General features: G+C 39.7%; 1 long non-coding RNA gene across 1 annotated transcript; it reads right to left on the bottom strand.

Moving 5' to 3' along the window:
* Positions 1-41127: 41127 nt before the first annotated feature.
* LOC134675978 (uncharacterized) lies at positions 41128-56544 on the bottom strand. The gene is made up of 3 exons (XR_010099849.1): positions 56478-56544; positions 55644-55769; positions 41128-41261 (listed from the first exon to the last, which is right to left on the bottom strand). It is a non-coding gene; the product is annotated as an uncharacterized LOC134675978 (long non-coding RNA).
* Between the last annotated feature and the right edge of the window lie 15545 nt (positions 56545-72089).

Genomic DNA, 72089 nt, shown 5'->3' with positions numbered 1-72089 from the left:
GCGTTCCGAAGCCGGGCGCCTTCGGCGCCCTCATACTGAAAGTGTCGGGCGTAGCCCGACGTACGCGTTCCGAAGCCGGGTGCCTTCGGCGCCCTCATACTGAAAGTGTCGGGCGTAGCCCGACGTACGCGTTCCGAAGCCGGGTGCCTTCGGCGCCCTCATACTAAAAGTGTCGGGCGTAGCCCGACGTACGCGTTCCAAAGCCGGGCGCCTTCGGCGCCCTCATACTAAAAGAGTCGGGCGTAGCCCGACGTACGCGTTCCGAAGCCGGGCGCCTTCGGCGCCCTCATACTAAAAGAGTCGGGCGTAGCCCGACGTACACGTTCCAAAGCCGGGCGCCTTCGGCGGTCTCATACTAAAAGAGTCGGGCGTAGCCCGACGTACGCGTTCCGAAGCCGGGCGCCTTCGGCGCCCTCATACTGAAAGAGTCGGGCGTAGCCTGACGTACGCGTTCCAAAGCCGGGTGCCTTCGGCGCCCTCATACTAAAAGAGTCGGGCGTAGCCCGACGTACGCGTTCCGAAGCCGGGCGCTTTCGGCGCCCTCATACTGAAAGTGTCGGGCGTAGCCCGACGTACGCGTTCCGAAGCCGGGCGCCTTCGGCGCCCTCATACTAAAAGTGTCGGGCGTAGCCCGACGTACGCGTTCCAAAGCCGGGCGCCTTCGGCGCCCTCATACTAAAAGAGTCGGGCGTAGCCCGACGTACGCGTTCCGAAGCCGGGCGCCTTCGGCGCCCTCATACTAAAAGTGTCGGGCGTAGCCCGACGTACGCGTTCCAAAGCCGGGCGCCTTCGGCGCCCTAATACTGAAAGAGTCGGGCGTAGCCCGACGTACGCGTTCCAAAGCCGGGCGCCTTCGGCGCCCTCATACTAAAACAGTCGGGCGTAGCCCGACGTACGCGTTCCGAAGCCGGGCGCCTTCGGCGCCCTCATACTAAAAGTGTCGGACGTAGCCCGACGTACGCGTTCCAAAGCCGGGCGCCTTCGGCGCCCTCATACTAAAAGAGTCGGGCGTAGCCCGACGTACGCGTTCCGAAGCCGGGCGCCTTCGGCGCCCTCATACTGAAAGTGTCGGGCGTAGCCCGACGTACGCGTTCCGAAGCCGGGCGCCTTCGGCACCCTCATACTAAAAGTGTCGGGCGTAGCCCGACGTACGCGTTCCAAAGCCGGGCGCCTTCGGCGCCCTCATACTAAAAGTGTTGGGAATAGCTCGACGTACGCGTTCCGAAGCCGCCTTTCCCGCCGGCGGGCCGGGCGTTCGATATAGGCGGCGCTCTGCGCGCATTTCTGTACTCAGGACGCCCTCGCAAAAGTAATATAAAGTGACTTCAAAAAGTTAGTAACAAAATCATGACCCCAAAATTAATTAAATAAAAAATAAGTTCAAAAACTAAAACCCGACTACTGCAAATCGCGCTCTAAAAAGTATGAAACAAGATAGAATTCTTATCTGAAATTATCAAGCAGGAAATATTATGAATGTTACCATTTTTTTATATAAAAAATATAACGTAATATAATTTACTAAATTTTTTATATATTTACAGTGAAACGTGCTATTTTATAGGGGTTAAATAATATTGCAAAGCTCCGGCTTGTTCAAAGAAAGCTATAGCACGTTAGCACAAAAAAAATGAAATTAAATCTTAATAAAAAATGTGGTGTCTAAATTGCTTGCTATAGGAACCTATTTTGGGAGATGAAAAAGGTGAACACAAATTATATTATAGAAACTTTATTTAAGCCTAAATATCTTGCCTATGGAATGTTAGTTGATAAATCTAAACTTGTTGACTTCTATGTGAACCTTTAACTTGATTTGACGACACCTAATTTCAGAACTTAGCTCAGTGGAAAGCTGGGCCGCTTAACAGGTCCAGAATAAAGCTTCACACAGAATTCTACTTATTTTAAGAACTAATTTATTTTTATACTAAATACTATGTACCAGGATTTTCAAATGTCTTTATCTTACTTTAGTGGTTGCTCAAAATTCTAAATTTACTCTAAACTTTGCAGCTGGCGCTGATGCCCTACTAAATTAAATCATGGAAAGGACCGACCTCAGAATTTAAACGTTCCTCAGATGCAGCGGGGTGACAGGCTGCTTTCCCCGGTGAAGCTAGATGCTGAGCGGTGACGTAGAGCTCAGGGGCCGCGCACGTGGTACCAAAATGACGTGGCAGAGGTAGATGGCGTGTTTAAATTCTTCGCTCCAGGAGGTCTCCAAAACTAAATTGACTTCTAGGATTTTTGAAGCTTTTGAGATAAATTACTCAACGAATGAAATAAATGAATGAATAAATCAGTAAATCCCGGCTCCTGAAAACCGAGAAAAGGTTATATTAGCCTACGCCCTTTATGGCCGCTAGAAAAGAGATGAAACCATTGGAAATTTGGCTCACCGCACTGGTAGCTGCTAAGCCTTCTGGCGGAGCGCTCCCTTCCCTCGAGCAGGAGTCTCTCTGCAAAGAACCAAAATTTGGTTAAGAACAAACCCACAACGTTTCGCGCCATTGTGGAGTCGATCACCACGAAATTTAATTTCTACTCACTCAGTGGAGCTTCCGAAGGACTCAAGCCGTTTCCATCTTTCAGACCACCATGCCGAAAGTGTGGCCTTCCCACAAATTGGGCTCTTGCGAGCGAGTGTCCCCAGAGGGGGTCCCGAATCAAATGTGCATATCATTCTCGAATGATCTCCAATATGGAGTCCCTGAGAGCCCTAACAAAAGGTAATAGGGTGGCAGTCCCTTGAAGACACAAATCCCACGAAAATTCTGTCTGAATTATTTAGACAATATCACTCCTGAGCCTAAGAAATATATTTTTACCATTTAATCTAATATTGTTTCATTCCAGAGCCACTTTGTAAGTCTGTAATTTCTATGTTTTGTTTTACATCAAAATTGTTTTTTATCTAATAAATCATACTTACTTCATACAAAGTTTTCCTGAAGTGACAACATAAATATCTCAAGTTTTAATTATTTTTAGTCATATGACAACCCCGACAACAGATAAGCATCGAGAGGTGCATCTGAATGCAACAGATTATGCATAGAAATGCAATCAATGAGGTTTGTTTTGGACACCGTTAAAAACGTTGAAATAAGAAGAGGTATTTTTCTTTTAATTATCAATCGACCCAAAATATTTATTTCAAATTTAGAAAAATGTACTACGTTACAATACCCCCCTCCCCGATTTTAAGGTTCAACGTAGGTGAACCGCTCGCTGTCCTCAGCGACTCGGATCCTACAAATTAGTTTATTGGACCAGACCAACAACACACCAAAGGCAAGAAAACTAACCTAATAAACAAGCTATTCAAATTGGACAAACATCTAACGCGGCTTCGAGATTTTGTCTCACAGGAGTATAAGGACTCTACTCTATATATCTTGAAAACAAATCTACCGTTTCCAGAAACATGGAACAACCGAATCTAAAAACCAACGACCAAATATAAAATCTCGAACCCACGTTAACATACGGAAGGTAAAAAAAAACTATGCGGCCATCTGCGCAACACATAGAAAAAAACCCCCGCTATACCTTACTATCCAGTGAACAAACCGTTGGCCTTCTCAGCACAACGCGGAAAAAGCTTGCTGTACTGAGAAAGCCAATTCCAACCGCCAGGACTGATGTTCAGCATTCATCAATATAAACTCTTCTTGTCCGGGCAAAATGATGAAGTCTGGGCAATAAACCATCACCCGACTCCAACAACCATAAATCCAAACCGGAAAACAATCCAACAAAATCTAAGTTTCAAACCATCAAAGTTGCTAAATTGAGTTTTAATCTCCACCTAAAAATTTGTCCCCGACTGACTTGTCGGAGGAAACGAAACATCCCAAATCATGTTGCACAACACCCCCAAAAAAATACGGTATACCTAAACAAAATGAGGTACGGCAACATGCGAAATAGTACTATAAAAATCATTAGGACTTACGCCTAACGACACGTGAATTACAAAAATACGCTAAGTTAAAAAAACAAAATAAAGTACTATTTCGATATTTGTCGGGTATGGTAAGTACCGGACAAAGCGTAACAATGCGTTACCATTTGGTCATATTAAAGATAGCTCCGATGTTGGGGTTGAGAGGTACTTAGCAGGTGAGTGGTTTGTCGTCCTTGGCGGCACGACGACTGGTACAAGACGAGGGATCGTGCGTCCAAGGATAACTCTTCCAAACTCTAAAACCATACTAAGTCCTATAGTCCAAATCGCTCTGAGACTGAGCACAGCTTCGATCGCGCCTAACATACATCACGCACTAACAGATTCAAACATTCATCGCCCATGCAAAAATAATAGCGTAAACAGTTTTACTGTTCGCCACGTTCCGAACAAAATTCGTGAATTAAATATTTACCGAATATTTAACACTACTAACGATCTCAACCGTTTTTGTTATGTTATGAGAGGTAGGTGATAGTGGTTGTCAACTCTGGCGGCAAGACGACAAGTCTAAAGAGACTCGGGGTCTTGCGTCCAGAGATAACTTCCACCTCAAAACCTAACTTCCATTTTCTACTTAAAATCTTTAATATGCCACGACCCAATCGGGTGACCATCCAGCCTTTCAAGCTCATAAACTAAAGGAGATAAAACCTTTTTAACTCTGCACGGTTCATACTTCGGTGCGAGTTTTGACATAACAAACTTAGAGGCGTCACTTTGCGTATAAGTACGCTTGTGAACAATATCCCCTACTGAAAACTTCGCCTCTCGGCGTCTCAAATTGTAATATTTGGCATTTGTTTCATGTGCTTGCAGCATACGTAACCTAACCTGCTCAAAAATGTCTCTCATACAACCAAATTCGCCTGCATACTCCTCTCTAGGCATACCCACATCGTACTGTTTATCAGTATCTTTATAAAACGAGCCGTTAATGACGGGTTCCCTAGCGTGCACTAAAAAGAAAGGAGAATACCCGGTGGTCTCACTTACTGCACTGTTTATCGCAAACCTGATTTGGTGCAGCTTTTCGTCCCATGTACGGTGATTGTCCTTTACGTAAGACGCTACGGCGGTCATCACTACCTTATTATAACGCTCGACTAAATTTACCTGCGGAGTATAGCGCGGGCCATAAAAAATGTTAGGTACGTTGTAGCGTTTCAATAACTGCTTAAACTCTGATCCCGTGAATTGCGTTCCATTGTCTGCAATCACGGTTTCAGGCACGCCATGTTCCAAAATGACATGGTTTTCAAAATTTTTCGCCACCAAAGCGCTAGTAGCGCGGCGAAGTGGAAATAGCAGTGTGTGTTTCGAAAAGCAACATGTAACAACAAATAAAAATGTATAACCTGCGCGAGAGCGCGGCAGTGGACCGACGAGATCTATACTAACTACCAACCATGGTCGTCGACACACCTTTGGCTGTCCCATGAGGCCTGCAGTCGGTTTCTGCGAATGCTTGTACGCTGCACAGACATCGCACGCTTTTACGAACTCGACTACATCCTTATACATACCGGGCCAAAAGTACCTAAGTCAACGCCAACCGGCGATGAGTTTTAAAAACACCTAAATGCGCAGCAGTTGCTTCGCAATGATTTTGCTGCAAAACTCTCTTACGATCACACTTCTTCACCACTTCCTTCCAATCGAACTCTCGCAACAAATTATACTTTGACTTTGAAAGTCTAAAAAGTTTCCCGTCTTTTAAACAAAAATTTGGAAAATTTGCGGGAAAAGATCTACAACCATTGAAGATCTTATCATACCATTCATCTGGCTCAACGTCATCATTTGTCACGTTAATTGCATCTACTTGCATGAGTCTTGATAGTGCGTCAGGCACAACGTTAAGCGATCCCTTTCTGTGCTCAATCTCAAAGTCGAATTGAGACAGTCTGCAACCCCAACGAGCTAACCTCCCTGACGGGTTTTCAAGATTCATGAACCATTTGAGTGACGCGTGATCCGTGATCACTTTAAACTTACGTGAGCCTAAATATGCCTGAAATTTCTCCACTGAAAATATGACCGCAAGAGCTTCCCTTTCAGTGGCGCTGTAATTTCGCTCACTTTTGTTTAGGGCGCGGCTAACGTATGCGATCGGATGCTCAACCCCCTGAATGGTCTGGGAAAGCATTCCACCGATTCCGTATGAAGACGCATCACAATGTACTGAAAATTCTTTTTTAAAATCCGGTACCGCCAAAATGGGTGCCGTCACTAGAGCGTTCTTCAAAATCTTAAATGCTTCCTCTGCTTCCGCAGACCACTCGAAAGGTGGCGCCTTCTTGCCCTGTGACGTAAGTTTATTCAAAGGAGCGGCTATCGATGCGAAATTTCGGATAAACCGACGATACCAGGAACACGTTCCTAAGAATGCCCTTACGTCACGCGCATTCGTGGGTGTGGGAAAGTTTAGAACGGCAGAAACCTTGTCAGGATCAGTACGCAACCCGAACTCGTCCACGACGTAACCGAGGTATTTTATGGACTGCCTGAAAAACTTAGATTTCTCGAAATTAATAGTTAAATTCGCCTTTTCCAACTTCGCCAACACACGATTTAGCAAAAGCAAGTGCGTCTGAAAATCTGATGAGCAAATAACGATGTCATCGATGTAACAAAAAGCTAAACCGGTTTCGATGTCACCTGTCAAATTGTGATCAATAAGGCTGTCCATCAGCCTCTGCTGACGCGCCGATGCGCCGCAGAGACCAAAAGGCATGACCTTGAACTTAAACATTCCACGACCGGGCACGCAAAAACTTGTCTTCTCCTGTGAGGTTTCAGCTAACGGGATCTGCCAGAATGAGGAACTTAAATCGATCGAGGTCAGGTATTTCGCTTCCTTCAAACTATCCAAAATCTGGGGTATATACGGAATGGAATACGAATCTCCCTTTGTGACCGCATTTAATTTCCTGCAATCTAAACAAAATCGCCAATCACCGTTAGGTTTTCTAACTAAAAGAGCCGGGTTATTCCACGGACTCTCACAGGGTGTAACTACGTCCAATTTTAACATGCGGTCTAACTCGGAGGCTAAAGCAGCGCGTTTTTCCGGCGATAACGGGTACTGTTTCGTTTTGATGGGCGTGGCATCACCAGTATCGATAACATGCTCCGTCAAGCTGGTTCTGCCAAGCCCCTTCTCCTCGAACGAAATGTTTCTAAATTTCCCTACGACGGTGTCCGCGAGTTCCCTCTCGGCCGCAGTTAAATGCTCGTAAGACCGAATCGTGTGTACTTGTTCTGCACTTAAACCGTTACAACTAAAATAATTTTCAGGTGGAGTCATGTGTTCCGCATTTTTTAAACATTCAGGCAATAAATCAAAAGCTTTCCAAAAATCATACCCTAAAATAACGTAATTTACGATCGAGGGTATTACTACAAACTTTATTACTTTCGTAGTATTTTCAAACGTAACCGGGACAAAAATGTACCCAATCGACTCGCAATTTACTCCATTTGCGACCCTACACGAACTAGAGTACGCTTCCTGAAATGTAAAACCAAATTTAACAAAATCCAAATGTGCATTGTTCCCTAAAACTGACAATGCTGAACCGCTATCGGCCAATCCATAAATCTCAAAATCATTCGCTTTAAATTTTAAATATGGTCTAATATCGTCTTTATTTGGAGCAAACAGAATCGTAGCAATCGAACTAGCATTTTTATTTTGTTCAATCGATTTAAACTTTAATCGATTCGATTGACACTTGCTACGATTCAACCTTAGGCGTTTTTTGACTGTTGTTGCATTGGTTTTGTAACGTTACCCTTTTGACAGATCTCACATTCCGATCGTATTGTATTTGCTTTCCCACAACCAAAACAGCTATACGAATTTAATTTAGGCTTTTCTTTACACAATTTAAAATTATGATCCGGTTTACCACATTTGTAACAAACTCCACGATGTGGTTTCGAAAACTTCGCGTCCGAAAACCTTGGTTGCTGTTTTCGCTGTGAAAAGGAACTATCCGACTTGGTCGCGAAGCTTGAGCTTTGTTTAGCAGCGATGGCATTCACCTGAGGTTGCTTGGCACTGGAGCCTTTATAAACATGATCACGACAAAGTGTATGCTCGCTGACCTTGGGCGGTTCTACAAATAATTTCGCCCTTTGCTGTGAAAACTCAACCTTGCGACAATAAGCCTTCAGTTCGGCGACCGACTTAATATCTACCAATGCCAACTGCTGAGTAAAATGTGGGCGAATGTTGTGCAACAAGATGTCCAGTTTCGCCTCCTCCGGTAAGTCTGATTTTAATCTAGCAAACATTCCTGACATTACCGCAAAATATAAGTGGATGGGTTCGTTTTCCCCCTGCGTTCTAGCTTGAATTTCCTGTCTCAGCCTAAAATCATAGTCACCGGGGACAAACTCATCCAACAAAAGTGACTTTAAATCCTGCCAACTTGAAACCGAACCCTTGACACCTCTAAACCACAACAGTGCCGAGTCTACAAATAAATGTGGTGCCGCCCTAAATAGTTTGGCATCTGAAACCCCGTTTGCTTCCTTAAGCTCTTCCACACGCTCCAAAAATGAGCGTGGGTCTGTTAAACCATTAAATTTAACCTGCCATTTTGAAATATTCAAATCACTAGAGCACTGAACCTGCATTTCCCTAATACCGCTTGTTAACATTTCAGAATTATTGCCGGGGATCAAAGGATTTGGATTTGAAACCTCTGCGCTGCCGCTGGGTGCTGCTGGACTTGAACCTGGACCCTCAATCTTCGCCAATAAACTCTCAAGCTTGAATTGCAAACTAGTCTTCAGTTCTAGCAATGTCTGGTTGCGTTCCGGCTGAACCCTAGCCAGACGGTGATAAATATGGTAGCCGAGGGCTTTAGCGCGACTTAAAGAATACCTCTCCTTTGTCTCACAATATTTGTCAACAATAGAAGCCAAATCGATCACTTTCTCCGAGACAATGCCTAGCTCCGACTCCGCTGACAGTTCAGTCTCCACTATGTCCTCGCTAGGCGCTTCTAAAATAAGAGACCTAAGTTGCTTTCTCAAAGCGTCAACCGTGATTGCAGGCGTTTCCGACCGAATTTGAACCTCATAAATCAACTCATCCTTCAAAAGACTGTGAAATTGAATGCTGCGCTCCATTTTTAACTAGTGTATAAACTACTGTATTGAAAATTCTGGTATTAACAATATGTATTGTATGTATGACTGTATCACTATGTTGTTTTCTAACAAGATTAAATAATATTAAATAGTGTACTATTTTCTTTAAACCAATCTTAATCTACAAATAATGTAACTGTAATCCTTAATGAGTAAAGTATTTTTCCTACCGAAAATAATTTCTAACTGACAGGTGTACACTTTCAAACGTCAACTTTCTTTTTAAATTTGCAAAGTGAAAGCTACTATGAAATTGGTTCCAAACAATACCACAAACTTCCAAGAAGGTAATATTTCCAACAAAATCCAATGCCGTTTACTTTAAATATGTAACAATGAGCCGACACTAAAGAAATTTAAGGGAAATGTAAGCAAATACTCTAAATTAATTGTTATTTCTCAAATTCGAATATCTTTGTAGCAAGTCCGTACTACAAAAGAATGCACAAAAACCTTTTTAAATTTCAATTTTTACGCTTAAAAACAACACAAATTTAAAACAAATGTTGAAATTAAATCTTAATATCTAAAATGAGTGAAATTTCCTAGCATGTGCTTGGTGCAAAGTACAAAACCACGTTATTTTTTACGGTTGGCAATAACCTCAAAAATCAAAAAATTGCTTGTCACTTTCTCTTCCAAAAAACATCAAATAAATGTGCCGCAAACCAGCAAAATTGCAATCAAATCTTCAAATTACTATATCTAAAGACTATTTAATGAATAAAGAACAACCAACACTAAACAAAAAGGTGAGTAACACAGTAAATATTTCACAACTTTCCTGGTACATGAAATTTCACAAGATTCCTTTAGCAAGTTTATACCCAGGGCGCTAGTGAAACGTGCTATTTTATAGGGGTTAAATAATATTGCAAAGCTCCGGCTTGTTCAAAGAAAGCTATAGCACGTTAGCACAAAAAAAATGAAATTAAATCTTAATAAAAAATGTGGTGTCTAAATTGCTTGCTATAGGAACCTATTTTGGGAGATGAAAAAGGTGAACACAAATTATATTATAGAAACTTTATTTAAGCCTAAATATCTTGCCTATGGAATGTTAGTTGATAAATCTAAACTTGTTGACTTCTATGTGAACCTTTAACTTGATTTGACGACACCTAATTTCAGAACTTAGCTCAGTGGAAAGCTGGGCCGCTTAACAGGTCCTACTTATTTTAAGAACTAATTTATTTTTATACTAAATACTATGTACCAGGATTTTCAAATGTCTTTATCTTACTTTAGTGGTTGCTCAAAATTCTAAATTTACTCTAAACTTTGCAGCTGGCGCTGATGCCCTACTAAATTAAATCATGGAAAGGACCGACCTCAGAATTTAAACGTTCCTCAGATGCAGCGGGGTGACAGGCTGCTTTCCCCGGTGAAGCTAGATGCTGAGCGGTGACGTAGAGCTCAGGGGCCGCGCACGTGGTACCAAAATGACGTGGCAGAGGTAGATGGCGTGTTTAAATTATTCGCTCCAGGAGGTCTCCAAAACTAAATTGACTTCTAGGATTTTTGAAGCTTTTGAGATAAATTACTCAACGAATGAAATAAATGAATGAATAAATCAGTAAATCCCGGCTCCTGAAAACCGAGAAAAGGTTATATTAGCCTACGCCCTTTATGGCCGCTAGAAAAGAGATGAAACCATTGGAAATTTGGCTCACCGCACTGGTAGCTGCTAAGCCTTCTGGCGGAGCGCTCCCTTCCCTCGAGCAGGAGTCTCTCTGCAAAGAACCAAAATTTGGTTAAGAACAAACCCACAACGTTTCGCGCCATTGTGGAGTCGATCACCACGAAATTTAATTTCTACTCACTCAGTGGAGCTTCCGAAGGACTCAAGCCGTTTCCATCTTTCAGACCACCATGCCGAAAGTGTGGCCTTCCCACAAATTGGGCTCTTGCGAGCGAGTGTCCCCAGAGGGGGTCCCGAATCAAATGTGCATATCATTCTCGAATGATCTCCAATATGGAGTCCCTGAGAGCCCTAACAAAAGGTAATAGGGTGGCAGTCCCTTGAAGACACAAATCCCACGAAAATTCTGTCTGAATTATTTAGACAATATCACTCCTGAGCCTAAGAAATATATTTTTACCATTTAATCTAATATTGTTTCATTCCAGAGCCACTTTGTAAGTCTGTAATTTCTATGTTTTGTTTTACATCAAAATTGTTTTTTATCTAATAAATCATACTTCATACAAAGTTTTCCTGAAGTGACAACATAAATATCTCAAGTTTTAATTATTTTTAGTCATATGACAACCCCGACAACAGATAAGCATCGAGAGGTGCATCTGAATGCAACAGATTATGCATAGAAATGCAATCAATGAGGTTTGTTTTGGACACCGTTAAAAACGTTGAAATAAGAAGAGGTATTTTTCTTTTAATTATCAATCGACCCAAAATATTTATTTCAAATTTAGAAAAATGTACTACGTTACAACAGAGATTCAGAGGATAGCCGTGGTCGTATGCCACATTACTTTTTTAAGTTTATAATCGTGGCATACGATCACGGCGATCCTCTGAATCTCTGTAAATATATAAAAAATTTAGTAAATTATATTACGTTGTATTTTTTATATAAAAAAATGGTAACATTCATAATATTTCCTGCTTGATAATTTCAGATAAGAATTCTATCTTGTTTCATACTTTTTAGAGCGCGATTTGCAGTAGTCGGGTTTTAGTTTTTGAACTTATTTTTTATTCATACAAAATAAATATTATCTTCAATGGACGCCATCGCCGCGCCATATCATTGTGATTGACGTTGCTTGTCACGCCTTAAACATAACAAAATTCGCAATACATTGCGTCTTAGAATAAACTTTAAAGTGTACTAAAAATCAAACCATAAGTTATTTTTAAAGTCGCTGAACAAATGTTGGTCAGTATGAGGAGTACAGCCTACAGTTTAATTTTTTGCTCATATTACAGGCCACACCCGGTATAAGGTTAATGTGGAGAAGAGATAAGGACATTTCTCAGGAGGGCCATTTTTACGTGTCCCAAGCAATAAATAATTGAAATTACCGTTCAATAAATCTGAATTAATTGAAGCATGATCTTCAGCTTATTCTGTCTGGGACACTAACAAATTATTTATTCATTTATATAAAACAAGAAACAAAATTTAAATGCCAAAAATGATGTTCGGTGTGTAACGTAGTACATTTTTCTAAATTTGAAATAAATATTTTGGGTCGATTGATAATTAAAAGAAAAATACCTCTTCTTATTTCAACGTTTTTAACGGTGTCCAAAACAAACCTCATTGATTGCATTTCTATGCATAATCTGTTGCATTCAGATGCATCTCTCGATGCTTATCTGTTGTCGGGGTTGTCATATGACTAAAATTAATTAAAACTTGAGATATTTATGTTGTCACTCCAGGAAAACTTTGTATGAAGTAGGTAGGATTTATAAGATAAAAAACAATTTTGATTTAAAACAAAACATAGAAATTACAGACTTACAAAGTGGCTCTGGAATGAAACAATATTAGATTAAATGGTAAAAATATATTTCTTAGGCTCAGGAGTGATATTGTCTAAATAATTCAGACAGAATTTTCGTGGAATTTGTGTCTTCAAGGGACTGCCACCCTACCTTAGGGCTCTCAGGGACTCCATATTGGAGATCATTCGAGAATGATAGGCACATTTGATTTGGGAACCCCTCTGGGGACACTCGCTCGCAAGAGCCCAATTTGTGGGAAGACCACACTTTCGGCATGGTGGTCTGAAAGATGGAAACGGCTTGAGTCCTTCGGAAGCTCCACTGAGTGAGTAGAAATTAAATTTCGTGGTGATCAACTCCACAATGGCGCGAGACGTTGTGGGTTTGTTCTTAACCAGATTTTGGTTCTTTGCAGAGAGACTCCTGCTCGAGGGAAGGGAGCGCTCCGCCAGAAGGCTTAGCAGCTACCAGTGCGGTGAGCCAAATTTCCAATGGTTTCATCTCTTTTCTAGCGGCCATAAAGGGCGTAGGCTAATATAACCTTTTCTCGGTTTTCAGGAGCCGGGATTTATCCATTTATTTATTCATTCACTTATTTCATTCGTTGAGTAATTTATCTCAAAAGCTTCAAAATCCCAGAAGTCAATTTGGTTTTGGAGACCTCCTGGAGCGAGGAATTTAAGCACGCCATCTGCCTCTGCCACGTCATTTTGGTACCACGTGCGCGGCCCCTGAGCTCTACGTCTCCGCTCAGCATCTAGCTTCACCGGGGAAAGCAGCCTGTCACCCCGCTGCATCTGAGGAACGTTTAAATTCTGAGGTCGGTCCTTTCCATGATTTAATTTAGTAGGGCATCAGCGCCAGCTGCAAAGTTTAGAGTAAATTTAGAATTTTGAGCAACCACTAAAGTAAGATAAAGACATTTGAAAATCCTGGTACATAGTATTTAGTATAAAGTAAATTAGTTCTTAAATAAGTAGAATTCTGTGTGAAGCTTTATCCTGGACCTGTTAAGCGGCCCAGCTTTCCACTGAGCTAAGTTCTGAAATTAGGTGTCGTCAAATCAAGTTAAAGGTTCACATAGAAGTCAACAAGTTTAGATTTATCAACTAACATTCCATAGGCAAGATATTTAGGCTCAAATAAAGTTTCTATAATATAATTTGTGTTCACCTTTTTCATCTCCTAGAATAGGTTCCTATAGCAAGCAATTTAGACACCACATTTTTTATTAAGATTTAATTTCATTTTTTTTGTGCTAACGTGCTATAGCTTTCTTTGAACAAGCCGGAGCTTTGAAATATTATTTAACCCCTATAAAATAGCACGTTTCACTGGCGCCCTGGGTATAAACTTGCTAAAGGAATCTTGTGAAATTTCATGTACCAGGAAAGTTGTGAAATATTTACTGTGTTAATCACCTTTTTGTTTAGTCTTGGTTGCTCTCTATTCATTAAATAGTCTTTAGATATAGTAATTTGAGGATTTGATTGCAATTTTGCTGGTTTGATGCAATTTATTTGATGTTTTTTAGAAGAGAAAGTGACAAGCAATTTTTTGATTTTTGAGGTTATTGCCAACCGTAAAAATAACGTGGTTTTGTACTTTGCACCAAGTACATGCTAGGAAATTTCACTCATTTTAGATACTAAGATTTAATTTCAACATTTGTTTTGAATTTGTGTCGTTTTTAAGCGTAAAATTGAAATTTAAAAAGGTTTTGGTGCATTCTTTTGTAGTACGGACTTATTACAAAGATATTCGAATTTGAGAAATAACAATTAATTTCGAGTACTTGCTTACATTTCCCTTAAATTTCTTTAGTGTCAGCTCATTGTTACATATTTAAAGTAAAAAGTATTGAATTTCGTTGGAAGTATTACCTTCTTGGAAGTTTGTGGTATTGTTTGGAACCAATTTCATAGTAGCTTTCACTTTGCAAATTTAAAAAGAAAGTTGACGTTTGAAAGTGTACACCTGTCAGTTAGAAATTATTTTCGGTAGGAAAAATACTTTACTCATTAAGGATTACAGTTACATTATTTGTAGATTAAGATTGGTTTAAAGAAAATAGTACACTATTTAATATTATTTAATCTTGTTAGAAAACAACATAGTGATACAGTCATACATACAATACATATTGTTAATACCAGAATTTTCAATACAGTAGTTTATACACTAGTTAAAAATGGAGCGCAGCATTCAATTTCACAGTCTTTTGAAGGATGAGTTGATTTATGAGGTTCAAATTCGGTCGGAAACGCCTGCAACCACGGTTGACGCTTTGAGAAAGCAACTTAGGTCTCTTATTTTAGAAGCGCCTAGCGAGGACATAGTGGAGACTGAACTGTCAGCGGAGTCGGAGCTAGGCATTGTCTCGGAGAAAGTGATCGATTTGGCTTCTATTGTTGACAAATATTGTGAGACAAAGGAGAGGTATTCTTTAAGTCGCGCTAAAGCCCTCGGCTACCATATTTATCACCGTCTGGCTAGGGTTCAGCCGGAACGCAACCAGACATTGCTAGAACTGAAGACTAGTTTGCAATCCAAGCTTGAGAGTTTATTGGCGAAGATTGAGGGTCCAGGTTCAAGTCCAGCAGCACCCAGCGGCAGCGCAGAGGTTTCAAATCCAAATCCTTTGGTCTCCGGCAATAATTCTGAAATGTTAACAAGCGGTATTAGGGAAATGCAGGTTCAGTGCTCTAGTGATTTGAATATTTCAAAATGGCAGGTTAAATTTAATGGTTTGACAGACCCGCGCTCATTTTTGGAGCGTGTGGAGGAACTAAAAGAAGCAAATGGGGTTTCAGATGCCAAACTATTTAGGGCGGCACCACATTTATTTGTAGACTCGGCGTTGTTGTGGTTTAGAGGTGTCAAGGGTTCGGTTTCAAGTTGGCAGGATTTAAAGTCACTTTTGTTGGATGAGTTTGTCCCCGGTGACTATGATTTTAGGCTGAGACAGGAAATTCAAGCTAGAACGCAGGGGGAAAACGAACCCATCCACTTATATTTTGCGGTAATGTCAGGAATGTTTGCTAGATTAAAATTAGACTTACCGGAGGAGGCGAAACTGGACATCTTGTTGCACAACATTCGCCCACATTTTACTCAGCAGTTGGCATTGGTAGATATTAAGTCGGTCGCCGAACTGAAGGCTTATTGTCGCAAGGTTGAGTTTTCACAGCAAAGGGCGAAATTATTTGTAGAACCGCCCAAGGTCAGCGAGCATACACTTTGTCGTGATCATGTTTATAAAGGCTCCAGTGCCAAACAACCTCAGGTAAATGCCATCGCTGCTAAACAAACCTCAAGCTTCGCGACCAAGTCGGATAGTTCCTTTTCACAGCGAAAACAGCAACCAAGGTTTTCGGACGCGAAGTTTTCGAAACCACATCGTGGAGTTTGTTACAAATGTGGTAAACCGGATCATAATTTTAAATTGTGTAAAGAAAAGCCTAAATTAAATTCGTATAGCTGTTTTGGCTGTGGCAAAGCAAACACAATCAGATCGGAATGTGAGATCTGTCAAAAGGGTAACGTTACAAAACCAATGCAACAACAGTCAAAAAACGCCTAAGGTTGAATCGTAGCAAGTGTCAATCGAATCGATTAAAGTTTAAATCGATTGAACAAAATAAAAATGCTAGTTCGATTGCTACGATTCTGTTTGCTCCAAATAAAGACGATATTAGACCATATTTAAAATTTAAAGCGAATGATTTTGAGATTTATGGATTGGCCGATAGCGGTTCAGCATTGTCAGTTTTAGGGAACAATGCACATTTGGATTTTGTCAAATTTGGTTTTACATTTCAGGAAGCGTACTCTAGTTCGTGTAGGGTCGCAAATGGAGTAAATTGCGAGTCGATTGGGTACATTTTTGTCCCGGTTACGTTTGAAAATACTACGAAAGTAATAAAGTTTGTAGTAATACCCTCGATCGTAAATTACGTTATTTTAGGGTATGATTTTTGGAAAGCTTTTGATTTATTGCCTGAATGTTTAAAAAATGCGGAACACATGACTCCACCTGAAAATTATTTTAGTTGTAACGGTTTAAGTGCAGAACAAGTACACACGATTCGGTCTTACGAGCATTTAACTGCGGCCGAGAGGGAACTCGCGGACACCGTCGTAGGGAAATTTAGAAACATTTCGTTCGAGGAGAAGGGGCTTGGCAGAACCAGCTTGACGGAGCATGTTATCGATACTGGTGATGCCACGCCCATCAAAACTAAACAGTACCCGTTATCGCCGGAAAAACGCGCTGCTTTAGCCTCCGAATTGGACCGTATGTTAAAATTGGACGTAGTTACACCCTGTGAGAGTCCGTGGAATAACCCGGCTCTTTTAGTTAGGAAACCTAACGGTGATTGGCGATTTTGTTTAGATTGCAGGAAATTAAATGCGGTCACAAAGGGAGATTCGTATTCCATTCCGTATATACCCCAGATTTTGGACAGTTTGAAGGAAGCGAAATACCTGACCTCGATCGATTTAAGTTCCTCATTCTGGCAGATCCCGTTAGCTGAAACCTCACAGGAGAAGACAAGTTTTTGCGTGCCCGGTCGTGGAATGTTTAAGTTCAAGGTCATGCCTTTTGGTCTCTGCGGCGCATCGGCGCGTCAGCAGAGGCTGATGGACAGCCTTATTGATCACAATTTGACAGGTGACATCGAAACCGGTTTAGCTTTTTGTTACATCGATGATATCGTTATTTGCTCATCAGATTTTCAGACGCACTTGCTTTTGCTAAATCGTGTTTTGGCGAAGTTGGAAAAGGCAAATTTAACAATTAATTTCGAGAAATCTAAGTTTTTCAGGCAGTCCATAAAATACCTCGGTTACGTCGTGGACGAGTTCGGGTTGCGTACTGATCCTGACAAGGTTTCTGCCGTTCTAAACTTCCCCACACCCACGAATGCGCGTGACGTAAGGGCATTCTTAGGAACGTGTTCCTGGTATCGACGGTTTATCCGAAATTTCGCATCGATAGCCGCTCCTTTGAATAAACTTACGTCACAGGGCAAGAAGGCGCCACCTTTCGAGTGGTCTGCGGAAGCAGAGGAAGCATTTAAGATTTTGAAGAACGCTCTAGTGACGGCACCCATTTTGGCGGTACCGGATTTTAAAAAGGAATTTTCAGTACATTGTGATGCGTCTTCATACGGAATCGGTGGAATGCTTTCCCAGACCATTCAGGGGGTTGAGCATCCGATCGCATACGTTAGCCGCGCCCTAAACAAAAGTGAGCGAAATTACAGCGCCACCGAAAGGGAAGCTCTTGCGGTCATATTTTCAGTGGAGAAATTTCAGGCATATTTAGGCTCACGTAAGTTTAAAGTGATCACGGATCACGCGTCACTCAAATGGTTCATGAATCTTGAAAACCCGTCAGGGAGGTTAGCTCGTTGGGGTTGCAGACTGTCTCAATTCGACTTTGAGATTGAGCACAGGAAGGGATCACTTAACGTTGTGCCTGACGCACTGTCAAGACTCATGCAAGTAGATGCAATAAACGTGACAAATGATGACGTTGAGCCAGATGAATGGTATGATAAGATCTTCAATGGCTGTAGATCTTTTCCCGCAAATTTTCCAAATTTTTGTTTAAAAGACGGGAAACTTTTTAGACTTTCAAAGTCAAAGTATAATTTGTTGCGAGAGTTCGATTGGAAGGAAGTGGTGAAGAAGTGTGATCGTAAGAGAGTTCTGCAGCAAAATCATTGCGAAGCAACTGCTGCACATTTAGGTGTTTTTAAAACTCATCGCCGGTTGGCGTTGACCTACTTTTGGCCCGGTATGTATAAGGATGTAGTCGAGTTCGTAAAAGCGTGCGATGTTTGTGCAGCGTACAAGCACTCGCAGAAACCGACTGCAGGCCTCATGGGACAGCCAAAGGTATGTCGACGACCATGGTTGGTAGTTAGTATAGATCTCGTCGGTCCACTGCCGCGCTCTCGCGCAGGTTATACATTTTTATTTGTTGTTACATGTTGCTTTTCTAAACACACACTGCTATTTCCACTTCGCCGCGCTACTAGCGCTTTGGTGGCGAAGCATTTTGAAAACCATGTCATTTTGGAACATGGCGTGCCTGAAACCGTGATTGCAGACAATGGAACGCAATTCACGGGATCAGAGTTTAAGCAGTTATTGAAACGCTACAACGTACCTAACATTTTTTATGGCCCGCGCTATACTCCGCAGGTAAATTTAGTCGAGCGTTATAATAAAGTAGTGATGACCGCCGTAGCGTCTTACGTAAAGGACAATCACCGTACATGGGACGAAAAGCTGCACCAAATCAGGTTTGCGATAAACAGTGCAGTAAGTGAAACCACCGGGTATTCTCCTTTCTTTTTAGTGCACGCTAGGGAACCCGTCATTAACGGCTCGTTTTATAAAGATACTGATAAACAGTACGATGTGGGTATGCCTAGAGAGGAGTATGCAGGCGAATTTGGTTGTATGAGAGACATTTTTGAGCAGGTTAGGGTACGTATGCTGCAAGCACATGAAACAAATGCCAAATATTACAATTTGAGACGCCGAGAGGCGAAGTTTTCAGTAGGGGACGTTGTCCACAAGCGTACTTATACGCAAAGTGACGCCTCTAAGTTTGTTATGTCAAAACTCGCACCTAAGTATGAACCGTGCAGAGTTAAAAAGGTTTTATCTCCTTTGGTTTATGAGCTTGAAAGGCTGGATGGTCACCCAATTGGGTCGTGGCATATTAAAGATTTTAAGTAGGAAATGGAAGTTAGGTTTTGAGGTGGAAGTTATCTCTGGACGCAGGACCCCGAGTCTCTTTAGGCTTGTCGTCTTGCCACCAGAGTTGACAACCACTATCACCTACCTCTCATAACATAACAAAAACGGTTGAGATCGTTAGTAGTGTTAAATATTCGGTAAATATTTAATTCACGAATTTTGTCGGAACGTGGCGAACAGTAAAACTGTTACGTTATTATTTTTGCATGGGCGATGAATGGTTGAATATGTTAGTGCGTGATGTATGTTAGGCGCGATCGAAGCTGTGCTCAGTCTCAGAGCGATTTGGACTATAGGACTTAGTATGGTTTTAGAGTTTGGAAAAGTTATCCTTGGACGCACGATCCCTCGTCTTGTACCAGTCGTCGTGCCGCCAAGGACGACAAACCACTCACCTGCTAAGTACCTCTCAACCCCAACATCGGAGCTATCTTTAATATGACCAAATGGTAACGCATTGTTACGCTTTGTCCGGTACTTACCATACCCGACAAATATCGAAATAGTACTTTATTTTGTTTTTTTAACTTAGCGTATTTTTGTAATTCACGTGTCGTTAGGCGTAAGTCCTAATGATTTTTATAGTACTATTTCGCATGTTGCCGTACCTCATTTTGTTTAGGTATACCGTATTTTTTTGGGGGTGTTGTGCAACATGATTTGGGATGTTTCGTTTCCTCCGACAAGTCAGTCGGGGACAAATTCTTAGGTAGAGATTAAAACTCAATTTAGCAACTTTGATGGTTTGAAACTTAGATTTTGTTGGATTGTTTTCCGGTTTGGATTTATGGTTGTTGGAGTCGGGTGATGGTTTATTGCCCAGACTTCATCATTTTGCCCGGACAAGGAGAGATTATATTGATGAATGCTGAACATCGGTCCTGGCGGTTGGAATTGGCTTTCTCAGTACAACAAGCTTTTTCCGCGTTGTGCTGAGAAGGCCAACGGTTTGTTCACTGGTTTGTAAGGTATAACGGAGGTTTTTTTCTATGTGTTGCGCAGATGGCCGCATAGTTTTTTTTCACCTTCCGTATGTTAACGTGGGTTCGAGATTTTATATTTGGTCGTTGGTTTTTTAGATTCAGTTGTTCCATGTTTGTGGAAACGGTAGATTTGTTTTCAAGATATTTAGAGTAGAGTCCTTATACTCCTGTGAGACAAAATCTCGAAGCCGCGTTAGATGTTTGTCCAATTTGAATAGTTTGTTTATTAGGTTAGTTTTCTTGCCTTTGGTGTGTTGCTGGTCTGGTCCAATAAACTAATTTGTAGGATCCGAGTCGCTGAGGACAGCGAGCGGTTCACCTACGTTGAACCTTAAAATCGGGGAGGGGGGTATTGTAACGTAGTACATTTTTCTAAATTTGAAATAAATATTTTGGGTCGATTGATAATTAAAAGAAAAATACCTCTTCTTATTTCAACGTTTTTAACGGTGTCCAAAACAAACCTCATTGATTGCATTTCTATGCATAATCTGTTGCATTCAGATGCATCTCTCGATGCTTATCTGTTGTCGGGGTTGTCATATGACTAAAATTAATTAAAACTTGAGATATTTATGTTGTCACTCCAGGAAAACTTTGTATGAAGTAGGTAGGATTTATAAGATAAAAAACAATTTTGATTTAAAACAAAACATAGAAATTACAGACTTACAAAGTGGCTCTGGAATGAAACAATATTAGATTAAATGGTAAAAATATATTTCTTAGGCTCAGGAGTGATATTGTCTAAATAATTCAGACAGAATTTTCGTGGAATTTGTGTCTTCAAGGGACTGCCACCCTACCTTAGGGCTCTCAGGGACTCCATATTGGAGATCATTCGAGAATGATAGGCACATTTGATTTGGGAACCCCTCTGGGGACACTCGCTCGCAAGAGCCCAATTTGTGGGAAGACCACACTTTCGGCATGGTGGTCTGAAAGATGGAAACGGCTTGAGTCCTTCGGAAGCTCCACTGAGTGAGTAGAAATTAAATTTCGTGGTGATCAACTCCACAATGGCGCGAGACGTTGTGGGTTTGTTCTTAACCAGATTTTGGTTCTTTGCAGAGAGACTCCTGCTCGAGGGAAGGGAGCGCTCCGCCAGAAGGCTTAGCAGCTACCAGTGCGGTGAGCCAAATTTCCAATGGTTTCATCTCTTTTCTAGCGGCCATAAAGGGCGTAGGCTAATATAACCTTTTCTCGGTTTTCAGGAGCCGGGATTTATCCATTTATTTATTCATTCACTTATTTCATTCGTTGAGTAATTTATCTCAAAAGCTTCAAAATCCCAGAAGTCAATTTGGTTTTGGAGACCTCCTGGAGCGAGGAATTTAAGCACGCCATCTGCCTCTGCCACGTCATTTTGGTACCACGTGCGCGGCCCCTGAGCTCTACGTCTCCGCTCAGCATCTAGCTTCACCGGGGAAAGCAGCCTGTCACCCCGCTGCATCTGAGGAACGTTTAAATTCTGAGGTCGGTCCTTTCCATGATTTAATTTAGTAGGGCATCAGCGCCAGCTGCAAAGTTTAGAGTAAATTTAGAATTTTGAGCAACCACTAAAGTAAGATAAAGACATTTGAAAATCCTGGTACATAGTATTTAGTATAAAGTAAATTAGTTCTTAAATAAGTAGAATTCTGTGTGAAGCTTTATCCTGGACCTGTTAAGCGGCCCAGCTTTCCACTGAGCTAAGTTCTGAAATTAGGTGTCGTCAAATCAAGTTAAAGGTTCACATAGAAGTCAACAAGTTTAGATTTATCAACTAACATTCCATAGGCAAGATATTTAGGCTCAAATAAAGTTTCTATAATATAATTTGTGTTCACCTTTTTCATCTCCTAGAATAGGTTCCTATAGCAAGCAATTTAGACACCACATTTTTTATTAAGATTTAATTTCATTTTTTTTGTGCTAACGTGCTATAGCTTTCTTTGAACAAGCCGGAGCTTTGAAATATTATTTAACCCCTATAAAATAGCACGTTTCAGGTGGGAGTATCCCACAGGTTTTATGAAACAAAAATTATTACTCAAGATGGGGTTGGGGCATTAGATCTGAGTTATTATGGGTATTCCCGCATAAGGTATTATACTTGGTCAAGCAGATCTTGTCAGTAAAAAAGGCGGCAAATTTGAAAAATGTAGGCGCGAAGGGATATCGTCCATATAAAATTTGAATTTCGCGTCTTTTTTTACTGACAAGATTTGCTTGACCAGCTATAGTTAACTTATCATATTCTTTATATCACAATAATGTGTTTGCTGAACTCATTGAATAAAACCAAATATACGATATGTCCCGGGCTAGTGACTGATTTCGGTGTAATTTGCAAAAAAATGTCGGTACTCCTTCAAAGTTGTAGACCAGATTCTCAGTGTCTCACACATAGTATGCTTTAGTTGTGCCTAAATCGCTGAATAAAGTAGAGGTAAAGTCACAGAATAATATAGTGATTTTTTTAAACGTTTCTCCGTCCTTCGATGGGTTTGGTCCTCTTTTTTTGAGATCGATTGTGTAATTTACTCCGAAAGTTTTGGGGTGTATGTGGGGTTTTTCGCAGTGGGAACAGTCAGGATAGTGATCGGTCTACGAAAGTAGATACTGTCATGACTGGGCTGTAAATACTCCATAAATCTCTTCACTGGTGGCTCCAAGCAGTTGTCATGCACACAGCGGCCACATCCCGGTAAACCGCGTCGATCCGCGGGCTAAACCCAGTGAAGGGGCCGCGTGTATGCGGTTCAACGGGTCAGTTCCCCCATCCAGAGCACAAAGTCTGTTACGGCTCGGAAAGCGATCACCGTCAGTATGACACATGATTCGGCGACCTAGGCGTTACAGCAGGGCATCCGTGACGTGCCTGTAAGGGCGCATGTAGAGACATGCGGCCAGTCACTGCATCCTCTAGGTCATTCTAGTCGTAGCGGACCACCGCTCCACTGGCAATTTGGGTTAGGGGACGAGAGAGTGGGCCTGTGTGCGCGCAAATGCTTACCCACTTATATATATTCACGCGCTGATGACTCCTGGCAAGAATTACTGGATAATGAGTGCATGTCCTACGGCGATGGAGACTGGTGGTGGGAATTGAACTGGTGGGTTTGATCTTTAGCTGGCTCTCTGCACGTAGGCGGTTGGGCGGTGATAGTCGCTCCGGGACTTAAGTGAGACGAGAGAACCGGTTCGGCAGCTCGCCTAACGACAAAGCAGCCCTATTTAGGGATCGCACTGCTTTCCCCAATCCGGGGAAGGGCCTAGAAAAGGTGGCCTAAACAAAGCTCGTCTCTTTTTACCCCAGTCGGCTAACCACGGTCGACTGGTCACCAATATCAGCGGTCGAAAGAAACAGAACAAAATTAGTAAATATTTCAATATTGCTGCATGGAACGTAAGAACCTTATTAGACAACGAGAATAATCAGTGTCCTAAAAGAAAAACTGCACTCATAGCACGCGAGTTGTCCCGATACAACATCGATATTGCTGCGATCAGCGAGACACACCTAGCAGATAGCGGGGAGCTCTGTGAGGACTTGGGCGGTTATACCTACTACTGGATAGGCAAGCCTGTAAATGAAAGAGCTGCCAGTGGAGTCGGATTTGCGATCAGAAACAAAATCGCCCGAACGCTATTAGAGCCTCCTAAGGCCCGGGTCTCCTATAAACGCCATCGGCAGCTTACAGCGTCTGCGTCACGATGCTTACTATAGAGATGTACTGTTGTGGTCTGTTTTAGACGTCGACGTCAGCGTCTTTTTTGTTCAAAAACGTTGACGCTGACGCCAGACGCCGCGTACAGCATAAAATAGAAGACCAGGGCCTTAAGGCATCAACGATAGGCTCATGACATTACGACTCCAATTGGCACACAGGAAGTATCTGCACCTTGTGAGCGTTTATCCCCCACCATGACAGCTTCTGAGGAAGACAAACTTGCATAAAACGAAGGTTTACGTGCGGTATTGCAGAATATTCCGCCCTGTGACAAACTGATTTTGCTCGGGGACTTTAATGCGCGTGTTGGTACTGAGCACATTGCCTGGAGGGACGTGCTTGGAAAACATGGGATGGGTAAGTGCAACTCTAATGGTGTTGCCCAATCACTCTGTGTTCGGAATTCAATCTAAGCATAACGAATACCTTCTTCAGGCAACCGGACAAGTATAAGACATCTTGGATGCATCCACGCTCTGGGCACTGGCATCTCCTTGACTACTCATTACAAGGGCAATGCGAGGTGCTCAGGGCTGGACCGACCATCGACTTCCAATAAGATCCAAGATGAGGCTGAAGTATAAGCTGCCGCGCAGAGCAAATCATAAGATCCCGTCACTTCTAGATTCTGCAAAGCTTCTTTACGATGAAGAAATGCGGCACAAGCTAGACCTCGAGTTCGATGCGGCGATGTCCCATGCCCTTAACGCTCCTTCAGTTGATTGCAAATGGAGCACTTACGCGCAGACTCTTTATGAGGTCTCTTTACAGACTTTAGGTAGGCCGCAAAAGAAAAACCAAGACTGATTCGATGAATCTGATGCGGACATACGGCAGCTAGTAGAGAGATCTCGGCGCACTTTAAGGAGTGTTGTTGATGTGGGACAGCGTAACATCATCCAGCAGGAACTAAAGGCGAAGATTCGGGAGCTGAAAAATAACTGGTGGCAGAGGAAAGCGAAGGAGGTACAGTGGCTGGCAGACACCAGCCAAACTGCAAAGTTCTTCGAAGGTCTGAAGTCCGTATATGGACCTCGTCGTACGATAACTGCCCCAGTCTACTGACGTGATAAAACAAAGAAACTAACAGATCCCGAGGAGGTACTCCTTAGGTGGGCTGAGCACTTCAATGAAGTCCTAAATCCCGGTAGCCAAGGAGTGGAACTATACTATGTCAGCTCGCTTGAGAACCTGCCAACTGCGCCGAACTTAGATGATCCGCCGTCGTTTACAGAATTTACTGCTGCAGTATACCGATTGAAGAATGTAAATCACCGGGGCCTGATAGCCTACCATCCGAGATCTTTAAGTATGGAGGACCGAGTATCAGGTCAAGGCTATTTGACCTCATAAAGTACATTTGGGATGTAGAGGTTATACCACAAGACTGGAAGGATGCGACTATCACCAAGCTTTATAAAGGAAAGGGGGACCTCTCAGATTGTGGCTCATACAGAGGTATTGCCTTGCTTTCTGTGGCAGGCAAAATACTTGCCCATATCATTAATAAGCGGCTTAACACACTTGCCGAAAGCTTCCTTCCCGAATCTCAGTGTGGATTCCGAGCAAATAGAGGTACGGTTGATGCTATCTTCGTCGTCAAACAAATGCAGGAAAAAAGTTTTGAGCAACACCGTGACCTCTATTTATGTTTTGTGGACCTCGAAAAGGCCTTTGACCGTGTACCTAGAACGGCTTTGTGGACAGTGTTACAAAAGTGTGGTTGCTCTGTGAAGTTTATCAACTTAGTGCGCCAATTTCACGAGGGTATGACTGCTCGCGTTCGTCATGAAAGCGCCTTCACAGAGCAATTTCCAGTCACAAGTGGCGTTAAACAAGGCTGTGTCATGGCCCCTTCCCTATTTGCCATTTACTTCTCAGCGGTGATGAATGATGCGCTTCAGAAATGCAACAACCAGATATTGGTAAACTTTCGCACGGACAAGAGTGTTTTTGACCTATCACGTCTCAGGGCTAAACGTAAACTACAGTGTGCCTCGGTTCCAGAAATCCTGTACGCTGACGACGTCTGTCTTATGGCTGAGCATGGAGGCCCTACAGATCTATTTGGACAATCTGGATGATTCTTGCAGCAAGTTTTGGCCTAGTAATCAGTGCATCTAAAACTCAGATTCTTAAACAACCTGCTAAAGGGAAATCTGCGAGCGATGCATCTGTTTATTTAAGGGGCAATGCACTGGACGAAGTGGCTATATTCAGATACCTAGGGAGTCTTTTGCGGAGTGACAATCGTCTAGAGTCCGAAGTTTCCTCTAGGGTTGCCAAAGCTGCTGCGGCCTTTGGTGGATAGAACCAACGAGTTTGGAAATCGCACGATCTTAGCCTTCACACAAAGCTCGCCGTTTATAGAGCAATTATTCTGCCTTTGCTGCTCTATGCCTCGGAGACATGGTGCCTGTACAAAGGTGACATAAGACGTCTAGACACGATTTCATCTACGATGTCTCCGAGCAATATTACGGGTGAGGTAGCAGGATCGTGTTCCAAACTCGGAGGTTTTACGTCGAACGGGCATGCCAGGTATGGAGTGTCTGCTCATGAAAGGCCAACTGCGTTGGTGTGGGCACCTTGTGCGTATGGCTCCATCGAGACTGCCTAAAGCAGTGTTTTACTCTGAACTAGCCTCAGGTCAACGCAAGGCTGGCGGGCAGTACCTGCGCTACAAGGATGTCGTAAAACGCCACCTGTCCGCCACCGGCATATCATGCGAGACGTGGGAGGAGCTTGCAACACGGAGATCGGACTGGCGAACTGCTGTCAATACGGGTCTTGATAACTTTGAACGCACTCGGCTTGAAGATCTTGACGCCAAACGCCAGCTCCGAAAAACTCGGCCCAAGCCCTCCTACAACTATACATACGCATTTGGACAGCTCTACTGTGTTTTGTGCTGCCGGACTTTCAAAACCAAATTTGGATTTGCAAGTCACGTGCGCGCTCATGCGCGCAATAGTTAGTTAAGCCCCTTTGAATAGCTGCCTAGCTGGTAATATTAATACTTAAATTATAAAAAAAAAACTTGTCAGGATGTCGCCGTCGACGAAATACGTCTGGGAGGACATCATCATCATGCTTTAGTTGTGCCTTAAACGCTGAATAAAGTAGAGGTAAAGTCACAGAATAATATAGTGATTTTTTTAAACGTTTCTCCGTCCTTCGGTGGGTTTGGTCCTGTTTTTTTGAGATCGATTGTGTAATTTACTCCGAAAGTTTTAGTTCATTAATCGTAATGCAAGTGATTAAGAAATCCTCGAAAGTGCGTAAATCCGTCATTATTACATCTCCTCTGTATCATTCATGCTGTGTTCATTTCCTTGGTTTCGGTGGATTGTTTGACCACCGATATCAAAAAAGTGATTATTGAAGTCAAATCCTGTTTTGTAGACTAGTTTGTTGTACTAATTTATCACACCTAGACTTAAAACATACTACGTCGTATAGACGTAAAATTTATGTTGGTAAGAAATTAAGTCATAGCAGTTACACAAAATCACTAGTTTACTATGAGTAGTTTTTTTAGTGTGTTAAAAATCCAATGTTTCTTTCTCTGTCTTGATATTCTCTTCAAACCAATGAAGTAACTTTTGCCCTTTAAACGTGTCAGCCATGAATGCATTAAATGAATGCAGTCATTAAAATTCCACTACTTTTAAAATAACTTGCGTATGACAGGGCGTACAGAACAAGGGATTAAAAATAAAGTTTTAAAACTCGTTCAAACTCTGTTATTCAAAATACTTGTTTTCCGTATTGCATCACCCGCATTGCATTCATCGTATTGTATTGCGTATTGTTTGCCGTATTGTATTGCATCCACTTAAAAGTTTCTTGTTTATGGGGTGTAGGTAACGTATTTAGTAAGGTAAGTTTCTGATTGATACGTGTGTGGTCGGATTGTGTGAAACAAACACCTTCTCCTTCATGGCACTGTATTGTGCGTATTTTTGGTTCACATGTCTGAAACTCGTTCCAGGACCATACATCGCCCTTTTATATCAGGACAGCCAAATAGTGTGGGATATCTTCTAGAGATGTTGTTTTACAAGCCATAATTTGGCTATTTTAAAATATATTATATCATAAATTTATGTGATCTTTCAAGATCATTAGAATTGTTACATCGCTTATCATCAAATAATAATGAAAAATATGATTAAAATGTAATATAATTGAGATATACAGGGTTGGGCAGATTAAGTGTCCTACTTTAAAATAACCATAAATTAAAACAAAACTTCAAATTTGTTTTTACTTTAAGCATACTCTATACTTACAAAATTAATTCATTAGCTCAAATCGCTCCCCTTTAACCTGTATAACTTTAAGCATTCTACCATAGAATGTGTTGCACGCGGCACGCACTACCTCATCTGTTATATCGTTACATAGGGTACCAACCGACGCTTGAATGAATTTAAATTCATTCCGTGTGCTCCAAATCCTGCTGAGCATGTACACTCGCGTGCAAAAGTATTGCATCACTTTGCATTTTTTCAACTGCACCCAATAATTTTGTAAACCGGTTATTTTCGATCAATTATTTTAATGGGATCATGTCCCTTGAAGTTTTAGCTTTACGAAAAGTTAAAAACATTGAAAACGGCCCAGTATTTTTCAAATTATCAGCATTTTCCCGATTTGTGAGCGGTTTCGCGTTATCACGCGCACGAGTTGCGCTACCCTTGACCCCTATAAAACGGGGGGTAGGGGGGGGTTGTTATCAGTCACTTATCAAAAGTTGACCGGTACACATCTCCGCATATTTTCCCGTGAAGAAGACCTGTGAAAAATGGAAACCACTGAAGCTGAAGTCCGCCAAGTCGTCCAGCTCCTGCAAGAGGGGCGTAGCCAACGTTCAGTAGCTGCCACGCTGAATTTAAGTCAATCTACAGTTTGCAGAGTTTACCAGAGGTTCCAACAGACTGGATCCTTTACTTCAAGACCAAGAAGCGGCCGCAAAAAGTGTACATCAGAGAGGGACGACCGCTTCATTGTCACAACATCTCTCCGAGATCGACACCTGACAAGCGTTGCCATCCAGCAGCGTCTGCGTGAGATACGAGGAGTGGCTGCCAGTGAGTGGACAATAAGAAGAAGACTCAAGAAAGCGAACTTGACACCCAGGAGGCCTGCAACGGGGCCCAGATTGCTGGCGCGACACCGTACAGCCCGAAGAGAGTTTGCAGAAAATCATATGGACTGGACCATTGAGCAATGGACCCCAGTTCTCTTCTCGGACGAGTGCAGAATTAGGCCAAGAAATAAGAAGTTATAGAGGGAAATGCTAGGAACACAATTTTTGACTCCGTAACTTTGTTTGGACTAGTTAGGAGGTGAACATATCAAAAGTCCCCGGCCGTAGCCCCGGTGCTGGGGGGGAGAGGGGGGAAAGAAGGTCTCATTTTTCGGTGTTTCACTAATATCTTGGAAACTTTGCGTCTTAGCGACATGACTACTGAGACAAACCAAAAGCTGATAAAATTTGTTACAAGTTTTATTCAGTCAAAATTTTCGATATCTTGAATAGTTTTTGAGATATCCGCTCTTGAAAGTTTATTTAGGGCTTTCAATTTTATCTTGATATCTACATTAGTGAAGCTGCTAGGCCGTGTTTGGTATCATTTTCGTATAAATCGGGGGTGCTGAATTCATTTTTGGTATCACATTGACACCATTCCTAAGAAAAAACATATAAACTTTAAACAAATAACTTTTTTTTTTAATTCCTCTTCACGCTTAAACCGCTCAACCGATTTAATTGTAATTTGCTATACAGATATTTCGAGTCCCAAGACAGGACATAAGATACTTTTTATCTCAATAATCATCCTTTAAAGTTGTGAAATGGAGTATGGGGGGAATTCAACTTCGTCAACGAAACTGAATTCCTGAGGTTAATACTGCTTAAGGTAAGGTTTGAAGTCATGTTAGGTATCATTTTCATCTAAATCACAGATGCATACCATCCTAAATTTCACCTAAACCGGTTCAGCGGTTATTGACTCCCCATACAAACTTCCACCCCACTTTTCACATCCTTAAAAGATGCTTTTGGTTATAAAAATTATCCTATGTCCTGTGTCGAGACTGAAACTATTTCTATACCAAATTTCAACGAAATTGGTTCAGCGGTTTAAGCGTGAAGAGGGATTTAAAAAAATATATTTTTTTTAATTTTGGTTTTACTTTGGAATAGTGTCAATGTGATACCATAAATGAATTCGGCACCCCCGATTTATACGAAAATGATACCAAACATGGCCTAACAGCATCACTGATGTAGATATCAAGATAAAATTAAAATCCCTAAATAAACTTTCAAGAGCGAGTATCTCAAAAACTATTCAAGATATCGAAAAACTTGACTAGATAAAACTTGTAACTAATTTTATGAGCTTTCGGTTTGTCTTAGTAGTCATGTCGCTAAGATGCAAAGTTTCCAAATTATCAATGAAAAACCGAAAAATTCGACCTTCTTACCCCTCTCTACCCCGCAGCACCGGGGCTACAGCCGGGGACTTTTGATATGTTCACCTCCAAACTAGTCTAAACAAAGTTACGGAGTCAAAAATTGTGTTCCTAGCATTTCCCTCTACAACGTTTTTTGAGCATTCATTTCCTGACCTAAATATGTTTGAATGGATGTGACCGAAGAGGAAGAGTCTACAGAAGGCCAGAACAACGGTTCGCCCAATGTTGCTTCTCCGAAAGGGTCGCCTATGGCGGTGGATCCGTGATGTTCTGGGGCGGCGTTTCCTACGACGCGCGAACAGAGCTAGTTTTCGTGCCTGGCGCGGGCCGTGGCGGTGGATTGACCGCTGCAAAATACATTACTGACATCCTGGAGGAACATGTTGTTCCTTATGCCGGTATTTTTGATGAGGGGTTCATCCTAATGCAGGATAATACCCCGTGTCATACCGCTAGGGCCACCGCAGCCTACCTTCTCGAAGTGGGCATCGACACCATGGACTGGCGAGCGATGAGCCCGGACCTTAACCCCATTGAACACGTGTGGGACTACCTGAAAAGGAGGATTCGGAAGCGGAATCCTGCCCCGGCCAATGTTGAGGAGCTGAAGGGAGCCTTGCTGGAGGAGTGGGATGCTATTCCACAAGATTTCATTAGTAAATTAATTAGGTCTATGAAAAACCGCTTGATTTGTGTGAGGAGGGCTAGGGGTGGCAACACCAGGTATTAATTTAATAATAATAATTTATTTTATTCTTTTAAGAGACTACTTAAACTCCATTTCTTATCTCTTCCTTAATGCTTTTATCTGGTTACTCTTTCTCTATGGCTGACACTGCTATATTATATTATATTATATTATATTATATATAATATATGTATTTATTTATGTATGTCTACGTAAGTATGTTTATGTATTGTATATGTATTTTTATTCTGTTTATTTTTATTTTTTGCATGGTAATTTGTCTGTTTTCGATGTATTTAGTGATAAGTTTCTTTCATTGCACTTGCAACACCTACTGACATATGTAAATTTATTAATTTCCGCTACCCAAAGGTTGTCTGGAAGAGATCGCTTTTTAGCGATAAGACCGCCTGTTGTTTACCTCTGCCTGTATTTCTGTTTTCTTTTGTATTGTCTTATTTTATTGAGGTGTGCAATAAAGAGTATTTGTATTGTATTGTATTGTATTTTGTATTAAATAAATGACTTTTATTCTTAAGGTGGTTCGCTTTTCATACAAAATTCAATCAAAGCTCATTAAGTAACTACACACTATTAGTACATAAATATTTCCGCATTTATCTTCCTTCGAATATTCGTGTGCGCGAAATTAACAGGAAAACAATGTTTCATACAGAAATCATGCAAAAATCATAGTTAAATTTTCATCAATTTTACGTATGTGTGTGTCACAAATGTCGTGTACAGATACATTTGCGACGTTGCCATACCATTTCCGACGTTGCCGGGCTGACCACGGCGCGAATTTGGAGTGCCGTCATGTTTAGTGCAATTTTGTTGACACTGACGTTTGACAGGTACTTATTTGACCTAAGCGAGAATAAGTACCCGAAGTTCGTCAGCTTAGCTAAGAACTATCATGGCGTGTTATGCAAACAGTTGCTTTTTTGCTTACAAACGGAAGATTCCCGGTTCGATCCCCAGTCATTGTATGCTGGAGCATAAGTTTTTGTATTTTTGTTACATCTAAATTTCGTATTGTTTTTTTATTTTTATTTAATTTTTCTTATTATCATAAATCGATTGATTAAGTATGGGCTACACGTATTCGTTTATTTTTGACAAAGAAAATTAGAAATTATACTCTACCTAATCTCTCTTATTTTTACAATCAGGACATCCTCACTGCAATAAAAAAGAAATGTATAAAATTTCCTGTGGTTAAAAATAATGGATTTTGTCTATGAATGAAAAACACAATTATTACTATAGTTTGTTTTTTTAGTATTAGAAATAAGGTAAACAATCTTGACGTGTCTTTTAATTGAAAAACACATTTTAAAAATAAGTTACGGCAAATATGTAACAATTATAAATCAAATACGATCATTTATATTCTTCTGCTTTCATAAGTAATAGTTTTTGATTTTTAATAAGCGTTTAAATCTGTGTGCCTAGCCAAGATGCCAGTCGTTCGCTCCGTAGCGAACGTTAGGGCAATACCTCTCTCTATCACTCTGCCATATTAATGCGACAGACACGGCTGCGTTTCGGTCGCTACGGAGCGTAAACCATTGGCATCTTGGCTAGGCACCCTGGTCATCTGGAAAGCGAAACACATACGGAACGCGTTTCTATTACTCAATACAGTGGCCAGCTGCAGATTCGGCGGTAATCTTAACTATACCTAAATCTGGGTGCCTAGCCATGATGCCAGTCGTTCGCTCCGTAGCGAATGTTAGGGTAATACCTCTCTCTATCACTCTGCCATATTAATGCGACAGACACGGCTGCGCTTCGGTCGCTACGAAGCGTAAACCATTGGCACCTTGGCTAGGCACCCTGGTCATCTGGAAAGCGAAACACATACGGAACGCGTTTCTATTACTCAATACAGTAGTCAGTTGCAGATTCGGCGGTAATCTTAACTATACCTAAATCTGGGTGCCTAGCCAAGATGCCAGTCGTTCGCTCCGTAGCGAACGTTAGGGTATACCTCTCTCTATCACTCTGTCATATTAATGCGACAGACACGGTTGCGCTTCGTTCGCTACGGAGCGTACACCATTGGCATCTTGGCTAGGCACCCTGGTCATCTGGAAAGCGAAACACATACGGAACGCGTTTCTATTACCCAATACAGTGGCCAGCTGCAGATTCGGTTTTAAAGTTAACTATACCTAAACCTGGGTGCCTAGCCACGATGCAGGCTAGTAGAGTTCTCTTTCACCTTCAGCAGAACCGGAAGATCCAAACCTACCTACTTTTCATCTAATAATCTCAAGAATCAGTGCATGATTCAAACTTTACCGGTCGCCGTGGTAAGACCTAGGATTTACCATATCGGTGTTGGTAAAAGCCCGAAGTAAACTAGTAAGATTTAACATTTCGGGCTTTTACCGATCGGCATCGGTAAAACCTAGGTTTTCCCGGTAAATCCTAGGTTTTGCCGTACTTCGGGCTTTTACAGTAACATATATATAATAATTGCTCGTTTAAAGGTAAGATAACACAAAGGAGAAACAAAAAGAAATTACCTACTCGCACCAGTCTTGAACCCCAATCCTCTTGCACGTATTTCCACGAACATACCGTTACGCTATTGCAACATACTTACGTTGTGTGAAATTGTCTACTACAAGGATCACGGAAACACTGTTTGCATGTGTGAGTAATAGTAGGAAAAAGCGTGACAGCAACACTCCGTCGAATTAAAAAGGTGGTTTTTGCACAATTAAGTATTCAATGTTTATTTTAATAGTTCAATATTTATTTAAAGAGTGCGCGAAACATACTTTTAAGTATACAAATACCATGACCATTTCACAAAAAAATTAAACCTGAAATTTTGCAATAGTGGTGCCATCTAGCGAGAGTTAAGTTTTGAGTAACCTAGGCGAACCACCTTAACTTTCCTAAATTTATTTCTCGACCATTATGTCGCTACTTTCAGTTTCTGATTTTTTTTTTATCTTCTGATTTGAAATTTCATTAAATTTCCCAATTTTCTAATGCGTTAGATTATAAGCTTTCAGTTGATACCAAAATTTTCAGAATCTGCTCTAGAATTACAAAGATATTGGGTGCGGACGAAATAATGCAAAGTGATGCAATACTTTTGCACGCGAGGTATCTCCATATAGAAAAGTCCAACGGATTCAAGTCTGGTTGATGTAGATGTAAGCAATTTTTGCCACGATATTAAATCTGTCAAATTTATTCGACACCAGCAGTCTTGTGTACGTTTAGCTTTGTGAGACGGGGCACTATCTTGTTGAAAATTAATAATAGTTAACCCCATACAACTTTCGGATATTTTCTGGTATATGACCATGATACAACACGTTCTGAAAATAATAGTCTTGGTTAATTTTTACTTCCCAATCAATGAACAGCAGTGATAGTTTGCCTCTAGGTGATTGATATGGCACCCCATACCATGACAGCCGTCGCACTTTGAAATCGCTGTATCGCCAATTTGTTTACTGGAATAGCCCTTAATGAAGCACCGTAAACACGATCATTTTGTTGACTGATTGTGGCTATCTTGCAATTGAAACATCTTTTCGTCGGAAATAGTTATTTACGATACAAGTGCGGAAAAGAGGAAATTCGAAACGAGTGGCGATAAATTAAAACACGACCGAAGGGAGTGTTTTAAATCGACACGAGATGCGAATTACCTGTTCGCACGTATATCGTACAACGTTTTACAGTACATATGGCCCTTTAAACTTTTGACATACACACGAAAAGTGCTATTTTACGCACTAGTGCGGTAAAATAGGGCCATATGACATTGTACTGTAATAGTACATTTCGATGCTAGTGCGGAAGGTATGTCATTACTTCACGAGTACCGAGATATCTTGCCACGAGCCGCAGGCGAGTGGCAAGACTCGGGACGAGTGAAGATTGACATTTCCGCACGTGTATCGAACGACGTTTTTTAATACAGTTGCGAAAAAATAAGAAAAACATTGTTAATCGTACACTAAACAAAAGTGGTAACAGTGACAGCTCGGTTAGACGTCGTCTTTAAGTATATTATATCTATGGGCGTTTGGCAGCTATTCCGTTCCATTCAGTCAACTTATTAAGAACGGATTTTTCAATATTGAATATTAAAAAATAAACGTGTTATAATGATGAAGAGGTAAGTAATTAAATATGAAATATGTAATATTTTTCGTATTCTTACATTAACGGTAGGTTTTTATGCTGATTACGACGTTTAAAGGAAACTAATATTAACACTCATCAATAAGTAGTCGTGAATTGGAACAAGTATAAATTTAAAAAAATTGGAAAAGTAAAAAGCACTAGTAGTAGTAGTAGTAGTAGTAGTAGTAAACTCTTTATTGTACAAAAAGACATATTAAAAATAACATACAATTAGCAAGAAGTACAAAGGCGAACTTATCCCTTTGAGGGATCTCTTCCAGTTAACCTTCGTTCGAGATAACCAACTTTCCGCACGCTAAACAGCTACGTAAAGTAGCACTTTTTGAGCAACTGTATTAAAATAATTTTTAAGAAAAAAAAACCGACTTCTATGGGGCCCGGTGAAAGCCCAGCAAACATTTTTGGTCAATATTCCGAAAAAGGCACCTATTTTAGGTCGCACAATTTAGGAGACCAAAATGAGGCACGTCGAATCGACGTCGTGGGCACGTCGAGTCGACATAAATGGGGAAAAAACGCACGTGCGGGCGACGTATTTATTGACGGTAAATTAGTGATTACAACCATTAGGTCAACACTAGGTCTTGTTTCCGACGTGGATTCGACGTCGCCACGACGTGCCGCGTAGTGAAAATGTACTAATTTGGTATTCTTTACCACCTTTAGACGTGATGGCGACATATTTTTATCCATATAATTACTCTGCGAGGCAAGATGAGACGCGATGAAGAGAAAAAGAGACACAAACATTACGCTTATATATTCTTTTCACTCAGAAACAAAATGTCTAACAAGAAAACAACTTTAAGTTGTGCAATGATAATGGCTAAGTCATGTAAAATAATTTAGGCCGATTACGCTGATGAAGAACGATGAAATCTAGTGCACAGAAATTTTTTTCGTGCAGTATGTTAGGTTTACATACAAAACTATCGATGGGCTTTTGAAATATTTAAGTTTTCAACATTTTATAAAATCAAAATGCATATATTTGCTTGTAATTGAGTGTTGTAATTGAATATTTGTGTGTGTGAGTGTATTGACTTGATCAAAAATATTGTTTTATTTTGAATATTAGCACAATGAAGTACCGTGCGATGGCACCATTCAAGATATAACAACTTAAATTATGCAATTTCATATTTAGGATCTCGTTATAATGAAAGAAAATGGCGGCACAACCTTATGGTATTGATAGTACTTTACAAGTGATTTTAACTATATGGTCGCAATTTGGTATCTATTTTAAGTAACATTTACCTAAAATGAGTAGCTAAATCGACATAAAATCGACGACCTAAAGGTCTCCGTATAAGAAATAATTATACACCTAAATACGCAAATACACCTAAAATGTCTCATTAGTACATTTGACCTATTGGTCAGACTTTGCAGTTAATTTTACCTAATATTTCGACTTATTTTCAACCATCAAGTCCCTGACTTCATGGTCCCCGTATAAAAAATAATTACGTCGCATATACACCTAAAATGCCTTATTAGTACATTTGACCTATTGGTCAGGGTTCGAAGTTAATATTACCTAATATTTCGACAGGTTTACAACCATTAAGTCCCAGACTTCATGGTCTCCGTATAAGAAATAATTACGTCGCATATACACCTAAAAGGCCTTATTAGTATATTTGACCTATTGGTCAGGGTACGAAGTTAATTTTACCTAGTAATACGACTTATTTTCAACCATTAAGTCCGTGACTTCATAGTCCCCGTATAAGTAATAATTACGTCGCAAATACACCTAAAATACCTTATTAGTAGATTTGACCTATTAGTCAGGGTTTAAGGTTAATTTTACCTAATATTTTGCCTTATTTTCAACCCCTAAGTCCCTGACTTCATGGTGTATTTATGAAGTGAAATTTACGTTTTATTATCCCTATATTTTGACTCGGAAGTAAAAGTGTACAATACGTAAAATAATTGGTGACTTAGGACGTCATTTTCACTTAAATTGGTAAAATCTTCTTCGACCCTAGGAAAAAATACTTAAAATGTTTGCTGGGAGATTATGGTAGATGGTGCACTATGTAGAAAAGGAGGTAAAACCAGTACCTACTTTCTAGTAGCATTTCGTTTCCGTAAGGGTCGTAGTTATCTAGCCTAACCTAACCCACTTCTCTGATAGCAGTTCGGTTCTGTGAGGATCGCAGTTCAAACCTAACCTAACCCACTTAACGGCGCATGCGGTGCGGTGTACGGGAGTTTGAGCGGGAGGGGTTTAGCATCATCATACCCACATTTTATGGTAGGTAATCATAGTGGTTTATTTAGTTTAGGTATCATAGTGGTTTTCCGGGTCAAGGTCCGGGTCTCTGAGTCAGAGTCCGGGTTCGAGTCCCGGTCCAAGTCCGGGTCCGGGTCCGAGTCCGGGTCCGAGTCCGGGTCCGAGTCCGGGTCCGAGTGCGAGTCCGGGTCCGAACCGGATCCGGGTATGAGTCCGGGTCCCAGTCCAAGTCAAAATCGAAATTCGAAATCACCAAACATGTACTATACGTCGTTGAAGAGTTCTGTTCTGATCATCATCAGCAGTTCCACTTCATCAAATGCGACAGTTTTTAATGTAAATGCTTGATTTTATGATGAAAATACGAAAAATTCTATACGTATGCCTTTAAGATTTGAGGAGTTCCCTCGATTCCTTATGGATCCCATCATCAGAACTCGAGCTTGACAGAAATGTGGCTTAAAAACTAAACTTGCTTAACAAACATAACGAAGAGGACAAATCGCCAAACGTGAACTATGCGTCGTTGAAGAGTTCCGTTCTGATCATCATCAGCAGTTCCACTTCATCAAATGCGACAGTTTTTAATGAAAATGCTTGATTTTCTGATGAAAATACAAAAATCTACATACGCATGCCTTTAAAATTTGAGGAGTTCCCTTTATTTCTCATGGATCCCATCATCAGAACTCAAGCTTGATAAAATTGTGGCTTAAAAACTTAACTTGCTTAACAAACATAACGAAGAGGACAAATCGCCAAAGGTGAACTATGCGTCGTTGAAGAGTTCCGTTCTGATCATCATCAGCAGTTCCACTTCATCAAATGTCACGTTTTTGAATGTATATGCTTGATTTGTTGATAAAAACACAAAAATCACCATATGTATGCCTTTAAGATTTGAGAAGTTCCGTCGATTCCTCATGGATCCCATCATCAGAACTGGATTTTGACAAAAACGGGACCAATCTGTATGCATATACATACAATCAAAAAAATAATTTTCAAAATCGGTCCAGTAATGACGGAGATATGGAGTAACAAACATAAAAAAAAAAAAAAAAAAAACATACAACCGAATTGATAACCTCCTCCTTTGGGATTTGGAAGTCGGTTAAAAATAATTTCATCGCCCTCATGCCAAGCTAGCAAGTGCCTGCATTTTTTCACTCTAGGTTTTTTCTCGGCATCTGTCAATCCATGTTTTTTTTTTTTGTAGGCCATATCCAAGATCAGGTCGTAATATATGACTCCTTGATCGTCGGGATATTTTCATATGTTTAGCGAGTTTACTTGCACTTGGGCTGGATTTCGCCGAATACGCTCACGAATGCTTTTAATTATTATATTTTTGACACGAACAGATGGTTTTCGACCAGGTTTAGGCCTGGTTCTTGAAGATCCTGTCTTTTTAAATCGCTTAATGGTCCGATATATGAACCTTATATTAATATCTAAACGTTTAAGCTTCTTAAATATCTCGCACGTTCGGAATTTTTGCTTGTATAAATTTACAACGAGCTGGCGTTTCGCGTCCATGTTGAAAACAATATAAAAACCATAGATATCAAGCTAAAGTCTAGAAATCATACATCAATCATACATAGATGGATAAATTCTCGATTAACCAAAAATTAAAAAAGTACCTTTATGTTTAAATAAAATGGCAGAAAAAAAGTAGGACACTTAATCTGCCCAACCCTGTAAAATTTAATTGTGATTTTTGTGTAAGCATTATTAATTCTGTGACGCAAATTAATTTCAATGCCTGCACATGATTTCGGTGTTTTTTAAATCTCAAATTAAGTATCTTAAAAACTATAAGTTTCTAATGGAGGCCTCCGTTACCAACATTTTTATATTTTCGGAAACAAAGTCGCATATCTAATTAGTTAAAAAAAATTGGCATCAAAGTCGCTCGTTATTTAAACTGTCTTTATTAGTAAAATATTGTTAGAGTTCAATACTAATGAAGACAGTTTAAATATAGAGTGTTTTAATAAATAATTATAATTTACTACCTAGTTGGTTACTAAGTTATGTTACTGTAATAATTAATTAATAATTAATAATAATTAAATTTAACTGCATAAAATATACTAACGAAAGTAGAATATATATTAGACAGTCCACACAGCTTATGACCGCACGAAATGGAAATGGAAATTACATGTGGTCGCGAGCCTCAGCAATGAGAAAACGAGAAGATACGTCTCAGTGAGCATGGTGTTTGTACGACAAGAAACCCATTAAAATTAAAAAGAAGCCATAGCAGTCCACTATGTCTAGCAAATGTCAAGTGGAGTTCTGTTTTGTTAAAGTACGTCATTTTTAACGGGATAAGCCCTATGAATTATCCTATTAAAGCTTGAGAAAACGGAGAGATACAGATTGGATTGAAGATCATGGGGACCAGAAAACCTCTTAATGCGAGCCAGTTACTAGGGAAATCAAGTTATTATACCTATCCTATATTCATTTACAAACCCTATTTAACTCACAGCATATTCAAACTATACATAGTTCACTAACCAGCAACCTGCATTGATCAAATTTTCAAGAAAAACAACTAATTAATGATTTTTCTTAAGAAACCTGAAAGTCAAGGTCACGCCGATTTCACACCGAAAACACGCCGCCGCCGCCGATTTTTCGGCAAACGCCGCCGCCGATCATTTTTTAATCGGCGCACACGTCTACACGCGACTTCTCTCCAGCCTCATAGTCTTTAATCGTCCATTAAGCAAATGACCTTTTCGTCTGCGGTAAGCGTGTAGTCCAAGGTCTTCATTGATAACTTTTTTAGGGAGCTTCTCTTCATTGACATCTGTATTGCCAACAACTTTTGTTTGCGAACGGGGTTTCTTGCAAATCTCGCCTTAACTGCTTTTATCACAGCTGGGGTCCGAACGGTGTGTGGTCTCTTACGGTCATCGAAGCTCAGGGTACTATTGTATCTATTAATTGTGCGATAAACAAATAATTTGTTGATATTCAGGTTTTCAAGCAACTTCAAAATCATATTTGGCGGGTGTCCACATTTGTGCAACGCAATCACAGCGACACGACTCACTTTTAGGCCCCAATTCATTATAAGTACGACGAGATAAATGTTATGTGTGGTATAAAATTATAGCTCACAAATCCACCACATTATGTCATTTTTTATTTGTTTGGTAGCATTTGTTTTAACGCAAAGAAAGAGGTTGCAAATCGAGTAACAAAACTTAGTAACCAACTAGGTAGTGGTAAAAGGTTGAAAAAAAAATCCCACTGGTAAAAAATTGATGGTAACTAGTGGGAATAACCCATTGATTTTTATAAATATTTTTACCGATCAAACAATTATACACTTTTCCGACCAAATTGCGGATAATATATGACTATAATATTATATCCACACTTACCTGCCGGGACAACCAAGAGAGGTACAGTGTAAGCGTATTTATCTGTCTTAACAATTGTCCAAATGCCCTCAAATAAATGTAAGATAAGTGCCAATACAACCGTAACTATTAAATAAGGTCTAAATTTTTCATTTTCTTCTTCGCACTGTAAAACAAATACAAATATATAATTTTATTTCGATTTCACATTCGTGAAATTACACGGTACGATTTATTTATTGTTCTTAAGTAGTATTGGTTCTATTGTATACCACTCACTCACATACTCATTTACTATATTGCTCATTCATCATCATCTTAGCGTCGTCCCGGCATTTTGCCAATGTTTCAATTGAATAGGTATCCAACAGTAGGTAACGGTACCCAAATAAAACGGCAAAATACCGGTACTTACAATAAAGGTATCAGTAGAATAGGTATCCAACAGAACACAACAGCCAGTGGCTGTTAACAGTTCATTATACATTAAGGTAGAAGTACTAGTGCTCGACGCTGCACTAGTATTCGACATGGGCACTTTATGTCAAAGTGACAAGGATTAAATTTGAATACTTACAGAAAAATTTTTGCCGTTCAAATTTAACCTAGGTATATAACTTTGACATAAAGTGCCCATGTCGAATACTAGTGCACCGTCGAGCATTAGTACTTCTACGTTACAAAAACGTTAAAGCGGCACGAAACGAGAGATGACCCATTTATTTTAGGTAAGAAATATTATTACCCGAGTTATTTCACACCATAAAAACATAATTTTTTGCCAAAAATATACTTTTTGGTACAAGCCAAAAAAGCTGGCAAAGGCCGGGATAACGCTAGGTAGAAGGAGGATACTTTTTGGTACAAGCTTTTAGCGCTGATTGTACTTTTTTTACCACACTCAACTAATACTCATCGAGACAATTCTAAAACCCACAAACACAATTAGGTTGCATTGTTTCATCACAGAGTTCCTATGTCTCCTGTCTCCATCATCAGATCAGCTCGATGGTACCATGACATTGCATAGGTTCACAATCAGAAATCGCGAAGTGGGTCACATTTAGCTTTTACAAGATTTGACCCACACTAACTAACAAACTAACTGACATACTAACAGGGCATATTAAATAAATGGCCATTAGAAGGGAAAGCAATGTCAGCAATGCCATGACAATATATAGGAAATATTTACTCACTCCACCTGAAATAGAAAAACAAATTATTAAATAAGTATTTAATGATCAAACCTCGGAGTAATTAACAACGGAGTGGCGACGCGCACTAATTTCTATCTGAAACATTCTGTCGTTTTTGGCGCGGGGGACGAGGTATCGCACACAAATAATGTTAACACTAATGCATTTTATGCGTGCGTCGCTACACATGCACACGACAAAATTATCAAACACTAGCATAAACTATATTCACACTAGTACAAGAACAAACACAGACAACCCTCTCCGTGAACGAGATGACGTTCTAAGTAAACCTAGGTAGTGCGAGGGACCCGGCGATAATATTGTCGATATAAGTGATGGTCAACCCGTTAATGGTCGGATCAAACAAAGCAGTATGTACTGGCGATCCACCACTCACGGGTCCATGAGAAAACCAGTTAACTGTCAGCCACCAGTGAGTGGTTAATGAGGTGTTGCCGTATTTAGAGGCGAAATTGGAGACATTTAAGACGAAACGGGAGCTGAGCTAAAAGTCAATTTTGAGATTTCAAGCTGAATATACCCGCCGCTCTGACGGGGCGTAACCGCGGTGTGAGAGACTGTATTTGTATGTGTAATGCAGGCACACAGACGCGTACAGTGCGCCCGTACTCGCACTGGCGCGCACCTCACTGATTGCAATTTGCATTGTCACTTTTTGTTACTGCTACTACTAAGTAGGGTAATTTGCCAGTAACTGGCCACTTTTAATAACTGGCCGCCCTAAACTAAAAATGAATCCTATTCACCTATAAACAGAATTCATTTTAGTATAAGGTTTCAATAACTTCAATAACTGGCCACCTTATACTAAAATTAATTCTATTTATAGGTGAATATAATTCATTTTTGGTTTGGGGTGGCCACTGACGAATTACCCTATTGCGATTGAACTTTTTTACGTACCCGGCTTACGTTTACGGAACTCGATATCGAATAGGGTAATTCGCCAGTAACTGGGCGCCCTAAACTAAAAATGAATTCTATTCACCTCTATACAGAATTCATTTTAGTAGGTAGGGGTCATCCATTAATTACATCACACGTTTAGGGGGAGGGAGGGGGTCAAGAAAATGTGACATATTGTGACATGGGGGAGGGGGGAGACACAAACTTTGTGACGTCACTTTAACTTCATCAGTAACCGAAAATTTATTTAAATTATTTTATTCGCGGTACATTTAAATAACAAGTTTTTAAAACGATAATCGTTTTTATTCGTTTAATTTTCTTTCCTAAGCAGTTTTGGGTTATCGTCATCAATATTTTGATAAAATATTAATAATACTTAGGTACTTAATTCAATTTGGCGATTTCGTAGAAAAAATGTGACGACACACTAGGGGGGAGGGGTTTGCCAAATGTGACCAAGTGTGACAAGGAGGGGGAGGAAGGGTCAAAAAACCTAGAAATTCGTGTGACGTTATTAATGGATGACCCCGTATAAGGTTTCAATAACCGGCCACCTTATACTAAAATGAATTCTATTTATAGGTGAATAGAATTCATTTTTGGTTTGGCGTGGCCAGTTACTAATAGTGGCCTGTTACTGGCGAATTACACTATTTATGTACTTAGTGGTTAATACTAGTATCAAGTAAGTTTTTTTTTTTAGTAATGCTCAGAAACGAAGTATACATATGACAAATATAAATATTAACGTCTTTGTGAGGGAGGATTGGATATTCTATAAAGTAAGAGTAAGTGTACCTATGAAACAACCAATTCAGCTAGGACTAGGGAATGCAATCTAGATCTCGCAATTTCGAGATCTCGCCAGATCTCGCACGTATTTTCGAAATTTAATCTAGTTGATAGGAAATCTCGATATATGCAATCTCGGTCGAGATCTCGATTAATATTTTCGAGATCTCGAACAAGACTGAAAGTGAAATACTTTGTTTTAAGTAATATATGACCTTAGATTCATGTTGTTCAGGCAGTGCTATTATGTGTCCAGCTTTAGCTCTATTATTGTTACGCAGTTTCTAAGTAAAGGTAAATAGTGGTTTAACATCGATAGCATTTCATAGAAGTCAAGTAAAAATTAAAATTGATTTTATGTTAAATGTCAATTTAATTTGTTGTTGTTATTTTCAAAATATAACATGAGGTACCTTAAATAAGTAGTATGTCGGCGGCATATCGTAAAATCGTAATCCTAGGCGTATCATGAAACACCACCGTTTCCTGATCTAATATTAACCCAGGCATATCACGATCTTCCTTATGATAGAGACTGCAGATCCATCAGAGCAATGCATTCTTTGATATTCCTAGCTTCATAGCGGGCGCATTGTAAAATAATTGATCGAGAAATCATATATTTTCAATGATTTTGTAAATGACTACAGTTATGACTACGGTTATTAGAAACCAATTATAGTATGTTTAATATTTTTTCTAATGGTATGCATCACCAATTGATCAGTAAAATAGAACCCGAGAAATAATGATCAGTTGAGGTCGGTCGCTCGCCATTTACGTGACGGAACAAAATTCATCATTACTTTGTTATATAATATCATACAACATAAAACTTATGTTTTTGGAAAGCTAATGAAATTTTTCGTATATTTTATAATAACATTAATTGCGGTAAAGTTATAATTTATTGAGTTAGACGCATGTTTTGTCAGTACTTATGCCATCCATGTACGGTAAAAAATCATATATTTTAAATATTTTGTAAATGACTACAGTTATGACTACGGTTATTAAAAAACAATAATTGCACGTTTATTACTCTTTCAAACGACATCTCACACGAACCGATCGGTCCCATAAGACTAAAGACGTGAACAAATATCAATGCTGGTCGGCCGCCCACTTTTTCCTTCCTTTTTTTCGACACGTCCCCTCCCCCCTCCATAAAATAAAAACCGGTCTAGTCATATTTTGGAGACCACGAGGAACACGTCCATACCAGTTTTAGGTATTTAGAAGAGATGTCGACGAAAATCGTGAAGGAGACGACTTTTGTTTAATTTGCCTATAGACTATAGGAATACCAGAATATCACACCTTGAGGTTTGCATAAAATGGCTGGTGTTCGCTAGGCAGATCATGAAATGTCGGAGTTTCATTATATTCCTAGGAATATCTCGATACGCCCGATTTTACGATGTCTATATGTATGGAATTCTTGGAGATTTTTGATTAAAATAACACATTTTTAGTTACTTTGTCAAATTCGATCTCGTCGAGATATTAATCTCGATCCCGAAAATCTGACTGTCGAGATCTCGAAACACCCAATCTCGATTTGGATTTTTCGTGCGAGATCTCGAATCGCCAATCTTGGTGCGAGATTGCATTCCCTAGCTAGGACCTTAAATTGCTCGACAATTACGGAGCGTGACTGTACCTAAAAATTTTGTAAACCCATAACCATGCAATAAAATATTTTTGATTTTGATTTCTAATTTGAAATATTACTGTACTGTGTATGTTGTACTACAAAATAGACTGTAACTACAAAAATGTGTTCCCTCTCAACGCAAAACCTCTTGTGTCTTAGGAGGATCTAGATATTTTCACACAAGACGGTTTATCGATAACTTCTTACATCACTAGATTATCGACATTAAATGTCGACTATTGCCCATCACTTTTCTGGCTGTGTACGTATTTAGAAACTTGACTCCGCCCCTAATATTAGTGCGGTAGGGACAACTGCAGCTGAGGCGAAAAATCCTGCGTAAAAATGACAAAATCGAGGTTTCGTACTCCTCTTTTTCCTCCTCCAAAACTTAACCAATCGTAACCTGGAAATCTAAATGATTATGAAATTATCTGTGTTGGACCGTTTTGCTTTTTTGGCTAATTGATATCAGTTTTGAATACCACGCCTCTCATTGCGGCATAGTCAATCAGGCCATTTTGGCCATTTTTGAAGGGCTCTAGCGCCTTAAAAAACAAAAAATATCACAAAAAGCAAAACGGTCCGACACAGATATTGACAATATTAATCTGTGTTGAAAAAATCATTGCTCTAGCTTCAAAAACCACGGAGGAAAACGAGGAGTACGTTTGTATGGAGGAATGACCACTCCTGTTGGCTCTTAATTATAGAGTTACGCTCTTCTAGCGCCAAATATTAATTTTTTTTTGTTTTTTTTTGCATTATGGCACGGAACCCTTCGTACGCGAGTCTGACTCGTACTTGCCCGGTTTTTTAATTACATATTTGTTTTTAGATATATCGAAATAGTAAGTTTTTAGGGTTCCCTACTCAAAGGGTTTTGACCAAGCAACGTCGGGAGTGGTCAGTGCTTGGATGGGTGACCGTTTTCTTTTTGCTTTTTTTTGTTTTCTTTTTTTTGCATTATGGTACGGAACCCTTCGTGCGCGAGTCCGACTCGCATTTGCCCGGTTTTTTTTAGAGTTATAACTGTATGTTACGGATTTAAAGTTTTATGAGATGCGATTAGATATGAGCGCCGATAAGCATTTAGCCGGCGGCGGCGCGCCGGTCAAAATAGGTCGGCGGCGGCGGCGAATCGGCGGCGTGGCCTTGAAACCTTTGATTAATGAAAAAATAATTCAAACCGAAATTTTACCGAAAAAACATGTCTTTGCTGTAGGAAAGTTATAAAATAAGTGCATTTTTCGATTTCAAGTATAATTTATTGAATATAGGTACGAAGTTTTATATAGTTTCCGGTCTTAATTTTGGTAAGACCCTGGCCGGAAAATCTTTGCGAGGCCCTTTTATCTGTTGTGCTAAGTAAAAAGTAGCGCATTGACTGTATCATCAGGTAAACGTCTTGTCGACAGTCTAAAGAGCCGAAGTAAGGAAAATTAAGCCCCGTCGTTAACCAAACTCAACCCAACAAAACCGATTTATGTCAAAAGGTGAGGCCCTAGGCTGAGCTCCACGTAACACCGAATACCTGAATCCGACGCCTTCCCATGCGAGCATGACAGGCCAGAGGCTGAGCTGCGGGTATTAAGCATACAGCTTAGAATCGAACGCCAAGTGCGAGCTTGGCTGACGGCTGAATTCCTGGAGCGCCGATTACGGTGCGCTTCTGTGCGAGGCCGAAGACCAAGCTGCAAGAGAGTACAGCTTAGTCTAGTGTAAGCAAGTCCGAAGGTCGAGAAAGACCGAGGCCATTAATGTTAAAAACTTGGAGATGCAGGCGTATTCGTGCGAGGCCAAAGGCCGTGCTGCAGTGGAGCTAAGATCGGACAAAAACCAATGACCAAGTGTAAAATAACAACACCCTTGAATATAATTATCCATTTATTTTCTTGTCTTGTTCCAATTCACAATAATATCATCTTATGACAAACATTCGCTAGCACGACTCAACAACCAACTGAGACCCGTCGGCCGAGTGTAGTTTCTTTTTATACCCAACCAATAACAGTCTTTCAATTTCAAACTACCCTTAATAATAAAAACGAATTAAGTAGGTATGCTAAATACCAAAAACCCTACACTCGTCCATCCTGACTCCGTGTATGTCCTCATACACGTGCCAGGTGGAAACCCTACACTTGGCCGACAGACTACGCATACTTAACAGGGGATACACTAATCGCAAACCGATCAATTTCTTGCGATCAGAGTTAATGTATAGGATACGAACCAGTTCTATTCTCGCACCTACTACTTATTTGTGTCAGCACACGAACCGATCATTTTCTCGTGGCTTAAAACAGTTTCAATCAGTCATCAGCATATCAAAATCTCAAAAACATCGTGTAAATAACCTTTCGTATGCCTGGTCCCGTATATCTACCACACAATTTGGACTATAATTTACAATTTCAAGGTTTTATTAATTCAGTAGTAAATTTTGACTAAGGCATACGAAGGGTTAAAATTGTTACTCTTCTGCCGGAGACATCCATTCGACATCGACCAGAGGCCGACACCGATGTCATCAGAATGGACGACCGTCGAGCGGTAAGAAGGGCCCTGGCTCTGGAGGTGAGCGCGCGCGCTGCGGCGCGGTCGGGGCACGGGAGTGCGGAGCGGCGGTCGCCGTGCTCTAGACGCGCACCGGCCTCTGGCGGCGCCGGCGCGAGGCGGGCTCCTGCTGGAGACGGCTCGCATCGGACTCTGGCGGCGTGAGGCGGGCTCCTGCTGGAGGCGGCTCGCAACCGGACTCTGGCGGCGCGAGGCGGGCTCCTGCTGGAGGCGGCTCGCAACCGGACTCTGGCGGCGCGAGGCGGGCTCCTGCTGGAGACGGCTCGCACCGGACTCTGGCGGCGCGAGGCGGGCTCCTGCTGGAGGCGGCTCGCAACCGGACTCTGGCGGCGCGAGGCGGGCTCCTGCTGGAGACGGCTCACACCCGGACTCTGGCGGCGCGAGGCGGGCTCCTGCTGGAGGCAGCTCAGTCATCGCCTGTTGACTGTACTTGCTTCTGGCTCCTGGTGTCAGTGTCACGCGAAGAGAGGGACGCCGGTAGAGGTGCGGCGCTCAACTTGCTAAAAATATCCAACATTGACTAAGTAATTCAGGGTAACAGATGTATTGATCATCTCTATCTGCAGGTAGACAGTACACGAACCAATCCAATTCTCGTGACTGAAACATCTCTATTAAACAGTACACGAACCAATCCAATTCTCGTGACTGAAACATCTCTATTAAACAGTACACGAACCAATTCAATTCTCGTGACTGAAACATCTCTATTAAACAGTACACGAACCAATTCAATTCTCGTGACTGAAGACACTATCAATCTTCCTGCCATATAGAATACGAACCAGTTCAAATCTTTATTATTATCTTACTTAGCTGTGTCAGCACATGAATCAAATCAAATTCTCGTGGGTTCAACATCATTTTCAAATATCATGTCAAGAAATCATCAATTATAAACCTCACTCTTGAGACAGGAATATTTCCTGAGAACCTTTTCAATAACTTTAACCCTGATTATAATTTATAAAATATTACTATGATGAATAACAGCGATAATTAACTTCACATATTCATATGCAAAACATGTGTAAAACTGGGACCTTATTGTGTACAACTTGACCTATTACGTTTCCATTATCAATGCATCAATTCAATCATCAAATTGGTAACTAAAAACCTGTAATAGTTCCCCTCCCAATGTTTTCAGAGAAATATTATATATCGTATATATCGTATATTCTATATGTCGTATATTCTAGATTGTTAGGATTTATCCAAGCTGACAAAGTTCCATCAATTGCAAGACGCGTTGGGATTTCAGGACCATTAGATTTATTTTTATAATATGCATATTGTTTTATGAAAGACTTGAACAGTATATTAATACTACACTAGATGTTGTTGTAAAATAACTGAAGTCTATAAACCTAAATTTCAACTTTATAGAATACCAAATCGCACAGTTCGGGAATAAACATAGCACCTAGGTCTGTTTCCGTAGAAAAAGGATCAGTAATATTTTTTTACACGTTAGTTGTTTTTCATAAATTAAAATAATTATACGTTTTAAATGTGACACGGCAGACAAACGATAGAACTGCAAAAACCTGTTATGCTTTACTTACCCGAACCTTCTAACTTGTTCTAAAAATGCCCTCAAAAATGTATACTATGGCATCGCATATTTCGTAACTTAAATATGGTAGGTATCATTTAACTACTGGGGTGATTACGATGACGTAATTATGTTATGTTGTAAGAAAACTACTCACGCAACATGTATCATTTACACTACCACTATCCACTCAGAGATTTCTTCAAGGAAATGAAACTACTTGCGTTAATCAAGTTCAACAATAAGTAAAAGTATAAAAGTGAATTCATTACCGTAATACGTGTCTTTAATAACCTCCTAGTTGAAAAATCTCTTTTTTTTTAAACTGCCTCATTGGTAATCTATTATTATTTGATAACGTACAAGGTTATACAAGAAAATAATTATAAACTAATCTATTTTATTCAAGTTTGATTAACACACAATAATATAATCAATAAGAGGCTATCAATCCTCCTTGATCTCGGTTTAACTGTGGTGTTCTGTTCTAGTAGCTTACGAACCAAATCAATTTCTCGTAAGTACAAACAGGTTCAACCATGCAGTCTTCATTATCGTTTTCATTTCAATGTAATGCTGTAACATTAACTGCAGTAACCTATTAATTCAGTTATTCAATGATTCAATAATTCAGTTATTCAACGATTCAATAATTCAGTGAATCAACAATTCGATAATTCAGTGATTCAACAATTCAATAATTTAGTGATTCAACAATTCAGTAATGCACTAATTCAATAACTCAAAAAATTCAATAATTCAAAATTCAATAATTCAAAATTCAATAATTCAAAATTCAATAATTCAAAATTCAATAATTCAAAATTCAATAATTCAAAATTCAATAATTCAAAATTCAATAATTCAAAATTCAATAATTCAAAATTCAATAATTCAAAATTCAATAATTCAAAATTCAATAATTCAAAATTCAATAATTCAAAATTCAATAATTTAAAATTCAATAATTCAAAATTCAATAATTCAAAATTCAATAATTCAAAATTCAATAATTCAAAATTCAATAATTCAAAATTCAATAATTCAAAATTCAATAATTCAAAATTCAATAATTCAAAATTCAATAATTCAAAATTCAATAATTCAAAATTCAATAATTCAAAATTCAATAATTCAAAATTCAATAATTCAAAATTCAATAATTCAAAATTCAATAATTCAAAATTCAATAATTCAAAATTCAATAATTCAAAATTCAATAATTCAAAATTCAATAATTCAAAATTCAATAATTCAAAATTCAATAATTCAAAATTCAATAATTCAAAATTCAATAATTCAAAATTCAATAATTCAAAATTCAATAATTCAAAATTCAATAATTCAAAATTCGATAATTCAAAATTCGATAATTCAAAATTCGATAATTCAAAATTCGATAATTCAAAATTCGATAATCCAATAACTCGATAATTCAATAACTCGATAATTCAATAACTCGATAATTCAATAACTCGATAATTCAATAACTCGATAATTCAATAACTCGATAATTCAATAACTCGATTAATCGAAACTCATTAATCGAAACTCATTAATCGAAACTCATTAATCGAAACTCATTAATCAAAAACTCACTAATCCAATAACTCACTAATCCAATAACTCACTAATCCAATAACTCACTAATCCAATAACTCACTAATCCAATAACTCACTAATCCAATAACTCACTAATCCAATAACTCACTAATCCAATATCTCACTAATCCAATAACTCATTAATCCAATAACTCATTAATTAAAATAATCCAGCTTTTTATAATTCGATAATTCAAATTACCTACTCAATTCAGTAATCCAACAACTCGATAATTCTAAGGGTAGAATAATTCCACAGTTCTAAAATTCAATAGCTCGATAATTCAATAATTCCATCTCTTTGATTGATAACTTCGATACACGATACGCGAAACTCGATACTAGATACTAGATATTTGATCAATAAATCAACAAATCGATTCACAGGAAATGTGCCGTTAATGAGCTAATTATTGTCTAATTTTGTTTATAATTACATGGGAATGTGGAGCTTCCTTGCAGCTCCATTAGAAATCACAAAAGTCGGTCAAATGGTTAGGGTGAGAACCACTCATCGATCGTAAGATATATACATATTTAAGATGCAATCTATACGCGTTATTATATCGCATTGATATATTTAGGCAAAATTTTCTCATAATTGATACACAAGTAATAGTTTTCTATCGGTTCATCAAATTTATTTTTCTCTCAACATATGTGCTAGATGTCGATGAATGAGATGAAGTCTCCGTTTTTAAATCAATTCACGGTATCCAACACATATTATCAAATCAAATCATTCATAATATAATAGTAAAAGTAGGTGTACATGACCTGATATCCAGTGGCGCGTGCCCCTCGCTAAGGCTGTCGAAGCGGGGTTACTCCAGACTTTCACAACAGGACTCTGCTTCGCTCTGGATTCCTTTTTCACTGCCGCTGTAATTCCAGCTACATTCTCTTTCGCGAAGACCGAGACTTCTGGTATTTGCAAGCGCCGTTGATCATCATGAGTCATCGTCAGCCATATTCTCCAACAACTCGGCATGAAACGTAAAAGTATCCGGTGTTACATATAGGTACCTATATACTATATTATAATACCTTATAAACTTTAAAGCAATTTTATTATATACATAAAATTATGTTTAATGGTAGTTCAAATTATAAACATTCATTTATCTTAAAAACGTGCGTCGTAGCAAAAAATGAATGAAAAATCAAGCCCTCTTTAATGCCCCGTTTGCATAGTAGCCATCTATTTATATTCCACAAATTTTAACATTAAGGATCAAAATCAAAACTCAATCATCAATCAATTTGAGAGACCTGGTTTTAAATCATAAATATCAATTTATCTCGGAAACTATGCGCCGTAGTGAAAAATAATGAAAATTAAGGCACCCTTTAACACTCCATAACCAACACATATATCAAGACCCACGCGTTGACATATTCTGCCTAATTTCAACACGTGTAGGTACTTGATTTTATTAACTGAACATTTATTATACACCTAGCTGTCGGTGGTATGGTGGTTACTTTGAATTCTCGACCAACTGACGCATATATATTCTTATCTTATGCAATTAGATAGCCTATAATCATAATCATCATAATATTATTAATAAATTATGTAGGTACTTATTTAAATTAAATAAAACTGTTACCAGTACCATATTTCTTACGTAATCCATTAGAATTTGTATATTTAATTATCGCAAAGCTCAGAATAAGGGTCATGTTGTTATCAGTTATCTCACTAAATCCATAAGTAATAACAGTAGGCGTGTACTTACGTTCTGCACACTTCTGAAGTGTAAAATAACAACACCCTTGAATATAATTATCCATTTATTTTCTTGTCTTGTTCCAATTCACAATAATATCATCTTATGACAAACATTCGCTAGCACGACTCAACAACCAACTGAGACCCGTCGGCCGAGTGTAGTTTCTTTTTATACCCAACCAATAACAGTCTTTCAATTTCAAACTACCCTTAATAATAAAAACGAATTAAGTAGGTATGCTAAATACCAAAAACCCTACACAAGCATTTTAAAAGCGGGGCCGAAAGTTGAGCTCCAAACAGAGCCGAAAACTTGGAGGTTCAGCTAGATAGCGGCATACTTCCATGCGAGCAATGCTAGGCCGAGACCAGTTTCCGTTTCCGACGTCCTTCCGTGCGAAGCCAACGGCAGGACCTTTTGACGTGAAAACGCTTAATATCTGAAATTAACCCCTTTTTACACCTTTTAAAATCATTCAACCATGCTTGTAATGGTTAATTTCGTGGTGAATGACGGATGAGCTAACCAACTGACAAAATTTGTAATTTCGTTGTCCTAAGACTAGTAGCGCGGTTACCAGACAGAAAAGTTTGAATTTACCTTCGATATTTTTGAATTTTATGGACCTAAAAAAATACCTTTTGAATGTCTATAAGTTATTCAGAGTGGCGCCGTTAAAGATCTAAACTCGATAAAATATATATTATCTGATTCTGAAAGTAGTAGTATCTAACAAGGTCACGCCGATGCCACGCCGATAGCGCAGCGTCGGCGGCGGCGGCGCGAAATTTTCGTCGGCGGCGGCGGCGCGCCGGCGCGGCGCTCATATCTAGATGCGATAGGCATGTAACCGCCATGATTAATCATGTCGTTGATGAATCATGAATCATGATGAAGTCTAAAAGTAAATAATTACTCAATTCAAAATGAATACCTATTATTATTATTTTTTTTTACCCGAGAGCGTGCCACCTGTCCCGATCCTGCGCAACTTCCTGCCAGTTACTGACGCGAAGCTGAAGCAGATCCGCCGCCACACTCTCTTCCCAGCGATACCTGGGCCGACCCACCGGACGGCTACCAGTCGATCGTCCCAAGAACGCCTTCTTGACAGCCCGATCCTCTTCCATTCTGAGTAGGTGACCGAACCAGCGAAGTCTGTGCGCTTTCGTTTCGCCGATGATATTGGATTCGGCCACTAACTCCTCGATCTCGGCATTTTTCCGGATCCTCCAGGTGCCGTCATCTCTCTGAATAGGTCCCAGGATCTTGCGAAAAACTTTTCTCTCTGCTACCAGGAGCTGACCTTCTTCTTTTAGTGTTAGGGACCAGGCCTCACAGCCATACATTAGGATAGGCCGTATAACGGTTTTATATATCCGTAACTTTGTATGTTTGCTGAGAAGCCCGGACACCAACACTTTGTGGAGGGCTGCACTGCACCGCAGGCCGTTTTGGATGCGTATGTTGATCTCCTCCTCTCTGGTGCTTGTGTCGGTAACAGTGCATCCCAGGTACCGAAACTTCTCAACTCCACGGTAGACGGTACCCCAAACATGAAGACTACCTATCACGCAGGATGCGTGTATTCACCTAGTTTTCATCTAGTTATTAATATAAAGGAATAACATAACTACTTCATTCAAGTATTGAACAAGTGGAACCACTAAGAGAGCGAAAATCCTGCAACGATTCTTACCGTGTTGTAAGCAGACCTAAGAATGGTTAGACGGCAAAAAATTAGTATAATTTCCTGTCGTATACTGATTGTTTTTTTAGAAGAAAGTTCATTGACCCTGTCACCTGTTAGGGTTAGAATAAAGTAGTTTTTTGCATGATGTTTAAAAGGCCATAAATGCCATAATTTAGAAACGTTTGTCCATATTAACATAGTTTCTATGGAGAAAATATAGAGATTAGGCTAAACAATCCTCCTTTTGCGGAAAGGATCGTCGTGCCTTTCCACCCTGTATAATGTACGCGACAGCGAATTCGCATTGAGAGATTAGCGTTTTTAGGTTATACAGGGTGGAAAGATAAGTCGGGCCCTGGAGGGAAACTACCTTAAGGAGACATTCCTTTATTTTTAAAAAGAAACAGAACTGCATTTTCATAGTATTTTTCTTTTTTTCTTCAATTGGCTTGTCTGAAAAAATCTTAAGTACTAAATATTAGATTTTATGGATATTTTGTACGACAGACGAGTGTAAGACCTAATGTTTCTTGAAGAAATGTTATCATTAACATTAACTGTATCGACTAGTAGAATAAAACTGCGGGTTTTTATTTTTTGGAATTTTTAGTCGGTTCGAGTCCCGGGCGAGGCAAGCGAATTTTAGAAAATCTTTGAATGCAGTTTAGTTTCTTTAAAAAAATAAAGGAATGTCTCCTTTAAGTTAAATGAGCCAGCTTAAGCAATTATATGGAGATGAGTAGATGACAGGTGTAATCCTACCCTTTGAGTTTGAAAAATATTATGCAACGTACTTACTTGATTCTTGAAGTGTTATGTATACATAGGCAAGAGGCAAGCTTGTTATAACGTATATGACCAAGATTATAGCGCACCCTATGCGCAATTCTAAGCAGTAACAGCAATTATTTAGTGCCATGATCACTGAAACAGAAGAAAAAGATTTCAAGGATTTGAAAGTTTTTGACTTAAGTATTTATTTTCATCACACTTGGAAGTTTTTGAACCGCTTTTAGGCTCATAATCCTAGATATTAAACTCGCATGCTTATTCATTATAGTTAACGAGCTTGTGCGGTAATGTTATAATTATTCAACTAATGCGGTAAAACACTTTTTTATTGTACCTTTGGGGTCATCCATTAATTACGTCACACGTTTAGGGGGAGGGAGGGGGTCAAGAAAATGTGACATATTGTGACATGGGGGAGGGGGGAGACACAAACTTTGTGACGTCACTTTAACTTCATCAGTAACCGAAAATTTATTTAAATTATTTAGTTCGCTGTACATTTAAATAACAAGTTTTTAAAACGAAAATAGTTTTTAATCGTTTAATTTTCTTTCCTAAGCAGTTTTGGGTTATAAAATTACTAATATTTATATCGTCAAAAATATTTTGATAAAATATTAATAATACTTAGGTACTTACTTAATTCGATTTGGCGATTTCGTAGAAAAAATGTGACGTCACACTAGGGGGGGAGGGGTTTGCCAAATGTGACCAAGTGTGACAAGGGGCGGGGGGGTCAAAAAACCTAGATATTGGTGTGACGTAATTAATGGATGACCCCTTTACTAACTGTTTTAGTACCTAATCAAAATTTGATTACCTACGTTTACGTACACATACGTATTGGTCTTTTTTCTTGCAAGTGTGTTGAAAAATGTCGTTTGAAACACGTGTGCTATGGTCATTAACACACATCGGCATTCTTATTGCGCGCTCGCTTCCAGGAGTTCCACCTGGCGCGCACAATATCGACTCGAATTTATTGACCAGCGTAGCTCACTTGTATCATAATGTACTAGAGTTAGACCAAGAAAAGTGTGCAACGATTTTAATAGCACACGCAGTGCAAGTGTTATCTCAAAGGTCAAAATTATATGACCTTATCACGCAAACTTATAACTTGCAGTGAGTATGCTTAATAAAATCGTTGTAGACGTTTCTTGCTCTAACTTGGACTATGGGGTAGCCCTCTCCCCCCCTCCCCCCTCCCCCTTCCCCACCCCAAAAATCGACGGTCCATAAAGTAAAGATTTACCAATTCGTACGTAAATGTGACAGGAAGGTAACACGTCGAGCGTGGTTCGTGGTAGGCTCTCAGGAACATTGATGTCAAAGTGCGTTGTGTGACGGATGCGAGCCAATCGTGCAGTGACTGCACAACCCATCAACCAAACACGTTGTGGCATTAGTGCGCACCATGCGATTTGACACCAAACAACGAGAATATTCAGCCGGAATTAAGTATATGAACGGGACTATCTTTACTTTCGAAATATTTGCGTTGTCCGGCCTGTTCTTGATGTCTCTAAAGCACGCGCGTAATTATATTGCTGTCCTGTCCATATGATGCCGGTAGTCAATGGCACTTTGCGAACGGGACATAATTATAACTATGCTATATTATAAGTATTATAACTCAAAGGCTTAAAATGTATACATACATGGCTTTGACGTCAACTGTAGGTACGTACCTACGCGTAAGTATCGTAAAGTCAGTTTTAACTGTTAAATATTATTGTTTACTCACGTTTTCAAATTCTTGTTTTCTATAAATATAAATTCTAATTAAACTAGTCGTAAGTATAAAAAAATATTGTTTCTTTATATGTCAAACTTGTCTTCTGTATTTGACGTATTTGACTCGTATTTGATGTTAAATAAGTGACGTTTAATTTCTTGTAAAGCCCCCTCCAGACTATGCGCGTGAATCGCGGGCGAAGCCGCGAACGCGAAGTGTGGAGTCGATTTCGCTGTCTGCGAAAATCGACTCCACACTCGCGTTCGCGGCTTCGCCCGCGATGCACGCGCATAGTCTGGAGGGGGCTTAAGAATAAGGTAGAGGTTTCGCTTTGTTAAATTCTATATTTAACAGCGCCATCTATCTCACCTCTTACGTACTTTATCGAAGTCTAGAATCACTAGATGGCTTAATGATCTATATAACGTACCTACTTAGTTCCCTACAAAGTGCATAGGTGGCGCTGTAATTAGATTTTATTATTTTAGGCTAGTTAATCTGCGATGTACTCATATCACTTTCCGAATATACACCATAAGAAGCACACGCTGGTTTGTCTCCGACTCCCTCAATATCCTCCGACCTACGCCCACGTGCCATCACGCTTAGTATCTTTGATTACAGTTCATGCAACCTCTCTGCAAATATTGTATATGTTATGAAAGAGACGATCGAATATTGGATCGAAAAACAGGTCGAGACTTTCGGCTCGATTCGAAAAATGAATTAGATTTCTACTAGACTTCAACAAGTTACGATATGGATAATTTAAAGATATTTGTAAGAAAGATATGTCTGACGTTTCCGCGATTCTGGAGGTCCTCTTGAACGATTTATGACTTAAGTAGATATCCAAGTCATATCTAGTCGATATCTAATGTAGATCTAGTTGATCTCTAAATCGTCTCTAGATCTTGTGATTATCTCGAAATCCGAATAGGCCTGTTTATATGAAGTTTGTTTCACTGCGGTGCAGGAAACTTCTTCATGTATAACGGAAGTACTATTTATACGTAAATTAAAAGCTTGTTTAAAATCATAACAATACTTCATTAATAGGGTTGATCTAGGTAGGGCCAATCGGTAGTTAGGATAGAATAGGATAGGGCGTAGTTTTGTGAAAGATAGCTGCCTCTTTCACCCGAGGAGGCGAGATATGTAAAGGTTTGCAACCTTTACAGCCTTTTTAATCTGTGACTGGTTAGTTATGATATTTAAATTTAGAATATCAGCCCGCTGTCAAATAGAACGCGGTGCGCATTCGGCATTCGATCAGAGGCAGCTACCTAGTATAGCTGTTGATCTTGATGTAAATTTCTCTCAAATATATTAAAAGAAAGTCTACTACGTGTTTTCTATGCCCACGACGTCCTCCAGATAGGCCGCCCTCTTTACAGTACCTAAGAATTCGTTTTACTCTCATCACGTCGAGACTAGTTGGTTTTTCCAAGTTCCTTGAGGCAACACCACCAGCTACGCAGTTATATATAACTGCGTAGCTTATATCTGGCCTTGTAGCGACCATTAGATATGCTAGAGCTCCCACGGCTTGACGGTAAGGAAAAAGTATATTGTCATCATCTTCCTCTTCTTCGTCTTTATTAATTTTTACTGCCGGGGTTGGCACTGCTTTGCAGTCATCCATTCCGAATTTATGGAGTATTTTCTCTGTATATTTACTCTGGTTTAGCGTGATATTACCGTCTTTGGTTTTGCTAATCTCCAGCCCCAGAAAGTAATACGCCGATTTAGTAGTTATTTTAAATCTATTTGTTAACTCTTCAATGAATTTTCTTCCAGATGTTTCATTGGCTGAAGCCACTAAATCGCGTCATCTACTTAAAGTGCAATCAACACTTTATCACGGAATATCCCTGGGGATAACGAGTATGTAGATCTAAACTAAAATCGTCAATAAATGTTGCGTATAATATTTAAAAAACCAGTTATTCAACTATACATCACAGATAAAATTTTACATTTCCGATAAAAACTGTGGAAGTTGTGGAAAAAAAACTAAAGCGCGCACACAATTCTACCTTAATGCGCTCATATTATGCAAAGAATAGTTCTAATTATCGAGTATTAAATGGATGAGCATTACATAAAATACATGAAAACGACATTTTCGAATGGAACCATAATTAAAAAATTAATAATTTACTCGATAAGTAAGCAAAAAACTGTTTCTTTAAGTACCTAATCTCCTCCTTTCAAAGTCGGTTAAAATGTGGCTTTTGTGACCTGGGCTACAAAGACAAATAAATTGACACCTCATTTATCAAAATCAGTTCAGTTGTTTCATGTAAAAAATACATAATTGGGTCAAACAGATCACTGTGTTACGTTCTTTCCTGTGGACATACACAAAGTTAAGGGCTATAAAGGTTAATTTTCTTATTTAACCCTAACCCACGTAAAAAGGTCCTCCTTTTATTTACAGAACTATGATAAAATCATTACTTACATGCCCACAAGCTGTTAACTATTGCCCACAGGGGAGAAAAATGTACAGTTCGCGCGAACACGCTAGTTTTCTCTCCTGTGGGCAATAGTTAACAGCTTGTGGGCATGTATGTAATGATTTTATCATAGTTCTGTAAATAAAAGGAGGACCTTTTTACGTGGATAAGGGTTAAATAAGAAAATTAATCTTTATAGCCCTTAACTTTGTGTATGTCCACAGGAAAGAACGTAACACAGTGATCTGTTTGACCCAATTACATACGTAGATAGCAGTTCCTGCTGTAGTCGCGGTAAATATTAATATCAAATAGACTCTTATTGTCATGGCCTAATGCTACATTATTAGAGAAATTTAAAGTTACATGCCAGTAAGTAGATGCCTAATACAAAATGCCTTATCTCGGTAAATGCCATATCAGTTCACTTAATGCGATACATAATTATATATTTAAGCCTCGATTAGCCTTATACATACATACATACATCACTGGCTCAGTGACCCAAAGAGGATCTTGACCTCTGAGTCCTCTGACACAAAAGAGCGTCACTCTGCCCTATTCTGCGCCACTTCGCGCCAGTTGGGTATTCTTATAAAAGTGGAATCTTGAGTGGTGCAAGGGTTTCAAGGCTGAGCTGAGAAGGCTGGCAGAATTTTCCCTCCCCACCCCTCTGGTCTGCCAACATCTACGGCCTGAGGGTTTCAACTTTAGATGCCAAGCCACGCCAGGCCATAATAGTAAGGGTCTAATTATTGAATTTTAATTTTTTGTCCGACTACGGCAGAATTTGCTATCTATGCGTGCATGTGTAGGTACCGTTTGCATGAAACAACAGAGATGGTCTCCCGGCAGTTTTAGAATCCAGGTCATATTGCTAATAACATACTAGAAGCTTATGCGGATTATCCTGAAAATGACCAATTTGGATTTTTTTAACTTTTATGCATTTGTATGGGCAAATATCTACATTTTGATGCATAATTTCCACATATTTGGTCCAATTTGGATTTTATTGATATCAGTGTATGGCTTGAGACGTCATTTTTAATGTTGTAGTACATTGCATTATCGTCCGACTTTTGGTTTGGTTGTAAAACCCAAATAATCGAATATTTTTTTACGTAATTTTTATTTATTTGTAAATTTCTCTTAAACTGTTGCATATTTTGGTACACTTTGTATAAATAAAATATAGTTTATTTAATTGGCTTTCATTTAATACCCCACACGTGTATGTGCTATGCATAGTTTGGGTGCAGTATGCAATATTCGCAACGAAGCGGAAGTCATTTTGATGACGTCATTCCGCTGAAGTAGATGGCCGGCGCCGCCGTCTCCCGGCAGTTTTGGAGACCCAATGCCATGCCCAACAACATACTAAAAGTTGGTAGCGGTTTCCGGCTCTGAACTATCTCTGCGACAGTTTCCCATAAGGCATGGCACTATAGTTATATTCATAATGTTTGTATTGGGCTGCATCGACTACTCTGGCTCGTTTTTCGATATGTGACTTAATAGTTTTCGAGAAAGAAACAGTAAAAGGCCGTTTTTGCACTAATTTTCCAAGAGTTCCTATTCTAAAAAGTGGCTATTTGACAACGCCAAGCTAAATCAACTTATATGCACGTTGTACGTTTTTTAACCGATTTTCAAATCCCTAAAGGAGGAGGTTTTTTATGTTTGTTACTCCATATCTCTGTCGTTACTGGACCGATTTTATTTTTTTCTTCCATAAATACCTACATATCTTTAGAGCCGTATATTTGGTGCTTTTGGTGGTATACGTACTTTTACACTACCACGCTAGTCGAAAAAAATACTAGGATACTAACCGAAAAGGCCGAATAACTGCGATAAGGTCTTTTAACTTAGGTTCTCAAGTGCGAATTACACGTTGTTGCTAAGCAAAAAGGCAGTATGTGACATATACGGCTTTATTATCTAGTTTCTACCTCTCTCTGATTGACAAATCTTCTTTTAGTTTGCTAGGTGCTCCCGTATTTTCCGAGGGTGTCAGCTCGGTACTACAACTTAAAAGGCAGGCACTCTCGGGAGTACGCGAGCATTTGGCACAACTGGCTGGACACGTCGCTCTCATTTTGTTGCGGAATTGTTTTGCGTTGCCTCGCATGGTGTACACTTTGCGCACATCGCCCACTTGGCTTTTTGAGCAAGATCTGCTTTCCCTGGACGAAACTCTCAAGACTGTTTTGGAGTCGCTGCTAAATGTCAATCTAAACGAGGCTCAGTGGTGTCAGGCGTCCTTACCGGTTCGGTACGGGGGCCTTGGTGTTCGGCGGGTGCAGGATATCGGTTTGGTGGCCTTTTTGGCGTCGGTGCATGGCTCAGCGGGACTTGTTACGCGTATTCTGGGTGTCGAGAGTGGGGATGTGTGCGTGCCTTTTGTTTCTGAAGCCTTGGCAAAGTGGGCTACTTTATGCCCCACCGATGAACGTCCTGACAACTTGGTGGCGCAGAGAGCGTGGGATGACATCCTGTGCAAGCTCGCGTTTTCTAAGTTGCAGAGTGGGGCCTCTGGAACCGACCTGGCGCGCCTCATGGCAGTATCCAGGCCTGAATCGGGAGCGTGGTTGCATGCTTTGCCGTCTCCGCACCTGGGTACACTGCTGGATAACGACTCGCTGAGAATTGCAGTGGCCCTGAGGTTGGGATGCAAGGTGTGCGACGCGCATCGGTGTATTTGCGGGGTGTTGGTTGAGGAGAACGGCCATCACGGGTTAAGTTGCCAGAGGTGCGCCGGTCGGTTCCCTAGGCACCACTCTTTAAACGAAATTGTACGGCGGGCAATGGTGTCGGCCAATATCCCGTGCGTACTGGAACCACCAGGCTTGTCTCGGTCGGACGAGAAGAGACCCGACGGGCTCACCTTGGTTCCCTGGCGAAGGGGGCGGTGCCTTTTATGGGATGCGACATGTGTTAGTACATTTGCTGCGTCCCATCTAAGGCACACGGTTAAGGCGGCAGGTTCGGCGGCAGAAATAGCAGCCAAAAGTAAGCGCGCCAAGTACTCCGAGTTGCAGGGGGCGTACGATTTTGTGCCGGTTGCTGTAGAAACAGCCGGACCCTGGTGCAGCGAGGCGGGCGAATTGTTCAGGGATCTGGGTCGGCGGCTGAGGGAGAGGGGTAACGACCCCCGTTCTGGGTCTTGGCTGGTCCAACAGATCTCCATCGCCATACAGCGCGGCAATGCTGCAAGTGTGATGGGGACTTTTGGACCGGGCATAACATAGAACGGGTTTTGGGTTAGGTAATTTTAAGTAATATTAGTTTTAATTATATAGTATAAAATGTAAGGATATTTGTTAGTTTGTCATTTTATGTGTAAATTTTGTGTCTTCTTTTGTATGATGTACCTATTGTCCTTTTTGTATAATAAATTGATTGTGATCTAGTTTCTACCTTGTATCGAGATATTTCTCCTGCGAAGTTTCTGACAATTGTCAAAGATTTAGAAGAATTGTAGGTAATTCTTGACAGGTAACGAGTTATATGTCGGAATTTCGTGACAATTGTAGTGTTTCTTGTGATAATTGTCATAAACTTAGCAAGAGAAATATCTGTTTTTTCCGATATCATAAAGTTTTTTTTAAATAATACAATGATGGTGGCAAACAGGAATACGGCCCGCCCGATGGTAAGTGGTAATCGTAGCCCATGGATGCCTGTGACGTCAGCAACAGTGATTTTACAATTCGTCGCACCTGTCACCGATGTGAAATTGGGGCCAGGAAAACTATACTACTCATCCTTTTCTTTTGGGTGCTAGTACCTACTTGTGTAAGACAAATATAGTACCTATGATTCTCTCTGTCTATGATTGAAATTAGATAGTCCTTTGACAAACTATAAAAAAGTTTTTATAAAAAAAAACAATGTTTTTAGACACATACTAAAAATGCCTTCAATATATCAATCGGAGACGGTGAACCTTAGACAATGATATAGGTATAGATTAAAAGTAACAGTAGAATAAATAATACTATACTTAGGGCGGGTTGCACCATGCCCATTTGATGTGCTGATCATGGCTAAAGATGGCGCTAACGAACGCTAACTGCATATTTGGGTTGCACCACGCCTAACGTCTGTTAAAAAGTTACGCTGCCCTTAACCGGTCGTAGACCACTGGTTAACAATTTTACCGAATGATAAAAATGGCGGCACTTTATTGAATTTGTCCGTATTTCATGAATTATATTTGATTTTTCAATAATTTTAGGAAATATGTTATTTAAATTATTAAAAACATGTTAATAACAATAAAATGTGGAGTTTCTAAACGCAAAAACGTGACAGTTGACATTAATGGCTCTAAAAGTCATTATAATTGGGAGACGATCCGTCTTTCATAAATACATTAATTTATTTATAGTTTAAAAGAAATGTGCGTGTTTTAAGTTTAAATTGCGTGCAAAATGACTCAAAGTTGGAGTTAAGACCAGATTGACGTTATCACAGGTTAACAAATACGTCCCATCAGATGAAACTCACGGCATATAATGTCGGCACTACAACTTGTGGCCAGGATGGTCATTAAAACCAATTAAAGGCTTCTGATTATTGGAATCAAGATAAAAATGATAAATCCTTTGGACAAATCCACCACGGACGAACTATGATATTCGAAAACAGCGAGATGGCACCTATAAACATCTACAAGTCTGCCTCTGAAAATCGTAACCCGCTATAGAAGTGAACTATGTTTAGAACTACATATAAACGTACATAAAACAAGATGCGAAATATAAAATCAAGTATTTTGAGAAGTATGGCAAGTGTGAAGCAAATGTATTGGGACAATTCCAGACTAGTTGGCATAACTAATAGGTTATAATAAAGTGACAAAAATGTGTAATGCAAGTGATTATAATACTTCAACTCCTACTTACTTGGGTTTTATTTGCTTTTACAACATAATCTTATTCATAACCCTAAGAAACAACAACTTTCCAAGTAGGCATTAAACTAAAATAATGTTATTTTTGGAGCTATCTATATTTGAATTGCAATTACAACTACAAGTGCAATTTGTGTTGCTTCTAATAGGATCCCGCACCCATTATCAACATAGTATGGCAAAGCATACTTTAGCGCAGCGGTCGGCAACCTTTTAGCAGCCAAGGGCCACACTTTGTTAATATTTATGTCTTTAATAAATAAATAAATAAAAATAAAATAAGCCTTTATTGCTGTGTAACATAATAATAATATAAGTATTAAGTTGCACTATGTTTGTTTTATACTACACTATATATTATATATCTAATTCCTTAACTAAGTGAATCGGCAACCGGTTTTCGCTTCTTCCTTTTTACAGCTTGTCTTTCGACATAGGCCTCCTCTAAACCTTTCCATTCTATCCTGTCTTTTGCAGCTCGTCTCCATGTAGGGCCAGCTATCTTTCTTATGTCGTCTTCCCAACGTTTAAATTGTCCTCCTTCTTTTCTTGTCCCGTCCCTCGGGTACCATTCCGTTATTATTTTTGTCCACTTTTCTGTTCTTTCCCTTAACATATGCCCTGTCCATCTCCATTTTAATCTTTTGTAAACATATTGGATGTTTTTGAATTTAGTTTTATTCTTTATAATTTGTAGACTAATCTTATCTCTGCGTTTTACTCCTAGAACACTTCTCTCCATTCCGTTTTGACACACTTTTATTTTGTTTAGTTGTTGTTCGGTCAGTGCCCATGTTTGACATCCATACGATAAGCATGGGAGGATACACGTATCAAATACCTTCCTTTTCTCTTTGATGGGCATGTCTTTGTCCTTCATAATTTCGCTCAAAGACCAGAATCGTTTCCAGCTATTTGTAATCCTTCTGTTTATTTCTTTTTGCATTGTATCTTCTGGGGCTATTAGTTGACCTAGATATATGTATTCATTCACATACTGTATTTGTCCATTATTTACTTTAATATCTACTCTAGTTGAGTTTGTCATCACCTTTGTTTTGGAGGTGTTCATTGAGAGACCTACCTTGGCACTTTCATCAGATAGCTGTTGTAACATTTCTTCTAAGTTACTTGGATCTTCAGAAAACAGGACGATATCGTCTGCGAAACGTAGGTGGTTAAGTTTTTCGCCGTATATGTTGATTCCATTTCGATCCCATTCCAAGTTTCTAAAGACCATCTCTAATACCGCGGAGAATAATTTCGGTGAGATTGGGTCGCCCTGTCTGACTCCTCTTTCGAGTGGAAATTCTTCCCCTGTTCTTTCCAGCTTAACTTGGGCCGTACTGTTCGAGTAAATGTTTTTGAGTATTCTAATGTATTTGGGCTCTACTCCCTGTATTGTTAACGCTTTCCAGATGCTATCATGATATATGGTATCGAATGCTTTATTAAAATCCACGAATCCTAAGTAATAGACTTTATTATATTCCCTGTATTTTTGGATCACCTGTCTTAGGACGTGGATGTGGTCTATCGAGGAAAATTTGCTTCGAAAGCCCGCCTGTTCTTTGGGTTGATTTTCTTCGAGTTTGACCGTGATACGTGATAGTATTATCTTTGAATGTAATATATCATGTCTTTATCAGACATTGACGATTGTCAATATTACATACAAAATAGCCATGGAGGCTCGCGGGCCGCAAGTTGCCGACCGCTGCTCTAGCATATTACCAAGGGAGGCATCCTTACACATCGAGCTCTGCTTGTGAATACCAAGGCATCCCTCTGGAATTTACAGGTTTACCAAGGTATCTAAGCATGCCGAGGTGTTCTCTGTATTTCTGGATACCTTGGTATGCTTGAAACGCCCGAGAGATGCCGCTTTCCTAAGTAATAAAAAAATCTAAAATATATATTACCGTGCCAAGGCGATACTGGCTGCCAAGCTTATTAGAGTAATTATTCTGGAAATATGGAACATACATGAGAACAACTGAGTTGTTTTAAAGGAACTTATAATATGCTTGTCAGATGCAGAAAGGAACAATACCCCTATCTCCATGTGACAAGTATATCTATTGACAAAATTCAAATATGTAGGTATATTCTGTAAGTAGGGCTCTTCCACTATAGTCAAAAAACATTTGCAGTGACTTTAAACATACAAAGCAACATTTATAAAACTTTATATGTTTTCTTGGACACCTTGCCCGCTCAGGTATATCTGCTGCTGACTGTACCTACGTCAATTCAAATTGTCACTCGCGGTTTTCTCTATTGAAAATGTTTGAAATTGTTATTAATAGGTATGGACGGACAATTTAAAAGCGGTGTGTGATGTTGATAAAAATGATTAACTAATTTGAAGATAACAAAATAAAATTAGAAGTGGATTATGCCGTTAAACAAGAATGTATGAATAAAAACATTCCTTCAGCAGGTAGATGTCCTACTGGATTTTAATATTTTATTAGAGTTCTCAGTTGGCACTGTAGGCATTTTAGGCACCTTAGCTTTGATTAAGCACAATCTTATTTAACATACATATTGGTATTTATTGGTGACACAGCAGAAATATCTCTTGAAATAGAATCGATTCAGAATGTAAACAAAGATGATGGCTGTCATTCGCGGTCCACATTCCACAGATAAAACACAGATGACACGCGATTTTCGAATTATTCGAACACAGTGTTGCTAACCCGCGATTTTTCAAATTTGCCGCCGTTTGCTACTGACAAGATTTGCTTGACCCAGATATATTTATTTAGCCCGCTTATTGAAGGTACTAATATATACTATATACTACTATAATACGATGCTCCGAATCGATCAAAGAACGAAGGAGGAAATAATAGAATTGAAACTTAACACGTTCACTGTCCCAATCTGACATGTAAACCTTATGGCTTTGTAATAGAGGCTAGCCGTGGCCCCACGTGAGGAGCACGGGCAGTATAAAGGTGTTAAGCATATCCAACTATGACTCCTCTGTTTATTACACGACTGCCCAAACAAAAAGAGTGTATTGTGTTCAGCGTTCATGTTTGTATTTATGTGAGTTTCTTTATTCCACCATAACTTCTGAATGCCGTATGATATATCATTAGAATCCTTACGTCATCCCGGGTGACATAGGCTATGTGACGTCATTATAAAACCAATATGGCGGACGCAATACGCAATATTGCGTGACGTTTAGAAAAAAAAATCTTGCAAACCTATCCAGTGGGGTTTCAAAATGAAGTGCTTTGGAAGGCGATTTAAAATATATATGCAAAATAGGCGCTTAAATCTTATTTTGGTTAAATAAGGATTTACAAAATGTGCTAAGAAAAATAAATCTATCTATCTTATTTAGTGAGCTATCAAATAAAAGGGTATTTACCGCTGATCATAAAAATATATACAAACCATCCATATGACTTGTATAGGTATATTTTTATAAAGTAAATTTAGGAACTAAAGCGCCCTATAGAAATCTAAACGTGTGAACTTCGATTTAAGCGATAGGGTTTGAATAATACTAAAAGAGTCGGGCATAGCACGACATACGTGGCGCGCTGCACGTGGTCCAAAACCAAGCGCCTTCGATTGTCTCATACTAAAAGGCGCCCTCATACAAAAAGGCGATCCTTTTTGTATGAGGCCTTTTTCTATGCCCGATGGCATAGCCATGCAGTGTCTAAATGCGAAGCCCGTAGATCGAACTCCGCGTAATGGCGAAGACCCGGAGCGTCCGACAGGTACTTACGCGCTTTCTACAATTTACCCTAGTATCATAATTGAGAAGTCGCAATTCCACGCAGACCGAAGACCGAGCTGCGGTAGGTTAGTACTCGCGGAACTCGGTCAGATATTTGTAGAAATTACAGGAATTGCTAGAATCCCTAGCCCTTCGGCCTTACGCGGAGGTCGGTCTTCAGCTTACGTATTTTAACACATGTACCTACAGTGGTTTTGTGTTTCACCGCTAACGTCCCGCAGCTTAGCCTTCAGCCTCGCGTAGAAGCTCGCTTCTCTTGGACGCTTTGGGTGTTTGGCCCTACGCAGAGCTCGGCATTCAGCCATCTAGTCTCTCAGGGCTACCTACTTTTATTTGCAAGTTCATCACTTGTATGTAGGTAGGTATACTACCACTTTTTAAAGTCATTAGCGTCGAATAGACCCTTTTACATGCAGTCTGTCGGGTATTATTGATGTTTGAATTGGTGCTATTTTGCCAAAGGCCATGTGTGCGTCGTGCTGAAGTTGCGTTGCGACGAAGATAATGGGGACAAAATCTTTTTTAGTGACAGTTAAAATTATGAGTTTTTATTGTGGATCTTCAAACCCTCATGGCCATTATAATTCAAAATTCCACTTCTTTTTAAGAAGTTAAGAAGCTATATTTAATATCAAATGTCAAATGTCCCAAATTGTGAACACATTCACATATTATCCACAGAAAAGACGCCCGTATTCCGGAACGGTGAGCTTAATTGTAAGGTCCCAGTCCCGGGAGCTAATATCTATCCACATAAAAAGAACTTTGTGGACAAACTAAATGGCCGGGGGAAATCTTTATAAATGGTAGTTTTACTTAGTTTTTTCACTAAAATGTCTAAAATAAAATAAATTAATTAAAAAAATTAAAAACATGACTGCTGCATTTTAAAGCGAACTGAAAAGCTAAAAATAATGTTAATATGTTAGTCACATAATTTTATGAATCTTAATTGGAATGTAAATGTACACTCACGGTCATTCACAGTAAATACAAAGGGCTATGTACATTAATGACCGTGACTGTAGGTACGTGTATATATAATTTCAATTGCAGTCGGGGGACCTTTTGATTGAGATGCACTTAGGTACATCAAGGTCCCCGACTGTAATTGAAATTAAATGTAACGTACCTACAGTCACGGACATAAATGTGCATAGCTCTTTGAATTTACTGTGAATGACCGTGAGTGTACATTTACATTCCAATTAAGATTCATTTTATGAATCTTTTCAGTTCGCTTTAAAATGCAGCAGTCGTGTTTTTAATTTTTTTAATTAATTTATTTTGTTGGTTCCAACCATGATCCGGAAGAACGGTGCCTCCTCTTCTATAGATGTATGTGTATGCGATAAAACCATCACTGCCATGCATATACCTACGTAATATGCTAATTGTTGACCATAGGAATTTACATCAAATGGCATTCCGCAAAGGAGTAATCTTAAGTAACGCCCACTGCGGGTTCAAACCTACAATGTCCTGTTAGAAAGTCGCATATCGCTACATGTGACATATCTTCAAAAACATATAATATAAAACCACAAATCAATAATAGAAATGAAACCCAAAAAAAAGCTGTAATCTCTAGGTGCGTCCGACTGATGAGATTTGAACCCGCGGTCTCTGCTTTGAAAAGCAAACGCCTTAGTAACAAGACCACAACGTGCCTCGACAATTGGCTCTAAATTCGGCTTCAGTTAGCTTTCGCTATGTGTCACTCATTCGTTTTGATGATTCTATTATATAAAAGAAATAGTTTGCAGTAAGTTTTTTTTATTTTTATTTATTATTATTTAAAATAATACATATCACTTACAGACTATATAGTCCAACGCGTAATAAATATTACATATTTATAAAAAACTAAACATTATTAACAATTTTTAACAACACATAAAAAAATTTACAATATCACAAATAACATAGTTGGCGGCTTGTAGCTTCTGTGAACTCAGTCAAGGTGCAGTTAAATAAGTCTACTTTAGTAGATACTTCATTCAATATTAATATCGCCCTGACAGTAGGTGAATTGGCCAGTAAGTTGGTACGCGCGGTCGGGCGAGCAAGCAGGCGTGGCGCACGCCGTCGAGGTCCTTGAGGCACCAATAGTCCCAGTGAGCCCAGCACTGTGGGGTTATGTATCTTACCCCTCAACACCTTAAAAGCGTATGTGGCCAGTGCTAATTTTCTTCTGACTTCTAACTTAATGTATCCAACCATACCAATGACAAAAAGTGTCGGGTACATCAACGGGTAAAATGGATATATACCATAGTTTTTTAAGTACAGATGCCTAAGGAATTTGTTCTGTATCTTTTCAATTAACATTATATATTTGGTTTCATGTGGGTTCCATATGATCGCGCCGCTTTCTAATCTACTCCTAACAAGAGCGTTATATAGAGCTTTCACTGCTGCTGTATTGCGGAAGTTTTTGGTCTGGCGTAGTATGAAGCCTAAGTTCCTATAAGCTTTTTTACAAATACCTATAATGTGCGTTCGGAAGGACAAGTCAGACTCAACAAGTATCCCTAGATCTCGTACGGTTAATACTCTCGTAGCCAGTTGCCCTCCTACGTTATACTCGTATTGGAAGGGAGAGAGCGCCCTACTGCATGTCATTACGCTGCATTTCGACAAATTAAAATATAATTTATTTATATTGCTCCAATTTACTACTTGTTGAATATCATTTTGTAACTTTTGACAATCATTTAAATTATTTATTTTTAAAAACAGTTTAACATCATCTGCGAATAGAAGACAATTAGCCTGCTGTACTACGTCGGGAAGATCGTTGATCATAATTGTGAATTCTAATGGTCCCAAATTGCTGCCCTGACTGACTCCTGAAGGTGTGCGATAATTGTATGAAAAACAGCCTTTAAAGTCAACATACTGGTTCCTGTTTTTAAGATAATTTGCAAAAAATTTAAGAAGTCGGGGAGTAAAACCTACCGCGGCTAGTTTCAACAGAAGGACGTCATTATCAACAGTATCAAACGCCTTTTTAAAGTCAAGGTATGCGATATCGACTTGCCCAGCCGGTTGGTCCAGCTCCGGCGCCGCATAGTTCATGAAACACAAGAGATTACTCTCCGTGCTGCGGCCTGGCCGGAAACCGTGTTGCGCGTCACTCAACCTGGCGCTTACTTGAGGGAATATGGCGGCGTGCATAACGGACTCAAAAACCTTGGCAAACGTCGACAGAACCGCAATGGGCCGAAATCCACTCACATCTGTTTCACTACCTCCTTTTGGAACGGGTGTCACTCGGGTCGTCTTCCAACGTTCTGGGTAAACACTTTTGTCTAAGGATAAATTGAAAATATGCAAGAGCGGCTCCGCTAATAGGACACTACAATCTTTAACGACATATGGTGGTATGCCATCAGGGCCGGCGGACCGCTTCGGCTTGAGGCGACGCAGGGCGGAGCGCACGTCCTGCAGCTGCAGGCGCGCCACGTGCACGCGCGCGCCCGCTCCCGCGCCACCCTCTGCCGCCGCGGCCGCCGCGTCCGCATCAAGGCGAGGCTCTATGTCACTATATACGGATTGA

This window comes from Cydia fagiglandana, chromosome 23, assembly GCF_963556715.1.
Source record: "Cydia fagiglandana chromosome 23, ilCydFagi1.1, whole genome shotgun sequence".
Taxonomy (NCBI): domain Eukaryota; kingdom Metazoa; phylum Arthropoda; class Insecta; order Lepidoptera; family Tortricidae; genus Cydia; species Cydia fagiglandana.
The sequence above is the reverse complement of the archived record's forward strand: the minus strand, read 5'-3'. Positions and strand labels throughout refer to the sequence as shown.